The 72,089-nt window shown below is 37.8% G+C and overlaps 3 protein-coding genes and 1 long non-coding RNA gene across 7 annotated transcripts; 1 reads left to right on the top strand and 3 right to left on the bottom strand.

Moving 5' to 3' along the window:
• Positions 1-4,691: 4,691 nt before the first annotated feature.
• Positions 4,692-6,768, bottom strand: arl4ca (ADP-ribosylation factor-like 4Ca). Its single transcript, XM_056758865.1, has one exon. It carries the CDS (start codon positions 6,235-6,237, stop codon positions 5,659-5,661), a length of 579 nt encoding a protein of 192 aa, XP_056614843.1. The 5' UTR covers positions 6,238-6,768; the 3' UTR covers positions 4,692-5,658.
• Positions 6,769-16,948: 10,180 nt separating this feature from the next.
• Positions 16,949-42,884, bottom strand: sh3bp4a (SH3-domain binding protein 4a). Of its 3 annotated transcripts, XM_056759154.1 has the most exons (6): positions 42,768-42,827; positions 41,348-41,373; positions 28,937-29,139; positions 26,230-28,601; positions 18,432-18,620; positions 16,949-18,238 (listed from the first exon to the last, which is right to left on the bottom strand). In XM_056759154.1, exons 3-6 carry the CDS (start codon positions 29,055-29,057, stop codon positions 18,014-18,016), a joined length of 2,907 nt encoding a protein of 968 aa, XP_056615132.1. In that variant the 5' UTR covers positions 29,058-29,139; positions 41,348-41,373; positions 42,768-42,827; the 3' UTR covers positions 16,949-18,013. The 3 variants fall into 3 exon arrangements, with proteins under 3 accessions (XP_056615132.1, XP_056615134.1, XP_056615133.1); XM_056759156.1 differs by lacking the exon at positions 41,348-41,373 and having other exon boundaries at positions 42,768-42,884; XM_056759155.1 differs by lacking the exon at positions 41,348-41,373 and having other exon boundaries at positions 28,937-29,136; positions 42,768-42,875.
• Positions 42,885-49,308: 6,424 nt separating this feature from the next.
• LOC130430514 (uncharacterized) lies at positions 49,309-58,324 on the bottom strand. Its single transcript, XR_008907832.1, has 4 exons — positions 57,971-58,324; positions 57,100-57,195; positions 51,101-51,218; positions 49,309-49,395 (listed from the first exon to the last, which is right to left on the bottom strand). It is a non-coding gene; the product is annotated as an uncharacterized LOC130430514 (long non-coding RNA).
• A 2,823-nt stretch (positions 58,325-61,147) lies between these two features.
• Positions 61,148-62,797, top strand: s100b (S100 calcium binding protein, beta (neural)). 2 transcript variants are annotated; one of them, XM_056759132.1, is made up of 3 exons: positions 61,148-61,218; positions 61,476-61,664; positions 61,762-62,797. In XM_056759132.1, the coding sequence occupies exons 2-3, from the start codon at positions 61,527-61,529 to the stop codon at positions 61,909-61,911; spliced, it is 288 nt and encodes a 95-aa protein (XP_056615110.1). In that variant the 5' UTR covers positions 61,148-61,218; positions 61,476-61,526; the 3' UTR covers positions 61,912-62,797. The 2 variants fall into 2 exon arrangements, with proteins under 2 accessions (XP_056615110.1, XP_056615111.1); XM_056759133.1 differs by having other exon boundaries at positions 61,152-61,218; positions 61,504-61,664.
• The last annotated feature ends 9,292 nt before the right edge of the window (positions 62,798-72,089 follow it).

Here is a 72,089-nt window from a genome sequence, read left to right as displayed (position 1 = left end):
TATAAAAAAAATCTGTCTGTCTGTCTGTGCCCTTATAAAAACAAGTATACTTTATACTTTATTGAAGTGTAAGTATACTAATTTCAGTTTACTAGTTGTATACTTGTAAAGGTACTCTTCAAAAATACCTGCAACTAAACTGGCCAACTTTTTAATTTATAAAAGTTTTTAAGTGTAACACTAGTAGTATGCAACTATGTTTTATTATGTATATTCAAATCTATTAAAAATTTCTGTCCGTCTGTCTGTCTGTCTTTCTGTGCCCTTTCGAAAACAAGAATACTTTAAGTTTATTTTATTAAGTATACTTATTAAACTTTAGGTATATTTTAAGTATATTAAGTATTCTAATAATGTGTACTAGTATCCTTGTAAATGTACTATTTAAATAATACCTGCAACTAAACTGCACACTTTCGAGTATATTCTAATACATTAACAGTAGTAAACTGTGTGTACTAAGTTTATTACTTATTACTTATTAAAATCTATTTAAAATTTCTGTCCGACTGTTATTTGGTACACTTAAAAAAACACAAGAGTACTTGTAACTAGTGTGCAAGTTGAATACTTGTAATTGTACTATTTAAATAATACTTAATTCCGCCCCCCTTTTTTAAATTCATAAAAGTACACTGTAAGAATAGTGAACTAAACACACAACTAGTTTACAAAAACATTTTTTGTTTGTACTACAACTAAACTACAAATGAACTTAGACTGTATGTATCGTGGATACAATGTCAGCACAGTTTCTAGCTTATAAAAGTACACTTTGACGTATTCTATGTTAACTACAATTTTGGTGGTAAAAGCATTTACACCACTCAATCAAAACTACAAGCTTAGCATATAGAATACTACAATAGTTGAGTCTAACTATAGGTCAGCCAATACACTTATCTGTCCAGATAAATCAAGTATCCTTAAGGGTAATTTGAAGTATATTTGCAGGTTGTGCATTTAGCTTAAAATATAAGTATACTTTTAGCACACTACGATAAACACATTTGTAAGAGTCTGTCTATCCACGAGTCTATCTGTCTAAAGTACATGATTTTTTAAATGTTTTTTTTTTCTGACTGACTGACTGACTGTATGACTATCTGTCTACACTAAACAACTGAAACTTCTGACATTGGCGCATCAATAGCAACAGTCAGACAGCATCAAGTGTCACATGACCACCTTGCCAATCTAAGCTCTTTGATTTGACTTATTCAGCACAACAGCCCGAGGCGCAGCACAGCGCGCCATAAACAAAACACCCCGGATCAACACATCTCCAAGCAGCTCGACACATACAACAAAACATTAAAGCACCATTATACTTCCTCCAGGCTGCACCGATGTTAGCATATAACACACATTACCAAAGACTTAATCCAGACTGTGATTCAATGGCCTGAATGCAGAAACACCCACACAGATGATGATAAACAGAGGAGAGGGGTTTGATAACGTTAATCGCTTCTCAACAATACAGTAAACACGTCAGCAAAGTGGCGTCCTGCGTTTACAAGAGCGCAGAAAGAAAAGGATGCTTTGGATGAGCGTAGAGAAACAAGAGAAGATGGGAAGGTGAGAGGGGGTGGTGGAAGAAAAAGTAGGACACGGATACATTTCTGCTTAAGTGGAAGATGCCTGTTCGAGCACAACGTGAGGAGGAGGAAGAAAGACTTTACACGGTAAGGCGAGTAACAACAGGAACAGAGAATGGTCGAGGATAATGCAGCAGACAAACTTCCTGAATATTTTAATGACTTTAAAAACACGTCTCCAGGTGTGTTTTGAAAGCCTTGTGCATCCTTTTCCCGGAAGAGCAGAGTCGTACATGGAAAGAGGTTTGGAAGACAAAACCTTCGACGTGACCTACATACTCTAGATACTACTGTACTCCTTCATCAAAATATGTTTTATGTGTTACGTCTTCTCTTAGACACAACAGGGAATATTGGGAATTGAAAGCAGCACTGTCTACAAGTGTAAATTATGAGTATGATAACATACAATTTATATGTAGGGCCACAATTGCAGACACCAAACAAGTTATTATACAGGCACCAAAACAAAACATTGAATACACGGGGAGTAACCGAAGACAGTGCAATAACTTGTTTGCATTCTGAGAGTTGGAGTGGCTATACATCTTTTGTCTAAACAATGGCAGTGATTATACAACATGTTTATAATGTGCTTAGGCGTGTAAAAAAAGTGCTTTTCTCTTATGTCAAGCGGATCTGATCATATACTTGTTTTAGCAATAAATTAATTATAATTCCCATTTTAAAAAAATTAAATAGTAGCATAAAAATGGAATAAATTTGAACAAGATTTTACACAATTCAATTTTTATTTATTTATTTATTTATTGAATCTGTTTAAAATTGTGTTTTTTAATTATTGTTTATTTATTTAATAATGTTATTATTATTAGTTTTTCATAATTTCTTAGTAGTCTGGAAATATACTTAAATTTAACTAACTTAAATTTTTACTAAAACCATTCATTTTTCATAGGATACATAGGAAATTTTTGCCCCTGAAAATAAGAAACCTAATAAATAAAACAAACATGTAAAAACATGAATTTATACATTTACATGGCAAATATATTTTATTGATTTTTTTGTTTATTTAATCTGTTTACACTTTTTATTATTAATTATTTGTTCAATCTGTTTGTTATTATTCATTTTTGATGATTATTCATTTATTTATTTTGTATTATTTATTTATTGTAAGCCGTAAGTATGCTATTTTGGTGAGAGCTCTGGCAGCCAGTGTTTTGAATATGTAAACAAAACTATACAAATATTTCAAATGCCCATCATTATTTACTTAGTATTTCACTTGTAGTTCCTAGTAACAAGTCTCAAATCTTGAATTAATATTCGGTACTTTTAAATCAGATTGTTTTCCTGGGAACAGTGATGACACACCTTATTTATGCCTTTCCATAAATAACCATCTGTGCCTTAAAAACAAAATAAAATAAAAACCGGCCTGTGCTGTACATCTAAATAAAACACACAGTGAAACACATCTGATCTGATTCAGTCAATCTGATTACTTTCAGCTCAACCAGTCAGTTAACTGACCTGAGATCAGCACCACTGTGCCACATTCATACAGACATATAAACACGACGCATGAGCTTTTTGTAAGACAAGCTTTAACACGCACGAGCACCGACGGCCCATTTCTGACTACTTGTAGAATTTCCAATGGGCGGCACATTAATGATTAAAGTTTATTTATAGAACCCCATTACCTGCTGGTCCAAAAAAAGCTGTCGTATCCGCCCCCCAGGGTTTAAGAATAGAGGATGTTGAGATGAATTATACCTTTCATCTTTCTGCTGTGGGTTCCTGTATTGTTCAGAAGCCGTCTCTTGTCCCGAGGCCTGCTGAGAACAACAGCAGATTGTGAGATATTGATTTCATATAGAAGGGTTGAGCGGGATGATGGGTAATTCAATTACGGCATATACTTAGTGTGCTATAAGAGGAATCAATACATAAATAGACAGAAAGAGAGTGATATTTACATTAATGTATTTGGCAGACGCTTTTATCCAAAGCGACTTACATTGTATTATTCTATACATTTCTTGTATGTACAATCCCCTGGGATCGAACCCATGACATTGGCGTTGTTAGCACCATGCTCTTACCACTGAGCTACAGGAAAGCAAAAATATTTTTTTTACATCAAACAAATAAAAGTATATTTTTAAATCTGGCAAATCCTTAGAAATGTATGTTTGTGCTCATTTATCCAACTTTAAAAAACACCTTAATTCAACTGTGCCATGTACAATTATATGATGTTATTAAAAAGTCATCATGATGGTCTGCAAGGGTCCTATATGCGTGATGTCATTTCCTGTTTTATGGTTTTCTTGACATATGATTACAAAATGCATAATACTGAGGCCTGGAAAAACAGACACATTGCCACGCTGACTTTGATCTGATGGACAATGGATTTGTTAAAAAATGCTAAAAAGCGCTTACTTTTTCATAAAAATATCAATGAAAGACTACAGCCATTCAATGACAGCGTTAAAAAATGCAAAACTGTACATATATTCTCTTTAAAAAGTATTTTCTAAAAATAAAAGCACACTTTTTCAAATCACAAACCAGTTGTTGTCATCCGAGCGTAATGACGGCATGTGTTACATATCGGGTCTCTAGGCTACAGTAACACCCATCAGAATCATTTCTCAGGCCCGGTGTGGCTTTTCTAATTACACAATGGGAGAGTTCTCCTATTAATATCTCTTTCCAATCTCTCGAGCGCTAAAAGATCATTATCCCGGGAGCGTGCCATGCCAAAAGCAGGCACGTGTGGAACCAGGCCAGCCTGGAGCTAAATCAAAGGGATTTATGTGGTTAGGCACCGAGTAGAATCATGTAGATCTGACAGCCTGGGGAATTATGGGTGATGACTGTCGTATCGCGACTTTAATTACAGCAAACAAGGTCATTGCATGTAACAAAAGTATCAAGGGAAAACGTCACATTGTGTGCAACTATTTAGAGCTTTTTTATGAACTAAACAAGTTTACAAGTTAAACTTAGTGTGCGAAAGATTAAGCTGGTCTTTTAAAGGTCTGCCGTTGGTTGGACAAACAGAAAAAAAGTTACTTATGATTCATAAAGTTGTATGCAAATATAATGGGATTATATTCCAGTATAATTTATTTTGAATATTTTTGGCATCATGTGCATAAACAGTCTTCATTTCACTACATGGTTTCATAATACACAACCTAGCATTTCAGCAAAACAAAACTCATCCGGTCACGTTCAAGGCCCGTGTCAGCCAATTCAACCGACTTTTTAAAAGAAAGACAGGAAGAAAAAGAAATGAACAGAAAAATAATGCAGACTCCGCCCTGGTGCGGCAGGAACCGCATGGTTCAATGCACTGTTATGTTTTCAGAAAGAATTAAACAAAAACAAGCCCAACCTAAACAAACATGAGTTAAAACCACATACAGGTGCATGAGTGCGTAATCATCACCATTTCTTAAAAAAAGTATTCTTCGTATAGGGTCTCTTCAAAAATCACAGGCTAGCAGTTAAATCCAAAGCAATATTAATGTTAATAATAATTTCAAGCAGCAATATGGGTCCGGCCCATTTGATCTTTTATTTCAATGCATTTAACATTTTTAACTAGCGCTATTTTAATTTCTCTATGCATTATGTTTTTCTTTTGGTTCATGACATAAGAATATTATTGAGCACTTCAATAACATTTTTTCGTATTGGGAAACACTTTATAATAACTTGCACTAATACGAAGTAAATGGATTAAAGTAAAGTGTGTCACTGCAGCGCCACTAGTGGCACCAAACGGAATTACAACGTAAAAAAAGTTTTTTAGCCAATCAAATGGCCTACTTAAAAAACTTCAACAGTAAATGATCATTGAAACGTAAATATTCACGAAAGCCTATTGATCCAATTTTATACAAACAAAAGCCAAAAACGTTTTGTTACGTAATACGTAACGTTTGTTAATAACGTAATCCACGTGACTATCAGAAGTTATCATAAAGTTTCCCCCAAATCTTGCACACCAAGGCAACACCCGCATATCTTTCCTGGCAACACTGAAATCGAGTTAACAGTCCAACGCTATCTATCGTTTCTTCTTCTGTTTCAGAGATTTCCGTCTTTTCACGATCATCTCGTACAGTTTGTCCATGCCCTCGTTCAGACCCTCTCCGATGATGGCACACGCCGGCTGGACGTGATACGTGGTGGACGGGCTCAGTTCATGAAGAGCCAGATGCTTCTCGATCTCATTGACCGTTAGGGATTTGGGAAGGTCCTGCTTGTTGGCGATAACCAGCAGAGGTGTTCCTTGGTTCTCTGCGAATTTCGTCACCTTATGAAGTTCAGTCTTGGCTTCCTCCAGCCTGTCCACATCCACAGAGTCCACCACGTAAATGATGCCATCCGTGCACCGGCTGTACGACTTCCACAAGGGTCTCAACTTCTCCTGACCTCCAACGTCCCAGAAATGACAGCTGATTCCTTTGGCCGTCCCGTTGCTGAGCTTGATCTTCTCGGTGTTGAAGCCGATGGTGGGAACGGTGTTGACGAATTCGTTGAACTTTAACCGGTACAGCACCGTGGTTTTGCCGGCTGAATCCAAACCGAGCATGACTATGTGCAAGGACTGGAATGCGGCAATGTTGGAGAAGCTGTTCCCCATCTTATGATAAATATTCAAGCGATCAATAAATCACACAGCAGTCTCGCCTACATGAAGAAGCATCTCAAAGCATTTGAGTGTTTTGAGATGTGAATTCAGTTTTCAGGCGTGAGATGACTTTGAGAAATAACACCAGGTTATGATTCCATAAAATGATCCATGAAACACGCAACACCTTAACGTGTCATTTGCATATCCTCAGTCAACACGCAAACGCGTAAAAGCATCCTCCATCGCGCGTTAAACGGGGACAGGTACGCATGGTCGGGTTGAGAAGGGCGTTGGGTTTTCCGCCTGTTCCCGGGATGAGACGTGCCGCAGACCTCCGTTTATAACATCTGTAGAATGCATCCACGAATCCGAAGATGAGATGCGCATAAATCCGAGTCGGAGGGTCTGAGGTGTCCTCGGTGATGCAAACAGGCGGACGCGGGTATCAGGTGGAGGTTTCCTCGCGCCGCGTCAGAACAGCAGCGCATTGAAGCTCTGCCGCTGGAGCTGGGGGAGCGTGCGTGTGCACGAGGAATACAAATCCGCGTGAACTCCACCCACACCAGAGACACCGGTTCAGAAAGTCACAACACGATTTGCAAGCACCGATCATGAGACGCAAACCCAAAAAGGGATTTATTTGCGCCATGACGGGGCTTGTGCTTAAGATTTTGAATAACCTCATTATAATAACAGCAGGCTATTCGTCAAGACGTTTATTATACTAATGCAATGTAATATAATCATTTAAATACATATTTAGGCTATATAAGCATTTGTCGGAGGATTTATGCAAATAGACTTTTAGGATGTGTTTCGAATTCTGGGCTGCCAAGTAAACTATACTTAAAAATACTATATATACACTATACTTTGTTGTCTTATTATATTATATAGGTAATGTTTAAGTGATATAAGTAACGTTTATAAGTCACGACATTTTGAACAGATCGTATTTGAACCGATAATCAATGAATCCGATTGACTGCATGTGGGGATGATTCAGTTTCGTGAGTCTGCTGACATCTAGTGTTCACTATATGAACAGCAGCGGAAACAATTGTAAAATCGCCATTGCAGTCGCTAACAAAAGTTTACGAAATTGTCATTTAATGAAACGTCAAATATGTTTTTAAACATAAATCTCCAAAAACGTCTGATAATCGTCCCACATTAATAAATAAAGACATTTAAAAAGTACACGTTTTTGACCCACCTGGATCAAGTCTCGTATGTGAGAAAACAAGCATCAATGTTTGATTTCATTCATTCATTTAGCTATGATTTCGACATTTGATATGGTTATATCTTCACAGAACGTTCCTTGCAATATGAAGGGCAATTTTAAGTAGAAAACACAAAAGTCTGGGTTTCACAAGCAGGGTAACATATTAATAATAAAGAAATTATAATACATATTCTTATAAAACAATTTTAATAGCACTATTTTTTAAAACTATCTTTAGTTGTGGATTAATAGTGAAGGAGTCTTACTCACTGCAACAGGTGTAATGTCAATATTCTGCCACCAGATGTCATGATTGGGAAAGGTAACACAGAAACTCTCCCTGTTGAGGGTTAACCCTGTTAGTAAAGGCAGGTGGTGTTTCAAATAAATAAAATGAATTGCTTTCTGCATCTAAAGAAATGACAACAGCTTATCACAGGTATGTTTTAAATGATGCATGAGACAACAATACAATATTAAGGTTACACCATCCCTAAAATATCATTTCGAATGTGTCTATTTCTAAACAAAGACTTGGTTTCCTCACTTCTGTCTAAAGAGAAGCTGTTTGTATGCGTTCAAGGATGTTGATACCAAAAGGAAGCATGGATTTGTGGTTCCTGCCATTCTGACAGAATTCCAACAGGAAGGAAAAGGTTTTGGAAAGAGCGTGCAAGTCGAAGGAGATGAAATGGTTTATTGTGGCCAAACAATTCGATCCAGATCAAAGACTCTATTGCATTCAAATAGACCGAACAAAAGATTGCATGACCACAACAGGAGCCGCAATAAAACCCTTTTTCCATAACAGCTCTCCTTCTTAACCTTAAATGACTACCGAGTCATTTCAAGGGAAGTACGAACCTTCCAAAGCACCTTCCGGTAGGCAAATTTCAATCCTTAACAGCAATCCCAGAATGCATTGCATTGCAATAAAAATACTTCACAACAGTTGATGAATCATATGCACTATTCAGAAGTATTATTATCTGTTTTGTACAGACGAGGTCAGACAGGAAGTGAGGTAATACAGAAAGTACAGAGGACATGGGGACCTTAAGTGCCTCATGTTACACCTTTTTATAAAGCAGCACAAACAGGGTTGACACTCTTTAGCCCTTCCTGTCCACTCAGACAGCTGCTCCGACAGCCAACCGCGGGGAGAGAGACCTGGAGGACAAACTTCACACACACACGCTTTGGCAACTCAAATCCATACATTCTTTCCTAATAATAAAGCTTTTATGCAGAATTGAGACAATTCTCAAACCAAAATCGCCTCAAGCTGTGAATATTCAAGAGGTTTAGAGACACCTAGGGGACATAATCCTCAGGGTTCAGCTAACTTCAGCTGCTCTTTAACTTCTATTCTCGCTATGGAGACCGAGATCTCTTCTGGGATTTTTGGAGGCCTTTAAAACATCAGACTTATCAATTCCAGACTTCTCTAAAATACATTTCTTGACAAGCTCTCTTAAACCCCCAAAAAGCCTCTTATGTCGTCTGACGTAAGAGTTCGCAGTTGCAATATCTCCCGTTTCATCCGTAAGGGCTCTTGCGTGAGGAACAGGTAGACGAGGGGTTCGCATTAAAATTCAGAGTGGATGCGTATCCCAGCAACAGGGTTGAATGGGACACGTCGCTAATTGGTTTCTGCTCCCGTGAGACTCGTTCGCCGTGTAAGTGATGGTGTTGTCAGGTCAACCGCGAGACAATCGGTGTTCAGACATCAGATCTGGGTGATCAATCTGAAAAAGTTTCATCTGAGTCTTAAACATGACGAGAATGTATTCGACTCCATTTGGTCTCCAGGGCTTTCCTCTCTCTCTCTTCTTCGTCCTTTCCATCACTCTTCAGGTCTCTTTCGGCACTCAGTCAGGTGCATCTCACTCCACCTGTTATTCAAAAAGCTCGACCAAGCAGTAAACTCATGTTTTTCACAACAGATCCAAGAGCACACCAGAGACGCCGGCTTCTCCTCACTGAACTGAATCCTAATATCCCACAGATGGAATCTCATTTGTTTTTGACACAAAGTAACTCAGAAAGGTGTTTGGTGTGACTGAAAACAGGAGTGTATTTAGCCAAAAATAACAACGGGCATTTTATTGTCAATGTGTTGTTATGAACCTACATCCTTTTTATAAGGGACTATATCTTAAGAAATGAACTCTTATTAATAATAAACTATTTAAAGCTGTAGTTCCAAACTATTGCATATTGTGATACACATTTAATAACTATAGCAAAAGCTTGATGCATTATGAGTCATCTTGGCTAATTTCCCCCTCTTCTTAATTAACTTGATCATTCATTTGCTGCGTGTCTCGGCACCCGTCTCTAATCTGAGAGCGAACAAGAGTTTGGTTTAACTAACATTGTAATTGCTGATGCCAAATTGTAATAGAACAACCAAAAAAACGTTGAAGCTGAAAGGAGATGACATGACACGTGAAAGTTAACAAATTTGACATTTTTTGAAGAGGAGGGAAACAGGAGGACCTGAATCAAAACACTGTCTGAAAGGATCAGAGCCGTTTAAAGAGAGAGAGTTGCGACAACGAAATTTTTCCGTGAATTTTTTGCGCGTCACGTGATTCATGGAGCCTTTACGAAGTTCCAGGAAGTTATGTTTTCCCTTTAAATGCTTTATTTTTTCACATTTGTAATCTTTAAATGACTTTATTGGGTTAAAAGTTCGTCACAATCGTTCGTCAACCGCCATTGCTGCGAAAAATTGTGACATTTCAGTCAACCGAGTTGATCCATTTGAGAATTTAGATGGATTTATTAATAGGTTACCAGTAATTCAAATTCTATATAAATGTTTATTCATTTTTAGATATGTATTTTTCTTTAATATATTAATGTATGTACAAAATGAATATACACGGCACATAGACACATGTTATGTAAAACAAACTTTTACTCTGGATGTGATTAATCGCGATTAATCTATTGACAGCCTGAAATTTTCCTTTGTTTAATGCTGGCTGGGACACCACCAGAAGATAATCGGGACGATTTCTCCCCTTCAGACAGTCCTAGGTAAAGAGTCCTGATGATCTTAAACGGCTCTAAAGAGTATCTTATCAGATTTCCCTGTGATGTGATATGATGTGTGTTAAGAGTGAACCTGATCGGAAGAATCGTAAATATTCAACATGTTGAATGTTGGGAAACCCCAAGGAAAAACGCACAAGAACTCTGTTGTCACAGTCAAAACAATTCCCTATTAGAAAGCCTATTAGAGGTATAACAAAAGTTATCACTTCAACAAACCCTTTTCTTTATTCTGACAAATTTCTGTCAAAAGTACAGAAAATTAATTAATTATGTAAGTTAAAAATATGCTACTGATAATCAATCAATAAAAACTGAAACCTGAAGGGCTTTTGAACCAGTGTTTACATCTTGCAGAGTGGTCTATAGATATAGGTATTTACACATGACCTCATTTTGAAGTGCATGTAAGAAAATGTCAATTTCTTATATAATTAAACAGTCTTTTCAACTGCTCACACAAGACAAGAGCCAAATGTAAAAAATGACAACTGCTGAAGGACAGACACTCCACATCATAGCACTGGTGACAAATCAGGTATGTCACATTAGCCCTCGTCCCCCACGTGAAATACATATTTAATCAACTCATCTGTAAGTGGGTTGTTCCCGTGATAAACTGCAGACACAAGAGAGCTCATTTATATCAGGCATAAATCCAGGGAATTGAAAGCAATGCTGGTTTTTTACAGCTCAGCAATACACAAATAGTTTGAAAGAGTCGAGAGAATAATTAGATTTTGTCTTTTGCAAAGCTTCCTGGTCGCTCTTTTAAGCTCAAAAGCATCTTTTACATACTATGGCTTGAGAAGAATCTCTCTTTCTGTTCACAGATGCCAAATGTTTTTCTCCCACGGTTGGAATGACGTTGTTTCCAGGTGCATTTCTTTTCATACCATTGTCTTGAAGCGTCCGCATGCGTTTTAATTATGGAAATGAGCTCCATCGGCCAGCGCGGCCGGCACGACCCGGTCACCTCGTGAAATTGGAAATGAGCCGCTGTTGTTTTTCTGCCGCAGATGAGGAGGACAGGCTTCTGATATGAAAGGAACGCAAAAGCGAGAAGGGATGTGTTGAGTTATATTCAAATAAAACGTGAATGTGAGTGAGAAGAAGGTCAAAACTTTTGTATGAATTGTAGAGGCCTTCAAGGGATGGTTCAAATATGAAAAGTCTGTCATCATTTCTCACCCTCGGGTTGTTTCTAACCTGTATAGATTTATTTGTTCCAATGAACATAGAGAAAGTTATTTGGAGGACATCATCCACTACCATATTAGGAAAAATATATTTTATTTGTTCTGTTGAACACATAATGAGATATTTTGAAGAAGGAAAACAAAGAGTTCTCGGGCACCTTTGACTACGTTTAATTCTTCCTACTATGGTGGTCAATGATGTCCCGGAACTGAAAATTGTTAACATTCCTCCAAATATCTTTCTCTGTGTTTATCAGAACAGAGTCATTTATACAGGTATGAAATTACATAAGGGTGAACTGAGTAAAAGATGACAGAATTTTCATTTTTGGTTGATCCATCCCTTTAAGTTTAACGACAAGAACTAGAAAATGAAAACTTTCACCTTCATCATTTAAAATGGCGTTCTTAATGAATGTCCTTTATTGTGCATGATTCACTCATAGGACATTTTTCTAGGAAAAAAATATTTTAATCATATCTGGCCATCTCTGAAATGAAATCTATTTTTAGATATAACAAAGGCCATAGAGGTAGAAAATGAATACCAAGTTGAAGTAAAGAATCTTTAAACCACAGCTTTAATAATAAAATGGCAAAATGTTACCATTGGACATGTGAAAATACTATATCAATAACATGGTATTAACTTTTAACCATCCAATCATGTTTATTCTTTAAGACCCTTGCTGAAAAAAACCAATAGCAACCATTAAAGAAGTTGTACTTTTAATGGTTTTATAGAGATTCGTATTTGTTGAATCGTATTGGAAAAGTGCTCAAAACACACTACGAAAAGGAATTTTGTAATGGTTTTAATGGAAAAAGCAATTGTGTTGTAAGGCTATTCTAACGTTAAAATTTCTGCGATGGTTTCTGTTGGGTTTAGAAACATAGAAACCATTACAAATATTCTATCGGTTTCCATTAAATCACCATTATGAACTATTAGCTTTTTCCATTAAAACCATTACAAAACTCCTTTTCTGTAGTGTGTTTTGGGCATTATTCCAGTAGGATTTAACATCCCACCAATAAAATTCATCACACACCAGTAGAACCATTACAGTTTCCATTAAAACCAATATCAATCCCTTTAAAACCTTCTCTTCTGTAATGGTTTCTATTGTTTTTCCAGCAGGGATACCAGACACTATTATAGATTCCATTAAAACCAGTACCATTCCCATTATAGCCATTAAATCCATTTTGTGTTGGTCACAGTTCTATATTTTTTTCCGGAGGGCAAGCATGGAAGGTACCTTTCCAAAAAAGGATGGTGATAACATATTGTTTCATAAGTTTAAAGAAGAATCGTCTCGGATCCTGATGAACAAAATCAGGAGCCTCATCACAATTTTCCCCACAACATTTGTAAAAAACTATACTTGAAAATATACAAAATCACAGAATTTGAATTGCATATGCCATTTGATGCACCTTTATGTAGCATTAAACCTTCTGCTGAGTCTAGACTCAACCACACACACAGAGAGAGAGAGATATTGATTTATTCTCCCGACTCTTATCCATCCTCAGCACTCCACAGGATAGAATGATGTTAATTATTCGCTTTGTTTAAAGCGCGAGGGCAAGCCAAGCGACACTGTCTCATTGCTTCACACCTTATTCATCTTGCGTCCCCCCCTTCCTCAAGCCTCAAAACTCAGCAACAATAATGTGAATATAAAGCGTGAATAAAAAGAGACGCAGCTTGCATTAGAAGCTTCTCAGGGGGGGCGTTTCTGGCGCTTTAATGCAGGTTGGGATGCTAAGCGAGGATGTTTACTCGCGCTTTATAGTCGTCCTGAGACAGCCGGGTGATAATGACTCGTAGGATGTCGGGTATTCGATTCTGAGAATGGAAATTCAAATTCGGCCCTCTCTACCTCAGTGGTTGTGTGTGTCTTTGTCCTCTACTTGGCAAAAGGAAACCTTATTCCTCTCACACTGCTGACAAGTGGCAGGCGTGTGTATGTGTGGCAAGGTTGTCATGGCGACGACACATTACTGAAAGTGTTAAAGCTACACACACAGACACACACACTGAAGCTGAAACTTTGAAACTTCATGCTTTGGATGAATGAAAAAATGTAAATGTAGATAGTTTTTAGATTATAGATTCAGTTATAAATGTTCTGTGTTGTATTTTGTTGGAACATTTGTGCCGTGTTAAAAACAGAGAAAGTTCTTCTGTACCATCACTGGATCAGCGCTGTTATGTTTTCTAAAGCGGTCTATAGTTCAAAAGGAGAATATCAAGATCATACAACAATAAATATATCATTTAAACTAATGCACGAGGTATTTTGACAGACGTTATGGACTTTATTTACTTTATCGTAGTCTTGAATATGTTGTACAGTAAATGCATATAATGCTGTGTTCACGCCAAACAAGAAGCATCGCCTTCTGCGCTATTTATTACTCAAGAGTGACACAAAAAACATCACTGGATGGGCAGTGTCTTCACGCGTCCAGACAAATCATACTGTAAATGTCCGTGAGCTCTTCGTACAAATTTCTTGCTCGAGTTAAACATTTTTGCAAATCGCTTAATTCGCGCTTGATGTGAACGCAGCATAAAATATGCCGATATTAAATGCATAAAATGAATAATAATAAAGGAAAAACTGAATAGGACTATGTGTAATTCTATTATAAATGTTTTAAAGAAAAATATAAAAAGGCCAGGGAGAACTACTACGGTTAGGCAGCATTTTGAAAATAAACTTATTTTTCAACCTTTAAATGACAAGATATATAAATAAAACACATTCAGATTCATAGAAATTCGAAAATGAATCAGGTACCATGTAAAACAAGGCACAAACTCATATAATGTGCGTGACCCCAGTGTGATGCCTTAAACATAACATCTACGAAATAACACCTGACATCAATTCACAAGTTTTCCCTTCCCTTATAGCCAATCAGGTTCAAGTGTTTACCCGTAACTTGGCAACCACTTGGAATGAGTTCCTGCATCATCCCCTGCTGTGTGGTCTTGTCTCATCACCGTGGATACAGGCAACCTCAGTGTCAGCTGCCCTTTGTGATGCTTAATGCATTGCCAGGGCGTTTAATTATCCTAATTTTGAAATGGATGCAACTGACAGATGATTATGTCATTGGTGTGATTTATTCAATTGATAGCGAGCTGGAAGCGAGCTTATTATAGAGGGAGGAAGAGAAGGGCGTTGCATGACAGGAATTTCCTAGACAGGGGGCCCTGTGTGTGTGAATGGTAACGATGGGGCTTTCTGTTCAAAGAAAAGAAAAAGAAACAAAAATGTTGTCTGTTTGTTACAGTTAGCTAACATACTTAAAAATATCTAAGGGATTTTAAGGGATATCTAATTTAAATCTACTTGAATGTAAGCTGGAATTTAAATTGAAAACCTGTAACATTTTGTCACGTGTTGGATTCATGCCGGGTGTTCAGTCACGGATGCGGGGGTCTATTATAGATGAAGGGGTTTTACGTTAACATACTGTAGTGTGGAAGTGTCGAAGTGCTTTAGAAGTTAATCCAAAAGATTTTTCATCACAGATTCCACATGCTGTCTGGCTGTTTGAAGCTGTCAACATGAAAAGACCTCAGCCTGATGATGAAAGTAGATCAAGCAAAACCTAAAAACTTTAGGCCCAGCTATAAACTTCCAACGAAAACACATTTAATTCACTCTTCAGTTCATTAATTCATTAAAGCGCACTTTCTCAAGAAAACATTCAAAAGTCACATCAAAAGCCCAAAGAAAGAGTAAGAAAATGTATATACATTAAGAAATTAAGCCTATTTAGGAAGCATTAATACGTCATCAAGATTTATGCTTATGCCCAGTTCACACCAAACGCGAACATTCACATTCAACGCTCCATATAACTCGCGGAAATAGTTTGTTATTTTCGGGTGAGTGACGCGATCTGACAAATATTTTCAACCTTTGTGGAAGACGAGATTGACCCGAGTTCAAGTCTATACGCGTCTTTGCATTGACCTTGTATGTAGTTTACTAGCCTTCGCTAAATTCGCGTTTGGTGTGAAACCAGTGTTACGATGCAAATTACAAACGCGTCACTTAATTGCGTCCGTTTGTATTTTTGACACACGCCCCAAGTCTTCTTAAAGAAAAAAATATAAGCTGATACTACATACACATTTGAATTGTTGCATATGGCTACTCTTCAAAAAGAATGCAAGATTAATATAAAATGTAAATTCTGTCAACATGAACTTTACCTCAAATCACTCCAAACCACCATTGTTTCATCCGTGAAAAAACAATAATCGAAGAAAAGTGACTGCCAAACATTATAAATGCTTTAAACTCTGATTCTGGTGGTGCTGTATTTGAGGTATTTTTAAGTTTCGCGTAACACATTTCTGTGTGGTCCTTCCATCACTCGTATCTGACAACGCAAGGTTGTGGGTTCGATCCCAAGGGATTGCATATGCCTTAGTATAAATGTATAGGATAATGCAATGTAAGTCGCTTTGGATAAAAGCGTCTGCTTAATGCATAAATGTGAATGTTTACGCATGCGCGCAGCGTTATTGTGCTCACCTGCCAAATGAGAAGGTGGAAGAGAGGAAATTACGCAAACATACACAATCCTCATCGCTTTTCGTCGATACGTCTTTAGTTTAGTAGTTAGTGATCAGTTTGTGAAATAATAAATTCTTGTCACAATGTAAAAAAAAACATATTATTGATATCCAGGGGCTTATTTTCTTTTCAGCTAAATGATTAATGAAACTTTTCTTGTTTCTAGAAACCTGAAAAGCAACAAGACATTAAAGAAATGCAGGATGAAAATGAGTTGATAAAGAAACTAATAGTAAGTCGGTGAATGTCTGCAATTTGCTCTGCTTTCTTGTCTTAACTGATTTAAGTTATAGTCGTATTTAATTATGACCGTAATAAAATTGATTAACTTTATAGCGCACATTTCACAAGCTTATAATTACTTTCGCATTTAAATATAGAGTAAATTGATTTTTCACAGTCAGCTTAACTGAAACACTTAGGGGTGCAGAAAGCTGTTTGCAAGCTAGACAGAGGTGACACTGAAGTTAAAACACTGCGACACATTTTGAAGGATCTTTTTTGGCAGTCATAGTGTAGTTTCGCAGGATAATATCCCATTACATCGATAATTTTCCGGATCAATTTATCTATCAATTTAGACAAACTCCATAAACACAAAAAAATTAAGAAATTATTCCAAATATACAGCTGCTTTATTGAATCCATGGGAACAACACGGGACAGCATGACTTCATTTTCTTTCTAAACAAGACGATGCGCAAGTTATATCTAACTTTTCAAACAGCCACCGTCAAACATTTTGAAGATCTAACACAAAAACATGTCATCCATCTCGAAGAACTTTAATCACAGAATATATAGATATATAAATACACACATTCACTTTTTTCCCTACATGTTGATGCTGTTCGAAACCAGCACAGAAATGACATACAGGACAATGGTTGACGACGTACAGGACTCAATCCGTAAAATAACTGATTATTATTCAAAACATACAAACCAACAAACATAAAAACGTCCAAGGTACAAAAAACTGAAAAGCAGGACTTTAAAATCATAAATACAATCACAACAGTCTATTCATTTTTTAATGACCGCGTTCTTTTACAATAAAAAACACCGACACGCAATTGAAATGGATCATAAACCAAATGAAAACTTTCTACACTCTATAAGCTCCCTTTAAACACATGAAAGTTTCAAATTTGCGTAAGACCAATGCATCTTTTAACAATGAGAAACAATAAATCTTTTCACAAAAGGCAACATATAAATTGAATAATATGTAATCTAATCCATATACGTGGAAGGATGGTGTTGGATGTCAATGAAATGCAGGACAGGACATCAAACATGGATCCATGTGACATAATCTTTAAGTGATGAACAGAGAAGCAATCTGTTCTTTTCCGTGAGAAAAATCATACTTGAAAAGCGATTGTAAAAATTTCCTTTGTGCCATCCGGTATAAAAAATATAGATATTGTGAAGAAAAACACCTTTAGGAATCTCCAAAAATAGCTACACTTCAAACACTATGTGTTTTGGCTTGATTGGCTTACCACAAATGGACGTGGGCGGGCACAGGAAGTCCCCGTGGGCATCACAGCTGACGGTAACTTTAATAAAAGAGTGAATTCTTTGAAATCAAGCTCCTCTGAGGTGACATCATCTACAGAAACCTGTAATTCTATCATATGGATTGCGGAACTAGAGCGTAGCCGTGAAGAGAGGTGTGGCTAAATGGCAAAATCGTCCTGAGGGGCGGGGCTAAAGGCGGAGCTTCGGAGCATGTCCAGGCAATTGACGAGTATAAGAGTGCCAGTAAGGTGTTTCCATCGCTTGGTGATTGGGTTCTTCATACGATCCAAACCCATGTGCAGCTCGTGGATGACGTCTCGATAGCTGTCGCCAATCTGTGCGGCCCACGTTAACAGGAAGTCGTAGGCTGGTTTCCACATGGCCTGTGGTCAAAAAAATATTATTGTTATCCTAAGTCCTACAAGTGCTTAACTTTAAGGTCATCACTATTCTTGAATCTAATTGTATCCTACATACTACATAAATGCTTTTTTTACAGTATTGTCTTAAAATACAAAAGGGCTTTCATATCATTTAATGTCCAGGAGGGGATGTCATGAACATGTTTTGTCTCACCTCGCTGTCCACCACGCCGGTTTTATCTCTATGTGGTGCTTCATAAGCCTCCATTTGTTGCCTGGATACATGGGCGAGTTTTTCGGCGAGCTCTCTCCAGCGAGGGGCTACCTCCACTGCAGTGGTCAGCAATACAAAGTCCATAATGAGACGGGCAACCAAACCCTGACAGTCCATTTTCAACAGGGCCTGGAAGAGAAAAACATCCGTTTAATATCTGTGAAAACCACAAAACAACGCTGACATGTGACAAGCCACCTTGAGAATTGAATGCAGATTTCTTGAGAATTAAATGCATGCGTTTTTAAATTCGCTTCTGTAGTGTTGACTTATGATACGTGTTGTGCGGCGAGCGACGTTTGCTGCGATTCTGCCCTCTGGCCCGGCTTAAAATGTTCATAATTTCTCATAATGACATTCTAATGACCTAGTAAAGATCTTTATTTGCTTAATAAGACTTTGGATATTTATAAAGGGGTCTTTAAAACACACAAATAACCAGATTATGTTTTAAAGCAATTGTACTATGCACATAGTGCCTAGCGGAGTGAATTTAAGCGGGTTACAAACATGCACACAAATACAAAACATGCTAAGCTGATTCAAAACAGAGAGGCTTTTAGACATCCAATAAAACGACCACACTGCAGGGAGAGCGGACGATACACTATCTACTGTATAAATGGACTTTTTTGGTGTTTTTAAAGTCACCGGCATATGACGGAAACCTTCAAAGAGCCCGACCGGCTTTCTTTCCTGCCCACACACACAGACATGTTTGGAATGAGAAGGCACCCCATGGGACCTGACGGAATGGAGTGGTAATCCCCTTTCTCCTTCATGCTTGTTGTTGCAAAAAGGAAGGAATGAAAGGGAAGAAAATAAAAACCAGAAGCCGATAAGATATATACAATTACGAGAGAGGCCGCACACCTGACATCTCCCAGTTGGTTAAATAAAGCCAAGGGCTTCCTTTTTGTGCTTTATGGAGGCATGCGTGCATGTTGGATTCAAGATGGAAACTTTCAGAAAGAGTGTGTGACTTCAGAGACGAGGGACTTCGGAAACTACAGAGAGCAGACTCAAGTTTTATTATTCTGGAGCATTAAGAATGCTTTTGGGGACACATAAATATTGTTTACTGACTGGCGGTGGAATGACTTTAGAAGCTACTGTAAATCTAAATCTAACAAACTTGCGTTTTATTAACTGCGGCTTAGGAAAAGGAATGCCAATGAAGCTCTTAAAGGGACCAAAACAAAAAACACGAGCTCCATCAGAAACCTTTATTGAAACCTTTAAAGCATTTTAAGGCACAGTAGCACAAAATAACACAAGGTCCTAATAGGGTGCCATGCGGTATAACGGCAAAAGACAAAACACATTACAATGTATTACATTCAATCTGGACAAAGATCCAAAAACAAATGGAAATAAAACTTTTATAGTCATGTTAATGGGATTCACACATTTGTTATTATGATATCTTAAAACTACAGGGTACAAATGAGCTTCAAAATGAGTTTCCATCTATTTTGTTTCCCCAAGCGTCTCACATTTGTTCTGGATGTTTTAATTTGATTTCTGCTTGATTTACGCATTTTACGAAGGCAAATGCCTTCACTGCAATCAGGGCCAAGGAGAGAATCTCATCTGGGTTGTGGACGGAGCCGAAAGGGTCTGCCGATTCTTGACATTTGGGATGAGATGGCAAAATGTCACCATCATTAGGAGATGAAATGAGTACAGCCAGACCAGGCCAAACTTTTTCCCTGCCAAATGGCCTTTTTATTTATTATTCTTGAAAGACTCATCACACTAGTACATTCATAGGAAAAGACCAGACTCAAACAACGCCTCCAATCTTTAAAACGCGGCTGATGAGCCAAGGCATGTTCTGCTTTTTGTCTAATGGCGAGGATTCCACGAAGAACCAATTTACGTAAGCGTTCAGATACAATTGGACTATAAAGATGTAAAGCCAACATTCAAAGACTGGGAAACACCACAAACTTATTTTGATGGATTTTAAAGGGATGTTAATAACCGCACAACGTTAACCCATTGACCTCTATTGTACGGACAAAAAAACAATGCAAGTCAATTGGTGCTGGTACTGTTTGGTCACCAACATTCTTAAAAAAATGTCTTTTGTGTTCTGCAGAATTAAGAAATTCCTACAGGTTTGCAATGACAAGAAGGTGAGTAAATGACAGAACTTTCATTTTTGGTGAACTATCCTTTAAATATACCAGTAATCCCATTGAGCTTCGAAACCCAAGGTTTGCTTTCTCGACACGCCACTGTATTGAATTGTCCCTGACGAGAATTGAGAGTCAAACCAGGCAGGAACTTTTAGAATCTGAACAAAATAACAAAGGACTGTAGACACTATTAATTTAGAAAAGGGAAGACAGCCCAAAATTCATTCCCTTCATAAATCACATTCAAACGGCTCTTGCCTTAAAGTCCACAATGGCCTTTAAAACCAATGGGTTATTTATTGTGTGTATGTGTCTAGTCAGTCCAGGGTCAGTGTCTATTTCCAGAGATCTGGTCAGGTCTGAACTGACTCTTATTTATGTACGTACTTCCTGAGATTCTGTGTCTGTGTCTTTGCGGGTCGAGACCTGACAGAAGGACAATGAACTCCATACACAGTAGAGATTTAGAGATTTTACAGTTTTATTGGCGAGATGTTCCAAAACATCATATAAAATAATATTTTAACTTAAAAAATGTTTGGGTATGAAAACCTTGGAACAAATGCACATGCAATTCAATTCAGTTAAAATAAAATCATTTCATTTGTCTTTCTGACAAAAATCTGGTTTGAAAAAACGCTATGCTGAGGTGAATAACAACATCTCTCTAGTTGACGGTCAAAATATTTACCCAGATTCCAAAGTCATTGAAACGTAAAATCGCCTGCCTGGAATAATGATCTGAATGTCAGAATGACTTCTAAAACATCTGTTTAATGAGGATAGAGGATTCTTGCGTTTTTAAAAGAACAGGACCTCAGGCATGATCAGAATTCCTGCGCTTATCAATCAGGAAAGTCCCTCACTGAAGGAATGTTCCGGAATTAGACCGCCGAACATTCCAGAGGCCGGTGGGGGTCACCTGTTCGGAATGTGACTGTATTAATGAGGCTACACTGCTGAATCAGGTCTCATGAAAAGGACGGTGCAGAGCAAAGCAAAGAAATTCAACTCTTAACGCTATAATGTACAGTACAAACACAAAGAACATCTTGTAATCCAAGGCAGTTGGTGCCAGGAGTCACAATCACAGACTTCTCATAGGTTACATGATAACAATTCCAGTATATAAAAACATTAACAGTTTCTACCAAAATGTAAGTAACGGGACACACAGAAGTACCCTTCTGAACAAAATTCTTCATTATTCTGTTCCCCGGACCTGGAAGTAGGATGGAAACCGATTTTAACAAGAACCCATCCAATCACCAACAAAAAGAACAATAAAGGTGTCGAAATAGTGTCTGAATGTGTGTCTAATACGTTCTTTAAAATAGGACTGCTATTCGCTCTCCCCACGATATCGCTCTCTTTCTCTGGAGACGAGCTGACAGGAATGATGGACAGGTGGAATGCTTCAGAACTGTGGCAGCACTTATCTCAATTTCAACAGTTTAGCCATGTGTCGTCCTTTCTAGTCTGCATTCGTTAAAGTTTGTAAAGAAAGAAAGAAAGAAAGAAAAAAAGAAGTAGAGCTGGATGAAAACGAAAGATTTGCTTTGTTGTAAAACTGAATAAAAAGAACCCGTCAAGGATTTTCTATTTCTCCTGAGACAAGCATAATAAGCTGAATTTTATTCTTTAGATAACAGACGTTTTCTGCTTTTGGCCGGGCATATTAAAGTAACAGTGCACTCAAGTATGAAAATCCTGTTATCACTTATTGTCCTCAACCTGTGTGATTTAAACCCCATGTGACTTTCTTTATTCTGCCCAACACAAAAGGGTATTTATAGTAGAATGTCCAAGCTTCTCTATTCTTTACAAGTGCAGTTACCACGAATGTCAAGCACGATTTTTATTAAATAAAACTTTGCTTTGTACTTTGACGGCCCTTGGTCACCATCCCCTATCATTGTTGGATTGACAGCAGCTGACACATTCTTCTTAATAGCTAAAAAGCGAAATAGCCTTTTCTGTAGCTAAGTGGTAAGAGCATTGCGTTAACAACGCAAGGTTGTGGGTTCGATTCCAGGGGATTGCAATTACCTTTGTAAAATGTATAGGATAAAGCAATGTAAGTCGCTTTGGATAAAACCGTCTGCCAAATGGATAATTGTAAATGTAAATATTGAAAATATTTGAAGGTGAATAATGGCAAAAACATTATTTACGGGTAAACTATTACTTTAAATATACCATTTCAGTGATTTCTGACAATGATTTCTTATCTCTAACCTGAAGTTCCTTTCAATCTGACTCGCTCGATATTTTCACAAATTTGAATGTCATTTTTAATAATATTAGCCATACTGTACAGCCTCAACACTCCCTTTCTGCAGTTGGCGCTAAACGTACCAGACTCTGGTATGCCATCCGCCACCAAATACTACAAGAAGAAGATTGCGATTGTGTGCAGAGGCTGCACATTATGGCTAATATTATTAAAAATGACGTTGAGTTTATAAAAATATCAAACAATTCGCTTCACGAAACGTCAAGATGTCGCCAGGAGCCGCTTTTTGGAATTATGTGCTTTAGGAACGGTGAACCCCATAGACTATTAGATGAAGCAGAAAATGTCACCTACATCTCGGATGGCCTCAGGGTGAGTAAATAAACAGCAAATTTGAGTTTTTGGCTGAACTATCCCTCTAACGTCCAGGTCCACATGACCCTGTCCCAAAATCGTTTAAGGACTGTTGGGATAATATCTCACACATTAATTTACCGAACAGTCCATCATGACAGAAGCGGGTCATCACTTCAAAATGTATCCAGCCATACCTTGGGATCCTTCCATTAACTGGTTTACGCCATTATCAGATAGATTACACCTGTCAGGATTGACTGTTTGTATCACAAGACATCCGAATCATCATCCATGATCGAGAACCTTAAAATAAAGGTGATAAAGTTGCTGGAGATTTCATTTTTTTTAAATAATGGAAAACATCTATTGTCATAACTCACGGAGTTGTAGGCAATAAAATAACCCCAGGAAACCTCTTTCTCCTGTGTCGACAAGATATTAGTAGTGAGATCAAGCTGAGAAAAGAACTTCTCTGTGAAATCTAAATGATACTGACAGTAGCATCCAGACGGAGCATTTATACACTACTTCCACTCAATATAAAGGTTGTAAATACTGCAGAAAACAGTCACAGAAAAAGCGTCTTGTTTTACAAATGCCACCGGAGGGCAAGGAGAGGCGGAGGTCGGATTTCATATTGATTTCTAAAGAATGTAAAATGCTTCACGCCGCGTCTACAAACTGTTGGAATTATTTTACGGATCTATTAACCCCCACCTTTGGAGTTATAAATGATGCATTTTATACTCATCAATACAGTATATAGTTTTTGTCTACTGGTTGCCAAGTTGAATACACCAATAAACTGTAAGTGAGCGCCTTAAAAACCTTAAACGGACAGTTCACCCAAAAATTTTGTCACCATTAACCCACCCTTGATATTTTCAAACCTGCATGACTTTCTTTATTCTGCAGAGCACAAAAGAAGATATTTTGAAGAACGTTTGTGACCAAACAACATTGCCCCCTATTAACTTTAATTGTATGTCCACAAAACCACTGAGATATTTCTCAAAATATCTTTGTTTGTGTTACACAGAACAAGAATCATACACATGTATTAAATAACATGCGGCTAAATAAATGATGACAGAATGTTTATTTTTGGGTGAGCTGTCTCTTTAAACACTAAAGACTGGACCTGTTTAAAGGACAGGCACAGATGCAATAACCTGAAATTATGTCACTAACAAGTCCAAGTTAGACATCAAAAGAAGAAGAGTCTAAAGTTAGCACACGACGAACGCAAACACCGTACGAGTCTCTGACTTCAGTGACTTTGACATTTACATGCTCCCAAGCGCAAAGCAGGTGGCTCACTGTTAGCTGGAGATAACCGCTGTTCTGCCCACTTCAAATATTTAACCCAAGCTCAAATAAATCGGAATGGCTCAGTTTAGCCTGTTTGCTTTCCTAGCCCGGTCGCCCTGCTCGTGAGGCTTTATTTTAGGAGTGTTTAGATATGGCCGAGGCAGCTGCCAAGCTTTAAAGGCCTTTGGAAAGTTCTAGCAAACCATTTAGCATGCAAGCTTTTAAAACGTACAGATTGCTGACTAATGGCGGTGGGCTGCCACTTGTGTCTTAATAAAACTCCTTTTAATACGATAAGTCATACATTTATGGATTTAGGCTAAGCGGATTTGTATGCGTGCAGAACGGCAATAGTATGTACGGCTACTGAGAAAATTGTTAAGTCAAAATACAAAGGCGCACTCGGTTGAAGACCTAGAATTTGCCACTCTTAGCTCTACGGCTGGCCGTGTAAAAATATAAACCTCATTGTCTGAACAGCTTGAAATGTCACCAGCATTGAGCGTAATTACAGAACGCACGGAGACAAATAGCTAAATAATGGCGTGCGCGAGTCTCGAAAACGGCGGTTGTCCGTCAGGGACCACAGACTATAATTTCAAAATCGATTAACTCCCACGGAGACGAGGAGCTCTCTTCTGACGTCACGGATTGGGAATAATAGCCTCATCTTTGCCTGATAAATATGTTCGCTTTAAAAGCGTGACAGAGAAACAATGATGAAGCTAGCTTTTAGCCAACAGGAATGTACAGATACGCTCGCAAACAGATGCGAATTATTGCTGAGGTGCTGTGTCTTGTAAAAAACGCTTACCACCCACTTGAGTCCTGAATAATTTAACTTTTAACAAAAGCTCTGCTTGTTGTGGAGGTTAAGATAAAACCAAGATTCCCTGATATATTCCTTTAACTCTCAGGGACATGAAATATCTGAATCACAAAGTCAATATGGAAGAACCCAAATGCACTCGGATGTGTAGACAATTTCTCATCTTTATTGTTGATGCATGATAAGAAGCTAATGCTTAGTACCAGTATCTCTCCCTTCTCAGTCTCACAGAGTGATAACATATCTTTCTCTGTGCACTGTCTCCTCAAATAAGCAAACCTTCAGCATATCTGGTGCACAAACCTGTTTACTTATGAATGGGATATCGGTCAATGCTAGCGGAAAGAGAATTTGTAAGAAATTTTCTGGCTATGCCTGTCCAAGCAATCGTTTATTGTGCTGTGATGTTCTTACATCACAGGTTATTTTTCTCAGTGCTGTTTGCTGTGGTTGATTATTTTCCACTTCAGAGTTTATTTTGCTAGACAGTGGACACTGTGTAGATAAACCAGAGATGGAAGGTACGCTTGCAACTTTGGACATCCTGTCTTATGATAAAAAAATGATATCAAGCACAAATTTCCTTTCATTCAGAATGTGAGAGAGCCAGCCAGGGTTTCAGCAGCACTTGCAGGTTTCTACAGCTGTAGAAAAGACAGCTGAGAGCAGCTTACTGCAATCTCAACAGAATAAACTATAAGCATTGATAAGAGAAAAAGCCGAAAGGCCAGTCTGCATAAAAAGGTTTAAACAAGTGCTACACTGCCACACTTTCAACAGTTATGCATTTATGCCCACACCAGCAAATACATTTGGTCTGCAAACTAAGCAAATCCACACACAAAAATGCAAAGAACTTACCATCATTAGTTCCTTCTGAAATGACTTTTTCTCCTTAGTCTCAATGTTGAGGCAATCTTCCTTCAGTTTCTCCAAAACAGATGCCACCTTCTCCGGTTCGCTATCCAGTTCGGCTCTGCAGAAGTACGTGAGGGGAAGATTCACATAACCCAAAGCATCAGCAAACGCCCGCCAGTTCCCTAAATTTTCCATAAGTATCGTCCTCACAGAGGCGTAAATGTAAGTGAGGAACTTGCAGGGTTTTAGGATTTGTTCTATCAGCATTGTAGTCGTAAGGTCCGGCCCACAGAAGTATATGGGCTTGACCTTTCCCAGGACCAGCAAGTTTTTCACGTGCACAAGCCCGATCTTTCCTTGATAGTATCCAATGTACCACTCTTTGGTCCATAGATGTCCTTTGAGTTTGATTTTCTCCTCGCTTAACAGAGCGATGATATCCCCTTTCTTATATTCCAGCAAATACTGATTCTTGGTTTGCCTGATAACAGTTTTGATCAATTTGCCAAATTTCAAGTTAGTGATGCAGCGCTCTTGAAACTGTGGGTATTTGTTGGTGATGGCCAGAGGGGACAAAATTATTTTATCTACTTCCTTTTTCTTCAGGAAGCGCCTCTGGCCGCTGTTCCGCGTCCCGGTTTTAGGTGGTGGCTGTGGCGTCTGAACGCAAAACTGAGCGAGGATGCAATCCTGATCATCTTTTACCTGGACGCGTAACGTAAAGTCTGTGATCTCATCTGCCTTCCGAGACGTTATCATGTAGATGAGCCGACTCACCTTGCCTAGTTTTATTTGAAACCCACGGACGATCCGGGCCTGATCGTTTGCTTTGACCTCATAGTTTGACATGTTGGAGTACATGCCTATCTGCAAGTCCTGAGGTCTTCCAAGGGCAAACTGGTGCTTCCCCCACAGCTGTAGAGCAACAGGTGGGGCGGACTTTGCTTGTTTGCCAACCTCGCTGACCAGTAGGGTTTTGGGGGCACAGTCATGTCCAAAAATGGCCACCACGGTCTTAAAAGATGGATGAATGTGTTTGGGCCCATAGAGGCCTAATGTAACTTTCTTTACCATATGATCCCAAACAGTAGAATTGAAGGACGAACGCTGATTTTGGACTACGACTGCAACATACATGCATGGCTCCAGGTTGTCCAGCTGAACTTGAATTGTGTCACCGTAAATATACGCTTGAGGAACAGGAGAATACGGACCCTCCTTACAATCACTTCTGACACACATTATCTCCGCTGTTTGACTTTCTGTCCGAACTGCCACTGACACCTTCATCTCCAAGGTTATGAATGATTTTATTTCCATGTTGCTTAGTTTGATTTCAACCACTGGACTCACAGTGGAACATCTGTCATTATTAAGCTCTAAAGGAGGATCCAGCAGAGCCTTCATGGAGATTTGCTGCGTGTCGCCAGCTGCAACGTGACCTTCAGGAACATGAATACTGATATTTGTATCTGGAAGTTGGACTGCTCCACCACAGCTGTCTAGCTTGCAGACAATGTTAGTCTCTACTGGTTGCGTCTGACCCCAGCCTGGGTTCTGGCCCAAGGTGTCAAGGTCATGGCAAGACCGTGCCAGTTTTCGGTGGTTTAGCCATGCAGTCCTAAAGTCCTCCCTGTTCTGAAACTGCTCCGGCGAAGGAGCCTTGAGCCCTGTGAAAAACCCTGATGAAGGCAATGGAGGATTCGACTGAGCTTGTAAAATTGATAACTCTGATAAACTGTAAGACCTCTTGCTCCGGAAAAAGGGGTTGTCTTTGTATCTTTGCATTTGCAAAGCTTCAAAATCAGGGCTGGTTGACGTTCCGTCAAAGACACCATTGCTGTACCCTTTCGTGGTGCCATAGCTGCTGGTATTGAAGATGGGGGCCGAAGGTGCAAACGTGTCAAAGAAAAGCAAATCCACGCTGTTGCATTGGCTTGCCCTCTCGTTGCTGTTCTGATCGAGGACGTCATCCATGGATCCGTTGAGGAATGGGTTCGTTGAAGAGAGCATGGAGAATGGGTTGTTGTTGTCATAAGGCAGCAGGGGCTTGCTAGTCCATTCCCCCAGCAGATCCAACTCTTTTGCCCCCTCCTCGGAACAGTCCCCAAGATTGTCAATCATACCGCTGTCGCTGAGCGAAGAGTTCCTGTAGCCGACTGCCTGAACATATGTTGAAGGAATGTACCCCATTTCTCTGTTGTTGTGGGCGTACCACCAGTCCCCTCCAGATGTGTCCAGCACATAGAGATGATCTCCTTTGGAGAACTTTAGAGTGGTGAAACTGGATGGACAGTAATCCTTTATGGCGACTACTTCCCGTGCGGTGCCAAAAGAAGTCGAGGGGGCCAGACGCAAGGCACTGGGTGAAGGCACTGTAAGGAAGAAACGTAACGATATTTAAGATGTACTGATTTAAAATGTACTGAATCTTTGAAACTCATTTCACTCAAAAATGACATTTCTGTCATTTATTCATTCTCAAGTAACTTGAAGCTCGAAAAGACTTTCTGGCGAAGAGTTATTTATTTTTAATAATGCTATTAATCTGTTTTTCATACTTTAGCTTGCCAGCCCTCAGTTCCTATCGACTTAAGTTCTTGTTGTTTTTAAAACTTCTGCTACTCCTTTCAGAATAAAGAAGAATTGAGGTTCTGAACAACATGACAATAAATAAATTCAACAAATTGAAATAATCTCCCAAACCTACCTTTGACATCTATGAGACTCGCGTCTGTCACTCCCTCGTCGAGTTCGATTAGTGTCCCCTCCGATTTACATCGAGGAAGCCCATTGTTGTTATTAGTTACTCTGATCCTGTGGGCGGCCATCTTGTCGCTTACATCGGCAATGCTATTTCACATTCGCTCCAAACCTGACAATCAGACATTGGCAGTTTTCCATTTTGTCCTGCTGAGGAAACAAATAGAAGAGGCACAATCTTGATTAGCATTGTGTGGGGAGACAAAAGCTTGAGTATAAAGGATGAACGGCAATCAGATTGGGAACATTGAGACAAACTTCGTCAGAGAGATCACAGCTGGAGATTAGTGGGGTATAACTGAAGGGACAAACTGGGACAAGATGTGATTTGAAATGTATCGCATGAGATTAAAATTGAGACTTAATCTTGGCAGTGGCTCATGCACTGTTAGCCGTTTCATTTTGGGGACAAGCGTACAAGTGTTTAAAGAAGTTTACGTGTTTGGTGTTTAGAAGTTTCGAAGGCTGTTTGAAATTGAAATCTTTCGTAGCCTGGAGCTCATCAAGGCGTGTCATCAAGGACCGACAAGGTTTCAATAAGTATACCCCAACATCCAAGCAGTGACAATGGAGATGCTTATTGACCATATGCAATCTATTGACTTAACCTGAATCAGTACAGCTGAACTCAAAAAGCAGTGAAAGCAACATCAAGGTTGTGGGTTCGATTCCCAGGACATGCATATACGGATAAAACATCGGTAAAATGTTAATAAAGTCACTTCACATAAAAGTGCCAAATGCCTCAATAAACTGAATAACACAAAGAAACTTTGACTTTCCCATCACTTACTTGATAAAAACAGACGCTTGCCTTCAAAACTTATTAAAAATTTTATGGAATAATAGTGCCTAACATGCACATTTACTTTAAACCACATTACTTCAAACAAGGCAATAAAGATCCTTATGAAAAAGTAATTCACAGCATGAATAATATACCGTAAAAAAGCACTCCTACAGTGAATGCATGAAGCTAATATACAGGTAAAAAGTCATTATCACTGGCAGTGTGTTTGATCTTTCAGCTTCTAAAGAAAGACAAGGTTATCAAAGGACACCCTCAAACTAAAAGGCATATGGTACAGCAGGGGTCCCATCAATTAGAACTAAACTACATCACCTGCTGAGTGAAAATGAATAAATATCATTCCAAAACAGATTTTTTCCAGCGAGCGAGAAACTTTTAGCTCCTGGGAATTCATGCGGTGCTGTGTATAAAACAATCAATTTCTGCACTTTGTTGTGGATTAAACGCGCTTCATTTTTCCTGTTATGATATACGGTGAAGAGAGCTACAGTAGTGGCTTTGGGGAAAGAAGGAACAGACACAATTTCCATGCATGATTGACTCAACTTCTCTCGGAGACGATGAGCTCTATTAATCTGCTCTTGACGTGATAGGCATGCAAACAACACTGAGATGTCAAACAATCTATAATTAGTCTGACTTAATAATCAAGAGCACGCAATGAATATCAAGCAAGGCCAAAAGGTTTACATTAAATGGATCGGCTGGTAACAATGTATCATTGAAATCTTGCTGTTATAATCTCAATAGTACACATTTCACTTCGGTAGTTAAAATAATAAGTAGGTTTTTGTCCCTACGGTGGTTGAAAAAGAGTCTGAGGATGAAGGTTATGGAGCGACGAGCTTTCATCTCTGTCATCTGAAGGTTTAAAGGTGAACTGTGTAAGTAACAGAGACCACTATTGGCGTAGTTGGAAATTGCAACCTAAAGCTCCGCCACCATCCTCTCCCTTCTATTAGAGTAGCTACGGTTGCCGTCACAGGACAAAAGGGTTCAATAAATGATAGCGGCCACTATCGGTGGTGTTGATAATTGCAATCTACATCTCACAGGCGAACAACACACTGAAGTTACGGACACAGGACAGAGATGTCGTCGTCTGAGACAGCAGAGAGTAACCTTTGCAAATCAAGTGACGAGGTTTATTTACAAAGAAAAACAAATTAATTAAATTGACTTAATTCATTATTTACTCTAATCGTTATAGTGAAAATTATTGTTACTTGTATAACATTGTGTCAGTGATGTATTCGCTTATTTTGCATAGCATTTTTTGGCACGGTAACTTGGTTCGTAACATACAGCCTATTTAAACCGCTTGCTAATGCTAAAGTAAGGCATCACCCCAATTGATCAATTGTATCTTCTCAAATCTTCGTTGACACTGTATTACTGATAAACTATGCAACGTGGAAGTTTGGATTTTATCCTATCAATTATTAAATTACACATTTGTATGCACAGAAGCTAAGCAGTATTATAATATAATTTACACCCGATGTATGCAAATTATGATTGTAAAAATGATTTCTAACTTGATTTGCACACGGCCATGCAAAAAGGAATTATAGTACAATAACAAAGTGCTAAAAACAAGAAAAACTCACTTGATGCTCATGCTCATCTATTAGCTAAAGCTATCAAACAAACACTTCACTTATATAGCGGAAATTAGACAAACTTACCGGTCCAGCAGAAAGCTTGCAACTTCGTTGTCGCTTAGCAAACCCTTTTCCTGCTTCAGTGCCCTTCAATTGGGAAAAGCCATGCCGATGTTTATTCGGGTTTTCTGACGTTTTTTGTCTCGACTTCGCCTTGCTGCGTCGTATTTTCTCTTTTTTGAACGAACAGATTGACGCTCTAACGGCTCTTGTGCGGAGTATGTGTGGTCCGCCATTAGCGCAAATTTTGCTTCTTACTGCAACAAAGAACCGTTTATATTTCTACTAAAAAACACGACAAGTAAATGCTGTTATTGTTCTTCCTCTTCTTCTGCTAATCCTTCTATGTAGTCGCTTTGAAGCTGCCCCAAAAAACAGCCGAAGAAGAAGAACATATTCTCGCGCATCCTTCGTTTTACGAAACGCGCTCAGTTTGTCCGTGTAGTGCTACTATAGAAACATGGCTGTGCACATTAATAAATTACATGTAAGGGTGTGCCCGCGGTGTATATACATAAAATGGCTCATTGTAAGGTAATATAAACATTTCGTTTCATTTTGTAAGGTATTTCTTCACCACTCACAACATAGTTTTGTATTATATATTACATTTAGGTGAATAAATCCTTCAAAATTCTACACATTGTACCTTTAATGAACCCTTCAAAGGAGGTAAGCATCTTTAACATGTATTTTTTAAAATCCTTTCACTCAAAAGACTCAGAAGCATACGTGCCCATCTGAACCCCTTTCAACATCCATTTCTTTATATCTGCCTTTAATAAATGGCATGAAGTAGGTCAGCCATACCATTTGGCTTTTTATACGTTACCTTCAGTCCATCTGAAAGAAAATCCTCATGCTTTTATGTTATTCATAATTCAAGCTGTCGAAAACTGACGGTTAATGGCGAAAGCACATTCTCGGCCTAAAACTATGAAATCGTAAATATTATGGCCCTGGTTTCTCTCCGCTATATTCGATCAAGTAAAAACAAATTCTTCGACATCCAGGGCACCAAAAATAAGATCTCATTTTATGCTCCACGAGTCCGTGGCTTCCCAGCTTGATGTGTGACTCCAAAGTGGTGTCAATGGAGGTATTAGGAGACACAGGAGAAGAGATTGATGGATTAGAAACCTAGAGGACTGACAAGAGTGCAATCATCCTTTTGGATAACGGCACCTGGGGCTCTACTAACTGGAAAAGAGAGATCTGCTAACAGTTTTTTTCTCTCTACTCCCATCCGTCTCTGTGCTGAGAATCCTTCTATATCGCTTTCCAGCTTCTCTCTTTATAACCGGATAGCACAGAAGCGAGTGATACAGCAATTTAGAGATTAATGTGGCAACTGCAGGGACACGCGTGTGGGCGTCGCTATTTTTAAAGACGCGATAGGCAAAGTCACGCCGTTGGGAGAGGGTTGTGACATCACATACATAAAACACAATGGAGAATGTAAATGTATGTTCTGAACTAAATTATTTTGTGGCATCTCAGAAGAAATGAGTTTCAAAGTTGCTTCGGAGAAATAAAAAAACAGAAACAAATGAGACAACTGATAAAATGCATGAAGAATATAGAGGTGCTAAATAAATAGACAGCAGAGGTAAAATAATCTGGATTTAATGTTAGAGTTCATATTGAGGGCTTTAATAATATTGACTTTTGCAGACTATGCATATCTGAGCTCAGTTTGTCACGTTGTGCAAAAATACATATGCCAGACATCTATTTTATATGTGCATTTACATCTGCAAGACATATTTTTGTGATAGTTTGCTGACTTTGCTGTCAGATGTAATATAGACATCTAGAAGATGTCTGTAAGATGTTTATGATATGAAATGTATGTAAACCTGCACTTTCTAAGACGTTTATCTGATGTCTTTCTTTACACAGCAGATGTTTCCCAGGGCCCGTATTCTTAAAGTTTCTAGGAATCCACTTAGAAAGCTCTTAATTTAGCTTAAAAATTTCTACGTAGGAGTCTTAGCTTAAAACGATTCAGGACCAATCTGAGAGCAACTCTGAGAAAGGAAAAGACGAAAACGTTTATCTTAGTGAGGAGGTGGGGCTAACCCGTTGCTATGTATGACACAGTCTTTAAAAGACTGTGATTGGTTGTTTTGCCAAGAAGGAAAAGCGCTTTTAAGTATAGGGTCATTAGTTCGAAATTGCACATGTCTTTTTTCCTGTTTTTCACGCACACACAATATATGTATATATATATATTTATTATAATCTTAATTAATATTTTTGATTTACCATTTACGTATTTTAAAGAAAATGAACAGTGCCACAATAAGTTTCTGTAAATGCTATAATTGTTTGTGTGATCACTATAGATAGGAGGTTTGAGCTTTCCTGTAGCACAGTGGTTAGATTATGGGTTCAATCCATCATATCAGGGAATTGCACATGTGTAATGTATAATGTATAATACAATGCAATGTAAGTCGCTTTGGATAAAAGCGTCTGCCAAATGCATAAATGTCAATGTAAGGTTGTGACAGAAACATTTCATCTCTGCTGCATATCTGCATTTCTCCAGTTGCCAAATATGTTAATATGGTGATTTCTTCTATTTCTGGCGCTATGGCATTTCTGCGCTGTCTTGGAGATGTTAGCGTGTCTTTAATAGGATCGGTCACAAACGTGAACCCTGCACAATCTAACTTGTTGTATCTTATTAACTCACTGTCATTCAATTCATTGTAATTCTATTTTATAGCGCTTTTACAATTTGCATTGCATCAAAGCAACTATGCAAGAAAATCAAAACCAAAATAAACCCAAGTTGACCACAAACTAAAAAAAATCTGATAAACCTGAAAAGTAATATGGAAATTGTCATGTATGCATTTCTTCCCACGTTTCGTGTTTCGTCCATTTTCTCTGCTGGTTTTTTAAAAGTCCTCCTCGCTGCTCCTAAAATGTAGGACCTTAAGATCTCTATTATTTCTGTAATTTTAAGGGGAAACGAACACATTTCTTATAATTTTCTTATAATTTTGTAACTAGGAGCAACTTTTCAAGATTTCTCATGAATACGGGCCTTGATCTTCAGCGGACATCTCTTCCGAAACTCTAACAGACATTTGTGATTACTCAAATTTTTGAAAGAAATAATGGAGATGTTAACTAGATCTCGCATGTGAATTTTCTTTCTCATGGGAGCATCAATCCTCATTTTCATTCATAATAGTGATAAAGAACGGTCCGGATAATCTGACATTTGTGTTCCACTGCAGAAACAAAGTCATAGGAGTTTTCAATTTTTGCTTGAACTACCGCTCCCCACAATTCCTCTGTATTAGAATCATGCCGCAAGCTATTTTTCCCCTTTCTACTGAACAAAGACCTTCATACGGTGATGGGAACGGAATCAGCACTTATGGGCACACATGACAAATGATCTGTCACCGCAAAAAAGCACTGAATCAGAATTTAAAGGTAGCCTCTCGAACCTTAGAACCTTCCACTGAGACATTCGAAACCATCTACAATGTGAAACGCTTGTAATATATGACTTTCAGTTGTCCCACAAGACAAAAGAAGTCCCTTCTTGGATGCGGCGTGGAAGATGAGTGGAACTACTTTATGCTGCAGGCCTGGGAATTAAGATTCTCTAAAATACAATCTTAGAAATCTCAAGACTCGGTTCCAGTGCGAGCGCTTTTCCTAATTATCTTCTCTCAGACGACTTCAAACAGATAAAAATGCTGTTTGACACAATTAATTCGCAAGAGTCGCTATACGTTCAAAGCCTGTGATAAAATACCTGTCGTTTGACCATTTCTATTATAATTACACTTCCAAAATGTTAATGCGGTATTTAAATCATGGCCTAAGTTTCATCTATAATATGGAGGACCTTTATATGCTATCACAGGCTAATTGTGCGAACAAGCCGAGCGGGATTTGCGAAGGTTTCCCATTGCTCAGTAAATACGAACCCCTTCGTGTATCCCCCTCCGGCAAAGGCCAAAGTAATTTCTTCCTTCACTGCCCTCGCCGGTTCCTGCAACAGTATGGGATCTAAAACAAAGGTTTACTGAGGTGCCCGTGCCCGGATGAAGGTAAAATTACAAAGTGGCCATATGGGCCTTATTTCAGAGGAGTCTGTTAAATTAAAGGTTTCATTTATAGATAGTCTCTTATCTAGTAGAAATTGGTCATTCAACTTGATAAGGTTCAGCTGAGTCTCACACATCTACATTATTCTCATCAATGAGATTAACTGGGGGAATAGAGACTTTAGTTTAAAGGTATACAGAGTTGCAATAAAGTATACAAAACTATGTGTTCAGAAGTATATAAAGACCTTACATAATGAAGCGTTATGTTTTAATTATCCTAGAATGAGCTATTTCTATCTAAATACACCCCGGGTATCCTTACATAGAATTCACCATGTTGTTTCTGTTCTACAGGGTGCGTTTCGTAAATACGTTGTCTCATTTGACAAACATGCAAAAACTTGACAACATCTTAGTTCTGTGTCAGCCACGGCAGTGCTTCGAAAGGTAGGGTTGGAGTAAGCCATTGGTTGCAATTTGCAGCCTCACCGCTAGATGTCGCTAAATACACTGGACCTTTAAGTCTCGTGTGTCTCAGATATTTCTCCAGAGAAAAAGATACAAAAATCTCACAAATGTCTTCCGAGTTTTCAAAGAGATCTTAAAAATGTAACAAACTGAGCTCATTCTGCAAAAGTGTATCGAAAATCTCAATATGAGCTCAAATGTATCTACTGAAATGTACCCAAATCCAGATATTTTACCAACCTACATTCATTTTACACCTCCGTACATCTCATGTATTTCAACTAGTGTCTCATTTGATTCTATTTTAATTTCAGGAACTGAGGACTCCATCATATCTCCTGAGCTACTTAAGGGCAACCTATGAGAAATAAAAAGTTCCTTTAGCAAAAGAAACACTGGATTCAAATGATATCTTTTTTTCCCAGCAAGCAAACCGACAACCTTGTTTATGCCCAGATTTAGTAGTTTATCCAAGATTTATGATTTCCCTTCATTCCGACTTAATAACTAACAACTATATCATCTGAGGTTTCGCATTGTATCGTTTAACATCCAAAAGCATTTGAATACCACAAGGCCGCTGCTAGTTCAAACACTGATTGTTCCATAAAGTTTACTTTAAAGAAAAACAAGTGGTAAACAAACACATCGTATTGTTATTTAAATTACACACAGAAAGCAGTTTACATAAATGAATGCACAATGACAAGGAGCGCCGAGCCAGTGAATTGTTCTTAAAACCCTAATGTTCCTCTCCAAAGGCAAAAGAAAGTGATGCCAAATTACATTCCTTTCAGGAGCTCTGGATTAGCGAGGGTTTAAACTGAGCCCTCAATAAATGAACCGTGTCGTTTCGCGTCGGGTCGGGTCTACTCTCGAGAAACGCTCTACATAACAATAAGAACTGCTCACCCCTGTCCCACTACAGAAACACCACCCAACACTTTAAAAGACGTTTAAACCGAAGGTGTTCCAAAACCCTGCAAGATTTACTTCAGTATAGGCACGTCTACCAAACAACATGGGCTCCAGGGGAGTTTAAGGGGGATTACAAGCACTGGTTTTTGTGCTGAGTCCCCATTAATTATGAAATACAACTCTGTTGTGCTTTTGGAAACTGATGACGATTGTGGCTTTCTTCTCTTTTTTTTCTTGGGTGGCTCCGTTCCTCCGGGAGAAAAATGCATTAAAAGTCTGCTTCAACTCAAGCCGCAAGACCTACAAAGTGCAACGATGCTGAGTTCATACTTTAGTCCACACAGATTTGTGAGATTTTGCCAAGTGTTATAAATCTATGTTACAATCTACATTAAAACATCGGGGCGTGTATGGTTTTCGCAGGCTTACTTTGGAAGAGTGCTCATGTAGCTCGGTCAGCGTTAGCACTGAATGGTAATTGGCTTGATCTCAAGAGAACTAGCATAGTAATAAAAAGTAGAAGAAATAGACGTTTTATGTTAATGTCCTACTGACATTAGCGTATTGTCGGTCTCAGTGCTGCCACAGTTGGCGCTAAAGGCCTTTACCAAAAAAGCTCAACCCAAAATAAACATTTTGTCAGCTTATCTTCACACAACATGAATGTTTCTTCTGTGTGACACAAAAGAAGATATTTTGAGAAAGGTCTCTGTGGTTTTGTCTCTATGAATTGGAAATCAATGTTATCCAGTGTCTGTGTATGTTAGAATCATTGTTTAGTTACCAACTTTCTTCAAAGTGTCTTTTGTGTTCGCCAGAAGAAAGAAAGTCATAAAGATTTGGAATGACATGAGGGTTAGGAAATGATGAAAAGTGTCATTTTTGAGCGAACTATCCCTTAAAAGTTAGCATAATTTCTACACATAGAGAACAAACCCTTCAATTCCTCGTATGGGTGACCAGCTACAAGATAGAAGTTACAATGTATCTTTTCTAAGTTCTATCCAGTGTGTATAAGTGGGTGTGTGAGTTTTGTCTTGTTGGAAGGAGAAACCCTGCAGAGACTAAACAGCGCGAAACCATGAAGTCAAACCTCATTATTTCAGCGCACACACGTACACACATAGTTTCTCTGGAGAGTTGTATTGACAGGAAGCAGAAATCGCATCCCATTTATCATTTTACATGTGCATGCCGCAACTGAATCATACTTTACATTACACACTAAATGTGGCCTGAAATTGAATAAAAACCAGACGTGAGGGATGCTTGCGTGTTTGCTTGTGTGTGTTTGTTTGGCTACCGGGACGTTGTTGTGTCCAAGTCACGTGTCTACAATTACATATGCCTCCTGCCTCCCATCATGGCATAAAAGTATTTATTATATTAACACTTTTTTGAGTGCGAATCATCGTATATAATGAATAGTTTAAGATTAACGCGCCACTATAACCAAGGAAATACAAGAGCAAATAACTTCGAATTACAATTACATAACCGTGAAGATACGTTTCATTGCACTTAACTGTGCAACGAAAATTTGGTATTGAATGACATATCCTATAACTAAAATCTTTATCGATGATTGTTAAACTTGACTGGAAAAAGTTATCTAGAGAAATAAGTTCCATATTAATTTGATATCTAAACATTTTTAAATAAGGTGTTTGTGAGATGACACTAAGAATCTACGTAGAAAGGAATTCGATTTACTAAACAAACATTGTAACAAACACAAAATAATGCTAGTTTTAACACATTTTGGCTCGCAAACAAATATGACACAAGCTTCATCCTCTACACAAGTTTGCGTTCAACATTAAAGTTGGTTTGTGTACGACTATCTTTAGAAACACTTTACAGAATTAAATGACGCTTAAACACTCCTCCACTCTTGGTCTGACTAATACCTTCATTAAATGCAAGCTTCATTAACTAAATTAACTCGCTTGTGAGGATTTTCTCCAAAGAAAATGGAAAGCACCCTTCCTGCTTGAATCAAGCAGTTTCATAATGCCACGAAACCCTGACGCATCAAGAAAAAAGAAAGAAAGAAAAACCAGTAGGTATTCGGGAAGGGTTAGACATTCTCCTGGACGACCACTCACTGTTTACATAAACAGGAAACGGCCACACTATGACAGGAAGTGCTCTGGAGAGACTGCGAGAAAACACAAAACAAAAAGACAGAGTCTGGCAGAGAGCAAGAAAAAGGGGAACAGAGGAAACTAAATGCAAGAAAGGCAGGAAATGTTTGGCTGATGAGTAGCTACCATCCCTCCCCTCCCGCTGTAGTGTGTCTGAAGCTCCCTGCAGTCGAAAGTCGACTGCCACAGACTGGAATTTAATATCATTCCTCAGCTGATACTACATAAACAGCATAGGAATCGCGCTTATAACCCAGAGCTTCCTTTAGGGCAAATACAGGAAGCAGAAACAGCGAAGAATGCAAGCAAAGTACAAAAAGCTGAATCAAAAATAAAGGTGACATTTTGAGGAAGACGTTACTATTTTGTGTGATTGTTATGTACATGATTTTGTTTATTTAAATCAGCATAACAAAGACTACCAAACATTTTTTCATTTTAAATAATTTTATTTCCAATTAAGCAAGTACAATGAGATTTAATGACTATAAAAATGACAAAATAGTCTAATGGTTTGTGATGGTTTAAAGTTGCAATCTGTGTCTTTGCCTATCTATCGACATTAAGACTTAAAATTGCATGTTACTTCAAGAGATTTCCCACACAACCACACCTAAGAGCTAACATTGTAAATCATGAATATCTACAAATCCAGATAAAGTAAGGAGAAGGTTTTAAACGTGGAATATAGGGTTGTTCAACGATTATTCGCATCCAGAATAAAAGTTTGTGCTCAGATAATAACAGGCATTTCTTTTATATTTATAAACACATACATGTACACATACATGTATGTATTTAGAAAATATCTGCATGTATATATTAATATTTAATTTGAATTATATATAAACATATATTCACTTCTATGTTTTATATTTTTCTTAAATATTTGTGTGTGTTTGTATTATGTAAACAAACTTTTATTTTGGATGCGAATAATCACAATAAATTGTTGAACAGCCCCAGTTTGTACTTTTACGAAAAAAAGTACAGATTGTAGCTTAAATAGAGCTGCGCAATTAATCGTATTTGATCTAAATTTTGGTTTTAACAAATACGAAAACTAAATAATCAAGGAAAAACATTTAATTCTGTTTTGAAGCATGCTCATTCTTATAATATCAATATATTTAATATGGACGCGCAATTTAAATCAATTTTTACTTTTTATTTGATTTGTATTTAAAAAAAATGTAATGTTGTTTCCCAAGTCAAAGAGTCATCGTGTTGAATGATCGTGATCTCAATATTGTTCAAAATAATCCTGATTATTATTTGTCATAATCGAGCACGCCCTCTATTAAAATTATTTAACAACATTTATCCTCACATTATATTTTTGCATGAAATACGACCCTGACATGTTCTCAATAGACATTTAAACACACTCTCCTACTAAGCAAGTGAAGAAACACTGGTAGTTTATATATAAACACATCTGCGACTGATGACTCATGGACCAGAGGGTTTGAAAACCGCTTTAAATTTGAGCCCCAGACTGTTGATTATCTCATGTTTGCATCCCGAAAACAAACCTTCCAGGCCTGGTCACGATCCCGGCTAAAGACACCCACTGATACCATCAACAATACACTCCCTCCATCTCCACACAGGAAAAGCAATGAGGAATATATAATTCTAGGTTATTCCGAGTAATTCTTACCCTTAGCTACACTGAAACCATTGGCTTTATAAACATAGTATCACAACACTGACCGTTTATAATACTCGCATTATACTGCCTTCCAATCGCATGACCGCGTGTGTTTATTTTCTTCAGAACAGCGGCCAATGGAAACGCTGGAGGAATTTGGTGACGTTTGCAATGAACGGGAGTCAGAAAGTGCAAAGTGTTTCAGGCCGGCTTGCCTTAGGATCTACTCAGCAAAAAGCCTCAATTTACTCAGAGCGTAATCTGTCCTGATGGCCGGAGCTCTGAAACGTTAAATCCTCATAAAACGATCTGGCGTTTTATGCCCTGTCTTTTTTACGATCCTCTGCCATCTGACTCGAGGGGGATTTTAATGTGCTGTTCTAAGCTCAACTAGCATGACTTCATGTATAGGTAGCAAGACTATTAATTGAAAAATGAACTCTCCACGGATGAGTGATCTAATGGGTGTGCATTATGACAGAAAGTATTGTCAATTCATTCATGAGACAGAAATCACACATACGGTCAATCACTTACAATGGACGTCTATGGGGCAAGACACTTCAAAGGGTTTATAAGGAATTGAAATTAAAATTATTTCATCGTTTACTCACCCTCACGTCATTGCAAACCTGTATTCCTGTGCAGAACACAAAAAAGATATTTTGAAGAACGTTGATTAACAAATAACATCGGACCCCATTGACTTCCATTGTATGGACACAACACCACAGATACATTTCTCAAAATATCTTCTTTTGTGTTCCAAGAGTCACATGCAGGTCCTGAATGACATGTGAGTGAATAAATTATGACAGAATTTCTATTTTTGGTTGAACTATCCCTTTAAGCATTTAAATGGCCTGTTGGACATCTTTGTCCCATAGACCTTCAATGTGAGGGCACTACTGTCAAGAGCTTTATTCTTCTCTCATCGAAAAGTTCTGAAAGGCATAAAATTTAGCCTCGTCAGTGATTTTTGCTTTTAATTGACACTTTTATATTCAACAGTAACTTTTAATTAGGATCATATACAAAATACAAAAAACAAAGCACGCACACACAGACACACACTCAAGTAGCAGGAGCCATTTGTTCAGAGAGGCATGCATAATTAATATCCCACGTAAGTTGAAAATAAATTGTTAATATAAGCGGGGGAAGCTGAGGTCTTGTTGGATGAGATGTGCCACAGGTCAGTTCGGTTCCATTCAGACTCAGAAAGGAATGTGGGAAGGGGAGGGTGGAGGACGTGGGGAATAGCTGGAGGGGGGTATAGAATGTCCCCGCCAATGGGAATGATCACCAGGGTGGCCATGACTATCAAACATTGATAACCGTGGCAACAAATAACCACATGACAAGAGCTTTCCTTATGGACATTTACCACGGTAACCATAGTTCTCACCAATTTGTCTCAAACCAATTTTGCACGAATGAAGTCGGGTAACTTCATATAAGCCGATGTTATTCAATTATAATGACAGCAAGACTCTAACATCCTGTTTTCCTGAATTCATTTATAATGTAGTGACTATGTATACACTATGTTAACAGGTTAAAAGATGTCCATGTATACTTGCTTCAATTCGTCTTGTAGTTTATTGACCTTTTTTTGGCGAAAAGAAACATTAATAAGAAACAAACTGATGTGGTATGATATAGTAAGTGGCTTAAAGAAAGAACAGATTGATAAAAAGGCAAATGACAGAATGACTAAATGAGAGGGAACATGAGAAGATGGGAGAGAGACAAATACGCGCTTTAATAGCATTAAAGCTGTCATTGCTCATGACAAATACACTATAACCCTCAACAGTACGTTTATGCATATTATTTAAAAACACAATTGAAAAAGACGAATGTGTTTGAGCGCAACTTCACTTCAATCTTATGAAACGATATAACAAGCAGCACATGTAACGCACTAAACGCGTGTACACATTGATACAGTGACAAACATTTCGAAGTTATATAAAATAATCCTTATTTTAAACGCCATGAAGAGAATGAAAAGAAACTAAAGCATCTCACCCCTGTGTGTGTAAAAGCGATGCACGACCGTGAATGTTTATCCAGAGCAGCGAACGGTTACAGTGTGAGTTGGTGACTTCACTTTGTGCTCCTTTGTGGCTCTTTGGCAGACTCGTCTCGCATCGCATCGGGGCGGGGCTGGAGCACGCTCGATGTCACGGAAGGGGCGGGATTGGAAGTCTGGCGGGCGGCGACTGCGATCCGATGGCACTGGTTCGCCATCTGTCACCGCGGGAGCTCGAGGAAAGTCACTTAACTAATCTAGTTTGCAAAATATTCTTAATTCTTTTATTTGAAATGACATGTTAAGCAGTTTGTTTCAAAATATATTTTTTGCTATAAAATGACGTTTAAACAATTTAGTACACTGTAATTTAAGACACCTTGTGATATATAGTTTATGCAGTAATAGATAACTTAAAAAAAACAAAAATCATGTTTTTATTTAATTTTTGTGTCTGAATTTTCTTAAGTTATTATAACTTATTCTAAACTCGTGGTATGTAATGCAACAATAATATAAAAAATTGTCTGTCTGTATCAATTTTGTTTTTATTTGTATTTGCTTTGCATAATTTGTTTAGTAAAATTGCTTGCTTCTATTTTTGTTTTTATCTGATTGTTTTTGTCTTGTTGTTATTGATTTCTAGTAGGCCTATATGTTGAATTTTTGTCCCTCTATTTTCACTTATGTCTATCTATCTATCTATCTATCTATCTATCTATCTATCTATCTATCTATCTATCTATCTATCTATCTATCTATCTATCTATCTATCTATCTATCTATCAATCATCCATCCATCCATCCATCCATCCATCCACCCCTCCATCCATCCATCCATCCATCTGTCCATCCAACAACCCACCCACCCCTCCCTACCTCCCTCCCTACCTCCCTCCATTCATCCACCACTCCACCCCTCCATCCCTCCCTCCATCCATCCATCCATCCATCCATCCATCTATCTATCTATCTATCTATCTATCTATCTATCTATCTATCTATCATCCATCCATCCATCCATCCATCCATCCACCCCTCCATCCATCCATCCATCCATCCATCCATCCATCTGTCCATCCAACAACCCACCCACCCCTCCCTACCTCCCTCCCTACCTCCCTCCATTCATCCACCCCTCCACCCCTCCATCCCTCCCTCCATCCATCCATCCATCCATCCATCCATCTATCTATCTATCTATCTATCTATCTATCTATCTATCTATCTATCTATCTATCTATCTATCTATCTATCTATCTATCTATCTATCTATTTATTCAATAAAAAATCTGTCTTTCTATGTACAACTCGAAATATACTGTATTTAGTATGTTTTTACATGCCTGAATAAAAATCAAAGCAAAGAAAAAGCCCACAGGCCCGAGTCTGAAAAATCTACAAAACCTATATTTGCACAAATATTTGGGAGTTTGTAGGGAGCGTCTCAAGGGGCCAGTGGAAGAATTTGATAGCAGTCTTAGGGAGTAAAAACGAGAACCGCTGATATCTTTGAGACTGCAACAAAAAGACCGCTCTTTGCCAGTAGAACCATGCCCTCGCTTCTCCGGGGGTGGTGAGGTTTGCCTTTTTTGGTACAACTGAGGGAGAAAATTTATAGAAAAGAAAACAGAGAAACAGAGAGAGAAGGATGAGAAGCCTACGCAATGCCTCATGATATGTGTCTTTGGAACAGAGAACAGACCACAAACCCATCAACTTTATCTCACACAGAAGCATCAAGCCAAACAAACACTATAAAATCATTAGGCGACATGCTGTGACAGCATCCGGCAGGGCATGACGGCATCTCTGCAGTGATTTACTTTGTTCACGGGAGTAAAAAAGGTGGATCACACGATTTTGTCGCACGTCGACTTGAAAGACAGCCATCGTTCTGCATCAGCAGTGACACTTCATTAAAGTTATTTGCGAGAAACTGTGAAAGCTCGGAGGTGATATAAAACCAAAGGCACATAGAAATATACAAACTAGAAAGGCTCATAATTCAGGTCTAAAGGCTACGAGGAATTAGCATAAAGCCATACCAGCAAACAGCTCATTACTGGAGAAGTTCTCTATGTGTGTGTGTGCATACTTTTGTTGACATTTGTACGGTCTCTGCAGATGCCTTGTTTACACGTACTGAATTTTAGCCGGTGGAGTATACGGATGAATTGAAAAAATTGGTCATCTGTTTGTATAATGACTTGAATTCAGCGTCGGGCTTGTGTTGTTTTTATAATACTGCCACTGAATAAATTGTGACATTTTCTGAAGCCTTATTCAAAGAATGCAAGCTGTTTCCCCTTACCACCATATAATACTTTGATATACACAATGGTATTTATGAGACCCATCAAAGCGATTAATCACGATTATTTGATTCCCAAATAAACGTTTGTGTTTATGTGTGTGTGCGTATATATACATCTAAAGATACATTATGTTATATAAACACACACAGGTGTTATATAACCACAAAAATTTCTTTTGGAATCGATTAATCACGATTATTCGGTTTCAAACTAAATGTTTTTGTTTATGAAACACACATTTATGTGTGTGCATTTATATATAAATATACACAGCTTACACACACGTTACAGAGACATTTAAATTGGAATCGATTAAGCGATTTGACATTTGAAGTATTTATATACTAGAGATATATCATTGTGTATCATAGTGTTGCAATAAAAATATCGCCATCTCTGTTTGAAACATAAAATTGCAGGTTACCATACTTACATTTAAGAATCTTTAAGAATCTGCTGAAAACACATCTCTTCCTTCAGCACCTGCCCGATCAGTTGCGACTTTTATATCTTTTCTACTCTTTCTATATAAAATAAAACAAACTAAATTAGCTCTGTGTACTATGGTAGGCTTTGTGAAACCAGCTTTATTGCACTTATGCTTTTTGTTGTCCGTTATTCCAATTGCTTCCATTGTTTTCCTCATTTGTAAGTCGCTTTGGATAAAAGCATCTGCTAAATGACTAAATGTAAATGTAGATTGAAGTCAAATGTCAAACTGACATTTCCCATAAAATCATAATTATAAAACATTCCTTCAAGCTAACATTGCAAAACGGTAGAGTGACAATCTTGAACAAAGATTTTCATAAACTTGAGCAAAAATATTTAACAATACAATTATATTATAATATACAATTATTTTTCATGACACTAGTGTGGCAAAACATTTTCTTCTTTTACATTTGCTTACTTCGGAACACGCTTTGTACAGCTATAAAAAGCACATCACAACTTGTATCTAACACTAAAAATTACTTTTTCAGTATGTACAATATCAGTGAGAACAGTTCGGACTGTTTCTGTTGTTTTTATCTGTACGTATCTTCACACTGAGGGTGATATTGTGAAGTCTGCAGTACTTTTGAATAGCCGGGCTGCATTCTCAGGCCAGTGGTTTCGCTGTCTGGGAACTGAACTATGGAAAACACACAGGGGCATTCAAGCGGCCTTATCTGGAGTTGTGTTTGAGCTCCGAGGTCATGCGGCGACGGGCACGTTCTTGCACCTGGCTGCAAAACAAACACAACAATAGTATGAACAGGGCCTTTTTGTTTATAGGAATTTAATTAGATAAAAATATGACTCCCGAGGGATCCTTGTGATAATATTTGGTCTACGCGTGGGTGTTGGTTGCTAAAGAAAAATGAGTGAACAATGATTTCCGCATATGTATCTTTCTTCAACCAGCGTAATCTGTAAAGTATGTCGCCGTGGGGAATTCGTCGGGTTGGGGTTTGGGATGTTTCCAAAGTTCTGTTAACATTAAAACCAGAGAGTGATGGAAAATCAACTCACGCTGATGCAAGACTTTGCAATTAAGATTGAAACAAAACCAGCGTTGCTTATGAGTTCATGCTTAGCCATGTGTGGAACAACACACGCTCTTTAAAAGGGTTTTGTCTGGTTTGTATAAATGAGAAGAAATTTTGTTGCAAGGGAGGGAGGGACGTGCAAAAAAAACCTTACAAACATGGCAAATATAACAATCTCATGAAAAATCGTAACAAAATTAGTTGGATGGATGGGGCTATATTATTGTTTTTTTGCCTTTTGGCTAGCCATATGACGTGCAATTTTTATGGCTGTAGGTTTTGGAACCGATTTTCGGAAGTGTTTTAAAGCAAAAGTGCCCTTTAGTAAGGAAAGGGCTACGGGGTTGAAATGCATTTTGGGAGCTGGGGAACGGATGTGATGATTTATTTGATTGCCCTCGCTGTCATTTCATTTTCCTTTGTACAAGAGGCACATACTTCTGATAGATATGAGGGCCGTTCCAGCGACCGTGACTATGGGAAATGACATATGGAAATGGCCCAATCCCGTCACGGCCTTAAGTCTTAAAGGGATATTTCACCTAAAAATGAAAATAATATCGTCATTTACTCACCCTCGGGTTGTTTCAAACCTTTATACAATTCTTTGTAAGAATGGTAGCAATTTTCAGTTTTGGGAGATCATCCACTACCATAGTAGGAAAAAAAGTGTATCTTTTTTTGTTCTTAGTTTTTGTTCTTCTTTGTTTAGTTAGGAAAGCAAACGGTTCTGGCGTACCTTGGGCAACCATATTAATTTTTCCTATTATGGTGGCCAATTATCTCTCTCTGTGTCCATCTGAACAAAGTAAAGAATTTTCATTTTTGGTTAACTATCACTTTAAGATCACATTGGTTAAAGCTGTCCTATATCACTAAAGAAATGATTGACAGTTTAAACCCACCTTTTGAAACATATCTTGTGTTGATGTAATTTCCAAATTTGCATGTGAATGTAAAATAAATATATTCAAATGAGATGCATTTGAACCAGTCCTGTTAAACTTTGCGTTGCTCCAGAATGCATTTGATTTCTTTAAGATGCAACGCTAGGCTTGATAGTTCTGCAGAATCAATCTCACCTTATCACATTTTATATCTTAGATTCATGGGTCCCAAGCTGTGAAATCATGCGAAAATATTGATGGCTCGCCGTCAGCTTTTTGTGATGTGCTGACATTTCGAAAGCTTCCAGAGGGGACCGTGAACCCTGGGCGGAAGCAAGGTTATAGTGAAGCGAAATGAATTGGTTTTCTGTAATGCTCATTTTCTGCCAGCACTTACTCAAACACAAAAATCAGTCAATCGTGTTTTGTGAATTTTTCACTCTATTATCTCTTTAGAGAAGATGCTTCAAATAAAAATTTAGAGATACAGTATTAGGGAGAGGACTTTATCCTGCTGACAAATATACTGGATGTATTAACTTTACATGTGGTTCCATAAACTTTAAAACACAACGCAATGCAAAATAAGGTTGGATAATTAAAGTCTACATAAATTTCGTCATATTAATAGATTAAATTGTGCTCTATTTTTCCAGATTTTTTAACATTGCAAACTAATTTAACTCAAAGAACCAGTGTATGAAATTTAGTGGCATCAAGTGGTGAGGTTGCGAATTACAACCAATGGCTCACTCCACCCAACCCTCCTCCCATTCGAAGCACCACGGTGGCTGACACAAGACTAAGATGTCGTCACGTTTTCGCTTCTTTGCTGACGGAGACAACATATTTACGAAACACGCTCTGTAAAGCAGTTCGTCCGTTTAGGGCTACTGTAGAAACAACATGTTAGGGGACCCGCAGTGCATGTAGATAGAAAAGCTCATTCTATTATAATTATAACATAACGCTTCAATTTATAAGGTCTTTAAACACTTCCGAAAACACAGTTATGTATATTATATTGCATTTCTGCCAATAAATCCTCCAAAAAATAATACAACTCCAAAATAGCAAATGTATGTAAACATTTAATTTTGCATGTAAATAAGTACATGGCGTGACAAGATTGATCAAATTTGCTCAATGTTTAAGAGAAACATAGACTTATTCATGTCAAAGGTGAACTATTTTTAACTTGACCGGCTGATTTGCGGGTCTCCTGGTCCGGGACAACAGGCACAACGGTAAAATTCCAGTTGCCGCAAAGTTAGATACAGTAAAATGTTGCAACGTTTGCAGTGTAGATACAATGAAAGAAAGTTAAATCTTAATCCATCCTCTCTAAAACACCAGCATAGCCATCAAAGTGCCACTTTTCTAGCAAATTGCCAAGCCGCCTACAATAAATTTCAAGACAATTATGCTGTCACACTTTAAAACCCATGCCGTGAGAAATGATGTCACTATACATAATCCGTGGGTCACCACTTTGCAAAGACTATAATAGTTTGGTGTTATAAAATGTTATTTGCTCTATCTATTTTCACAATACCTTTCAGTTGCAGATGAGCTCTCTTAAATATTACCACTTTCACCTAGACAGCAAAGAGATTAAATAGAGCAAATGATCCCTTTTGCTTATCTTTCACTTTTCTTCACAAAAATCCAATCATGTGTCTACTCCCGTGCTAGGATTTGCTTAGACACAAAAACATGCACACCTCAATGATTTTAATATAAACATTTCTTATTACTTTTATTGGAACACTAAAGAAGATATTGAGAGAAACGTCCCAGTGGATTTGTGTCCATAGAGTGGAAGTCAATGGGGGCCAATGATGTTTGGCTACCAACGTTCTTGAAAATATCTTCTATTGTTTCCTGCAGAAGAAAGAAAGTCTTAATGGTTTAAGATAACACGAGGACGAGCAAATAATTAAAGAAAGTTCACTTAGGGTGAGTAATGAAATTCGCAGGTGGGCATCACCTTAAATCACTTTCTTTATCATCAACAAGTTGACTAATCTTTCACATCAGTTGTTGTACACAACCACCCCAGGAATGACTAGATTTGTTAGAATTCATCCAGAAAACAACTAAAACCCTGCAGAACCACCTGCAGTTCTTTGGTATGTAAAACACTGAGCAAAAAGCTGTTGTGAACGTACAGCCTGGGCTTCTTGTTCAATCTTTTGCTTAATTAGCGCTTAAGTCTCTTATTCAAAAGACCATTGACTGTCATGGCAACGGGAGTATGTCATGATCCGGCCTCTTTGTCTCATTTGCTAAGCTTCGATGGGACCGTCTTGATCTTAATTGGACGCAGGGAAGACTGTAGATGAAGCTTTAGATTTAGGGTTGACAGAGAGTTCTGGAAGTCATTCGGATGTAGCGCTAAAAATAGCCAAATAAGCTCTCACAACATATGCTGTAAGCTCATTTTTATTTTCCCCAACACTCGAAATGTCAAATTCTTTTACATGTTAAAAGAGAGCAGCTCAGCATATTCTTAAAAAAGCAGATCAACAAAAAATGAAATAGTTTGTGATTATTCACCTCAGGTTTCCATAGCTCATACAAAAATTAGCTTTGAAAACGCTTTATTTTTACACAAAAAAAACATGTATAAAGTAAAATAACAGTATCTTGCAAATTAAAAAAGAATACAAATTTTAACAATGTATTAAACGTAATTTGACTTGAATTTTTTTGATTGCGCTATTTTTCTGGCACACAAGCTGCCAGAAATTATCCGGTTTACCATATTTTTTACAGTAGGGATTTTTAGTAATATCTTGATCAATCTTTTTCATATTAAAGTATAATAAAGTTAATTGGGACCGAAGCTATCAGTAGAGATGGAACAGTTTCATTATGGGACAAAACAAACATTTTTACTTAATTATTGTAGCTTTTTTAGTTTTATGAATTGGACCAAAGTTTTTTTTGCCAAAGGAATCCAAAGGCTTTTGAGCAAGGCTTGTTCGCTACTTTTTGTCTTAATGAGCATGAGCAAAAAGGTACTGTCTGCAGTCCACATAATGACCACCGGTGTCGCTAATACCAACAGTTTAGGAATTCTGTAGGAATCTTTAAGCTTTTCAGTTCTAGCGTAGTACCCCCAATAATGTTTATAGCATGAACTGATAACTGAAGAGCAAAATATTAAAGTTTTGCTTACAATTCGTATCCATTCATGCTTTAAACGTAATTCTTGTACAATACACAAGTGGTAAGTCCTTGCTATTAGTATGCAAACATTTCGTAAGCTGACAAATTTTGTTTACCGCATGCTTTGCTCGATTCACAAAGAAAACAAAATATATCCGCTTGCGAATCCACACACTGTAATTTAAAAGTAATTCAGGCATTGCTTAGTCTTACACTATCACAGCTAAGATGTATTCACATAAAGATAAACCCACACTTATTGAGTGTAACTGATCTATTTAACAAGCCCTGCTACATAAATGAGAAATGGGTTCTTTCATTCTACCAGGACCATATTAACAGCTGTTTGATGGAGTGAAAGGACCCCGGAGCACGGCTCAGTGCTTAGAAGCACCCTTCAGAAATCACTGCTCACCTTCTTTAGATGCAGGAAGAGAGAGACATACAGTGTCCTGCTCTTTCCGGTTGCCACAGTAACATCCATAATCCACGGCAATGTGACCGGATAAAACCGACCATTCTGACAGTTCAATCTGACAGAGAAAAAGGCACAGGTGTCTCAGTCTATAGCAGTGGTTGTCAAGTTGTTTGCCATATTCCGAAAATAGAAAAACATAATTGTTGAAAATGTTTATATAAAATGTTTACAATTATTAATATAGATGCTTTTATCCAAAGTGACTTAAATGCTCACTCAAAAACTAAAATTTTGTCATAATTTAATCATACTCTGGTTGTTTCCAAACCTGTACATTTCTTTGTTCTGTCAAACACAAAAAAGATGATATTTTGAAGAATGTGGGAAACCAAACAGGTCTGGGGCACCATTGTACTGTTTCCGGAATATGGTAGTCAGTAGTGACCCAGAACTGTTTGGTTAGAAACATTCTTCCAAATTTTTTGGATGTGTGCCACTTTGTCCACTGTATACTGAAAACAACTTTTTTAACACTTTCATAGTTATCCAAAAAGCCATTTCAAAGATCAACACTCATGCACCAAAAAAGTTCAAATCTTGTTTTTTCTTAAGAGAAATAATACATCAAAAAATGAAACAAAAATGCAAAAATGTTTAATTGTTGCATTCAAGCCTCATTGTTTATTATCAGTGACCGAATTTATAATTTTGGATTATAAAACAAATCATACAAAAAACAAATCAAAAGATAAACAACTGACACAGGAGAATGATTAAAGCCATTTTTTATCACCGGTGTAGTATTATTAATATTTCCATCTGTGAAAATAGTTGGAGGCGAGATTAAGGCATAATAAAAATATTTCGCTTTAATTATGATCAAAAATAACACATATACTCACATACATATACATGCATCTTTAACATGGGACGTTCAGCCGTAAAAGTAAATGATATGAAAGCAGGAATATAGACAGAATTGGATGAGGTTGATTATTCCAGCCTCTGTCTGCATCTGGAAGTGGGCAGTTTCTTTCCATACAAAGAGAACACACAGCCATCTGCTAGTATTACATCACACTCATTCTGAGCTATTGAGGTGTGTGTGTAGCTCTGAATCAAAGATTAAAGGCTAATCGTTTGATGCCCTGGTGCAATTATTTTCACACACAGGCAGGAAGTGACACGCTGAAATGAATACAGAAGTATATCTTCCTCTAAGACATAAGAGTTATAACAGAGGTTGTGTTTGTTTCAGCACCCCTTATCAATTATTTTATTAATGATATCTGTTGTGTTTGTTTTGTGCAAAATGCTGTGAAATGAACACAGACAGGTTTCCAAACAGATACAATCTCATGTTTATTAAAAAGAAAACATCCCAAAAAACAAACATTCACAGATTTACTTTGTTTTGAAGGATTGGATACGGAGCATTTGAAACCATGGAGAGATTTCTGACAATCTTTCCATACATGATTTCTGTATTTCCTCAATTTTACTGACCACTAAACTGTGTGAAACACAAAACAAAGTGACCCTTGAGTATGTTAACCCAGAATTAAAATTGACCCTGGGTCAAAAATTCAGGCTGGGTGTCAAATTAGACGTCTACTTTTTTATTTGTCTGCTGGTTTATCTTTGTTCATGTGTGTGTGACACACTTGGTCATATATGATGTACAAGTTTTTTCATGGAAACTGTGTGACTCTTATTTTGCCTTGTAAGGAAATTTCACCCCCATTTTGGCTCAGAAAACCCATTTAGCATTTGGATATAATCCATGAAGAACCAGCGAAGGAAAAGTGCATTCCCGGCACTTTACCCTTAACCAACGGCCATTAAATAAACATAAAGGCCGAATTAAAAACCTGTTGCACTTATGGAGTTAAGAGAAGTGAAGCAGCAAGTTACATTTTTGGCAACACACTACATTTCAGTCTATTATTATAGCTTGACAACAGGTCTATTTGCCCTCTGACGGACGACTGTGATTGGTTGAGAAAACACAGAAAGCTAGTGAAGTTTGCCCCTCAAAACATGACAAATACTTACAGGTCATTTTATTTAATGTTCATTTTTATTCAATAGATAGAATCATGGAGTCTTTCAAAAGAGAGACACTTTAAATGAAACTAATATTTTCTCATAGCTTACCTGCCAGCTATACACGATATGTTATCATTTTGTAAAATGGCTAACTATAATTTCAGTCTCTGATGGAAGATATAACTTAAACAAGCAGCCAAAGTAAATTGCATTTACAGACGAATAAAGACGTACAGAGATAAAAACACACACTTCATCTGCACACTTTCATTATTTACCCTTTGAAGATTTATAGTCAATAGAGGAGGAATATTAACATTGTTGAAGAATAAGAGACAAAATAAAGAGCACATACAGTAAAGACCAAAACAAAAGCTAAAAAATACGTCTTATTTTCCTTTTTAGGAAGTCTAATATCCTTCAGTTTTTATGAGCCGTGAAAATTGTATTTGTTTTCAGCCAACTGTGCTATGGGGAGTCAAAAGAAAATCAGGCAAAAGAGCCGAGTACGTTCCAACAACATACCTACAAAAATCTCATTCAAAACATTCAGCCTACGGGAAGTCACTATATAATTTGCACATAGACAAGGATGTGATAAATTGTTTTGAGATTTGGTTTTGGATTGAAATCCATAAAAAATGTAAACCACTGCATTGTGGAAAACAGAAGTGTTTTCATGTAACGGTAGGATAATAATCAACAAGTAAAACTTTCTTCCTTTTTTATTTCAATTTATCTTGAGAATGATTTAATTATTACAACGTTATTGTACAAAATGAATTAAGTAATGAAGTAAACAACCCCTCTTGCGCTTTATACATTCCTCCACCAAAACTCTTTCCCTTGAAACCACACAGATTATTGCTTTCCCACAATTCCCAACCAACTTTGTGAGAAAAAATAATCCCCTTTTCCTTTTTAATAAGTATTTAATAAGGGTAATAAATAAGTACCCAGCACATTTGTGCTCCTTCAATACAAAAAGTGCATGCATCTGGCGAAGTTGGTTAATAGCATCCCCACCGTGTGAAGAGCTTTAATTGCTTGGATTTGTTGTGACTTAAACATTTTTAAACCGTTTCCACATTTGCAATTAGAGTAAGAATGTGAATGACTCATGTATTGTACACAAGGAGTAATATTACACAAGACTTATCCACACTACCGTATAAGCCCGTGGTCATTAACAGTTGCTCTCAAGATCTTTCTATCAGATCAAATCTTACACTATAATGGTGTATACTGTACATTTGTCAAAGAGATGCCACGTTTTCTCCAACTCATAATCGTGATGTTGCAACCAGTCGAGCTCCAGGACCCGAGCTGCAGTAAGGTGACTCCGGCTAAACAGCTTATCTCAGTCCAGAATTCTGACCCCCGGCGACAAGCAGTCTGCTGACCTGGATTTACTTTGTCTTATCCCTACCAATTACAAAACGAAATAGCTGACACCTGCCCTAGCCTTGTGACCCTGACACTGGGTTGAGCACACACGTTTTTGTTTGTGTTTGTGTGTGTATGCATTTCTGTGTGTCATATTTAGTGAGTGTCAAGGTCTTTGCACATACAGTCCGAAATGTTCTTATGCGTTTTTTTCCTATTGACGCTCGTGTGTAATGTGTAAGCTTGCTATGTATACAAAAAAAGGCAGAATATCGAACTCAGCCCGAATATATTTTTTAATGTGCAAAACTTTCGGACGCAAATTGTAGATTGTGTTACCACGTGTTTGCTTTTGTTTCAAATTTAGAAATGCTTGAGTATGTGCGCAAGAGATGTTCAGAAATACATAAATAAGTATTTAGTTACAAATAAGAAATACTTCTTTAAATAAAATACAAAAGACTGCTGTGAATTTTTTTAATAATTAAAATACAAGTCACTTTTCATTTGAAAATACAAAATACAATCATTTTGACAAGCAATCATTTAAAGTGTGAGAGTAACAGTGGAGATACACAGAAGAATGAGAGAAAAGTTTTCCTATCAGCCGTTAACTCATCAAATCAAAACTTTTAATTCAACACAAAATGTGTTGTTTTTAACACAACTGTTTTTATAGTGTATAGCGTTTAAAGCAAACTGCATGGCATGTTTAACAGATGTATATCTACATCTTCTATCAGACAAAAAGATGATTAAACTGATTTCCCCTGGAAACAGTAAGGTATGCATGTAGAGTCACTTTAAATCTAACAATGAATCTTCATCTCAATATGCCTTATAAGATTATCTTCTTAAATATTTTCAGCATTTCAAACCTGTATACATTTCTTTGTTCTGCTGAACACACATAAAGATATTGGGAAGAATGTCAAATCTCATTTCCCTTTACTGCCGTGGTAGGGGAGTCAATGGGGAAATTAGATCTGACATTATTCCAAATATCTTACTGTGTGTTCATCAGAACAAAGAAAGTTTCCCTTTAATGGAATAAAATATCACCATAGTCTAGAACAGCGTTCCCAATCCAAAATCCTGAGGGTTCTTTACAGTAACTAACCCTAACCCTAACCCTGCTTGCATTTGCTGTGCCACATGCTGTTTAGTTCAAATTATTAGTGATAGCTCAAATTTGATTATATATTTAAGTATCAAATTTGCCCCAGCACTTCTGGAACAGTGGTGCCACCCCTGACATGATTTGAAGTATTTTAAAATACAGTCTCTCAAAGTATTTAATTACAAATTATGTTTGACTTTTTTTGTTAAGGAAATTTCAAACGATAAAATATTCAAATGTAAATTTCAAATACATTTAATGAAAACTGCCCATCGCTGACTTTAAGTACTTTTATGTGTGTTGACATTGAAAGGTGAGAGCAGGCTAAACCGTTTTCGTGTGCCAGAATGCAACAGGCAGCCAATTCATCACAAGGGCCTCATAATCCGCCTAATCCGACCTAATTATAGCGCCTGTGTTGTTCCATAGCTTGTTTACTATGGGACGATAATGAGACAATGTCTAGGAGAGTAAATGGCCAAATATTTCACAGCTTGATTTACATTTTCACCTGTGTCAGCAAAAACGTGATTTATACAGCGGTGGGTGCTTTTTAAGGATACCCCTTGATATCAAATTTGGAGGTTTGTGGCTATTTTTAAGATTATGCTCTGTGAAGAACTTTGATCAAAAATACTGATGACTCATGTTGCACTCACTCATTCTGACCAATAAAATGCTTCCTAGAATGAGAATGCCCCTCCCCTTAAATGATACTACATACTAGTTATTTTCTATATATTTATGATCTGAAAATAGTATGTTTGCAATTACAATTTGTGATGCACTCCACCTTTAAATATACTGTAGGTCAGTGTGTGTGTGCACGTGTACGTTTGTGCTGTGGGATGTTGAACCTAATCAGTTAATCTTTGAGAGGTATAAGGTTAAGTCTTGCTTCCGGTAATGACGGCTATGACGGGTGGGCACTAGACCGACCCGACTAACATCTGTTAACAATACATGACCCTTGATTTACAGCCAAACCCATTCTATGCTCCAGATCAAACCTCTTTTCTCTAGGTGGCTCCAGAGTGCCAGATATTGATCAGGCTTTTGTGCTGCCAATCGACCCTGCAACCCTGTGCGCAGTATTAAGGGCTTTAGTACAGGAGTATGAAGTGAGAATGTGGTTTTCTAATTTCATAGTTTATTGCAGCAGGCCACAACACTTTTAGGATATTATTATCAATGAATCAATGTCAAATGTGGCCTTCATGTGCAATTGGAAATTTCTGTGCTCAAAAGTGACCAAATAGCAGATTTACAAGGACGGCACTGGGATGTAATTTAATAATACATATAATATTATTATTATTAAGAATATGATGTAGCTTTTTTACTTTATTTGTAAGTTATGTCAATAAACAAACTTTGAGTCTCGAATAAAGTAAACATTTTATGTGAGCAACTGAAAGCAGCTCAAAATGAAACAACTCACCAATTTTCCACGTTGTAGAAGATATGCCGGATATATGTCGGATGGCTTCGGTCACGTTGGTTTAAGTAGCTTATAGCTGCATTTCCGGTGGTTTATCTGTGGAGGCAGATCAGACAAAACAGATGACATACAGGTAAGAAACGTATATTTTAAGACAGGAACCCAGCGTCAACCTCTTATAACCCTTCAATACAAGTGTCAACAGGTCTAAGTCTGTACTGAAGTGGTCCTCCAATTGTTTTATATACAAATTGTTTGAAAAAAAAATCAAACAAAAATGCATTAAGTTAATAATAATTTAAAATAAACTGCATAAAGTTCCTACATTTGAGTCTACTGAACAAAATTCAAATGTTCTGTAGAAAAATTATTTTAATGTATTTCCAATGTAAACAAAACAACGTAAACACATTCGTATGGCAAGTAAATGACCTAGTGATCCAAATTGTGTTCAATCCAAGTCTGCCATCTAGTGGTCACACATTGCAGAAGAGGTAGACGAGAGGTCAAGAGTATTATCACAAAACAAGGCATATTTACATACTTGTTGACTAATAAGTGAACTGTACGGACGTCAATGAGCAACTATAGATGCATAGCCTGATTATAGTAATCATAATGTTAAATCCAGTTTGGTTATATAAATGGATCCACACAGGCCACAAATCACTTAATCCGATACCTTTGAATTACAATACTTTTGAGATGTTTGTAAATATATTGTTATAAAAAAATCGTATTCACAAAATAGGTTTTCATGGGATCATAAGCAGCGCCCATATGTGATCATGCATAAGAGGCAAATTAGCATCAAGAGCTCGACTCAAGCAAATGTCAAGTGTTGATATTTGGGCTTCTTCTTAAGTCCTACCAAGAGTTTTATCACCATCGGGGTGCCGGAGATCTGCCCTCATCCGTTGCCATGGCCGGTTGCCAGGCGATGACTCAGCGTTTTGGCGACCATTTCCTGCGCCGCCAGAGGTGGGAACGAAGCGCTGCAGCAGCGCGACATCGGGTCATCACCATGGCAACGGCCGAAACGACAGGAAGGGGCTCTGAATCTCGCTGACCGATTTGTATGCGAAGAAAAGTTCACCTGAAGAACACGCCAAAAAACTAATGTGCTCCTTTTCTTTAAGCGGAGGACACGCATGCGCACAACAAAAAACAGGAGTGAAGTTGGCCAAAACGCACTAAATCTTATGATCAAGCACACACAAAAACGTTCAAAAGATCAGCCAGTGAAATGCTGTACTGTATTTCTTATTAGCCACTGTAAGAAATGTTTCAATATGACAAGGAAACAATATTTAAAGGTCAAGAAATTTTTCTAATAGCAGGTAAACAATGTGTCCGTCTATAACTTTAAGTTATCATATTTTACTCTCTTAACAGGGGTATTTGACACATAAACCGTGCCATTTGTCCTATGGTGTGACAGCAAAAATGTAGAAAACAAACTGTTAATAATGTATTGTTTAATATCATTCATTTCTATAATACCAAACAGCTTGAGAGATTTATCTTCATATCCAGAAATGAAGTAAGCCATTCACATTTTTATCTAAACACATTCAGTGGTTATACACTAAATAACAATGAGAAAACGGGTTGGGTTTTCATATTTTCATTTCAATCAACTTCACCAAAACCTTACTGTTTCAACGTATTCTTCCCAAACAACCAATTAGGCCTGAAGTGACCATTTGATTGACATGTGCGACAACCAACCAGCAGTTTGCCTCTTGCATGTGTGTTTACATTGGCAACAATTTATGCCGCTGTGTTATGAAAGTAACAATGTTATAAAATAAAAGTAAAAATATCACATAAACAAAAACTACTCTGTATTGGAAAAGGTAGAAATATGGTGCGGCATGCAGTAGTAAGTAAACAGCAGTCAATGAGGACATGTGATATTCAGCGTGGCTGGTCCTCAGAATGGGTTCTCTGTTCGGACACCAGGAGCATCCCCGAGTGCACTGGGCAGCCATCGTATGTCTGACACAATGGAATGGTGAAAACTGGTTCCTCAAGCCAGCGGTCAACAAAGGCTCATTTATTCTTCTGTTATACATGATTATTTGTAGTTGTAGTTAAGCAATCACAAACATTATCAAACTAACAATAATAAATATGCTTAGGTTTCACAAAGTCACAAAATAAACCCAAAAGGGTTTGTCAAAAAACCCTCTTCCATATTATTTAGACCTGCAGCTTTAAACTTTTGGCCCCTTTAAAAAAAGACACAAGTCCCAGCAGAAACCACATTGTGTTTTTATTCAAGTGTTACTATCCTACAGGCACATTTGACCCCCCAATACAGACAAAACCTGACCCCCACACACCATCACAGACTGAATCAAGATCATCGATTTGTCAAGGCAAAAAACAACGCTCATGATTGAGCGGTCATGAGTCAGTCCGTCGCAAATGCCGCTCGGATGGCAACGTGATGAACAGATCAACGCATGAGGATGGAGAGATGGGTTATTGATTTGTGCGCCGGGTGTTATAACCATCTGACCCTGCAGAGGGGCCGTCAGGACACCGAGCCTCACACAAGATGCAGTGTTTGGTGTCAACAACGGTTTGCTTGTGCTGCGTACACAAGGCCACAAAGACGCATTTATCACGGCAGGGAAAAAAGGCTGTCTGACAATCGCCAGCCGTCCGGCCCGCTGGGCAGTCGCCAGGAGCGCAGTGTTTTTATTTTGTATGTCTCTGTTTGCCTGTTTTCTTTCAATGTATAGATATTGTCAATTGTGTGGTCTTGACAAAAAAGGTGTGAATGCAAGGCAATATATGTGAATGATAAACTAAACATACATTTAATCATGTAACTGTACACTGTAAAATAATTTTACATAATTTTACAGTTATTTTTTTAAAGATTTTTCACTTCATTTTTTAAAAAGTAATTTTACAGGAAAAAAACTGTAACAGGACGTTTTTACAGTGTATTTTTTAAATACTGTCAAAAACCATCAAATTGCAAAAACAGGCAGGAAACGTGTAATTTTACAGGAATAAATGATTTTTTTAAAGGACTTTTTTTGCAGTGTAGGATAGTACAAACAAGAGTTGAATAAAATGTTAAATAAAAAACAAAAAATGCTAAGCAGTGAATTTTTTTGTTTCTTTGTTTACTTTTATAATATAAACAATTCAATACAACATGTTAGCTATACCCGACGTCCAACTCCAACTCTATTTCCATAATATTATGTTATTTCTGTGATTACAGTTATTTAATATAATGCGCTACAATTCAAACAATATTTTTCTATGAAACAAGTTAATTTACATTCAGACAGTCCCTAAACATCTCGCCAAGGGTAACGAAAACAAACAACCGCTTTGTAAAAATGATTTGTTTTTTATCGTACCAGGTCACGAACCCTGATAATATAAACATACAGACTTGTTCTTAATCCAAAAAAGTGACCGTCAGTGCTGTTTAACAGTCCAATGGTGTTTAGAACACACGTCTGGACCAATTCTATGACTGAAAAGCAGCGGCTAATTAACATGCCACACCACTCACTTCCTCAAACACACCACAGAGATGCCCGACAACAAAATACTTGTGGGTGCTTATGGGGATACAGAACTTCCAGATCAAAAGGAAAACAGGAAAACAAATGGAGAGAAAACATATCCTCATGGCCCGGAGCTTGAGGACAGACAAACAGAAGACGTAAATGAACAAACGAATCTGCGATGTTCGTTTTGTTTGGGCAAAGATGAACATGACATTTGTCAGTTCTACAAAACATCAAATCGTACAGTATTAATACATATAAGCAAAAAACAACCAAATAAAGAAAAATAAAAGCAAGCAGTGTTAATGACATTTCACAAACTTCAAATTTCACATTCAACATTTTGAATATTAATATTTATTTCATTAGTTGTATAGCTATGTGCAATGTGTGTGTGCATGTGTGTTGATATTTCCTCATGTGTGTGTGGTGGAGTGAGAACGGGGTCAGAAGCTCATTGGTCACTTCTGGTGATTGACAGTTCAGAACCTCAAAGCAACGGCCCCCTCCATTACAGACCTATAAATGTGTCTTCTCACACCGCTCTAAAACGCCCCATTCTGACACGCTGCTGGTAAGTTTTTATCAACATTTTTCCTCATTTCAACATAAAAACAGTAGTTGTGACTTTTTTACTTCAGGCTTCCTGAGCTAAAACGAATATTGCAAACTTAAAGTTACGACTTGAGAAAGTGAGAAACTTAATTAATGCTCCAAAAAAGCTTTAAAACTTTTGCCAGAGATGTACAGAAAGAAAAGAATGTAGGAAAAAGTTCAACAGCTTAAAAACGTTTCAAACATCTTAATCTGTTTTTACTGCGTCACCCCTAGGTCTACTGTAATACTGTGATTATTCCAGAAATCGCTAAACTACACGTGAAGATGTCAGACCTGGAGAACTGCCTGGGAACCATCATTGAGATCTTCCATAAATATTCATCAAAAGAAGGCGACATATACAAACTAAAGAAAAGTGAACTCAAGGAACTGCTCACCAACGAATTTCCGTCCCTCATTGAGGTAAGACTTCACTTTTCAAAGCTTGTCGAAATAAACTAGCTTTTTGACAATAAATTGCTTGTTTAAGCTCTTTTCATATCTCTTTTCTCTCGCTCAGCAAGTGAAAGATCAAGCTACAATGGACAGTTTGATGGAAAGCTTGGACACCGACGCCGACTCGGAATGCGACTTTCAGGAGTTCATGACCTTCATCACCATGGTTACCATCTGTTGCCATGAGTTTTTCAAACACCATGAGGACGAATGAGTCGAATTCGGCGCTTACGTCACTATAGTCTGATTTCTGTAGCTTAATAAATAATGATATATTCCTTCTATGAAATTTTGCTCTTCATATCATAGAATAGTGGTTTGGTTCGGCCAGGATACATGTAACTTGTTTCGTGAAGGCTTGTCTTGTTTTTCGAATGCACCTTAAAAGCAATTGATATTTTATTTTGAATCATTGCTCTGTTATTTTGCCTTAAAGTTTTTTCAGAACAGGCCGATCTGGCGCACTTGTCACTTCAGTTCCAGGCAGATTGTGAAATGTATTTCTGATTAGCTTTAGGCTATTAGGCTGCTATCGATTTGTGTCTATTGTTTGAGGCCTTAGACAAATCACAAATTGCTTTAAAAAGACCCACCAAAGCCACGAATCGACTTTTTTTCAAAATATCTACTAAGCAACTTGTTTCACCATCCGTTAGAGACATTCTGCTGCCAATCAATCTCTTAAAATGGATTGTCTGTATTAAGAATGCCATTGCTTCTCCAACTTTACAAACAGAGCTGAATTTAATGTTTTTTTTCTTGAATGTGCAGTTGTAACCTAAACTAACAGTCGATGTCAAGCGTATGTTTTATGAGAAAACTATTGAGCCTCATTCATGAACCACAAGCCGAACGATTTCCTGCGTGAGCCGTTCATAAATCCATTCTTACTTTTATTATTGTATCGAATTCACCACCACCATTTTTGCGGGAATGGTTTCGAAAACTGCTCACAGAGAATTTTGTTTTGCTCATGAAAAAGGCCCACGGTTCCAGCAAAGTCTTACAAAAAGGTCAACAAATTTCAAGATTCATAAGTTTGCAGGCCTGAATGTTAGAATGGAAAACTAGCTGAATAAAATTGTGAAATTGAAACATAACGTGTAAAGCTGGTCGTTTCTATATAATGCATTCTATTCAAGTTGAATTAAAAATTGAAAATAAAGTCTGCGTAAATTCATCAACATAAGTTAATTGTGAATTTTAATAATGAATAACTAAATACATTTGTGATTAGGAGCTGTTGTTATACCTCCGTTCACTTTTATATTAACAGACTAAAGCATTATCTATCTTCACTTACTGAACTGAATAACAAGGACATACATTTTCTTGGCTATGTGACGTCTCTAAACAACCCCCATGGCGTTGTCATTGATTTCGACATCACTCAGGTATTCTCATTACTGCACACAAACCGTCAATATGAAGTCTTCACATTCATGTGCTTATTAACAGATCAATGGGGGCGTAGACATGACCAACAAGACCCTGAATTATGATAAATATTGTGTGCAAACGCACCTCAATTATGTGTACATAGACATAAAGCAGTCTGGAATATGAGCCACACATTAATATGCAGCACACAAATCTTGGGTCCTACAAGTTTGAGTGGAGGAATTTTTAAGTGTTGATTCATATACTTATAGAATTTGTCCTGTAAGAGGCAGTGTTGTAACATCACAAAGTTCTAGCAGAATTCCCTCAAGATGGGGAGAAAGAAATGGGTTTAGGCGGAGGGCGGACGCAATACGATCAAGACATTGTATTTATTTGACAATGCAATAAAGCATAAATAAATAAATAAAACTTAATAAGAAATAAGTGTCCATAGTATTTTTGGAGTGAAGGATAAACGCTGCCGGCTGATTGCGTTGGCTGGTTCGAGAAAGAAATGCGGCGTGTGTGTGTGTATTTATGTGTGTGTGAGTTTACCCAGCAGGCTGTGTGGTCTGACTCTGACCAGTCTTACTACATCCGAGGCAGAATAATGTCCCATGAGGTCATGAGATTGGACACCTGGGTAGAATGTGAGTTGAATTTAGGCCAGGATGGGCTGAGAATGAGAGAGAGAGAGAGAGAGAGAGAGCGAGAGAGAGAGAGGAGGTTATCTGTTTACCAAATTCACGATTGTGGCATCACTTCAATCAAGAAAAACCTCATCTGAAGATTGAAATTCAAAGACATTTCATTAGTGTAGCACAGCATGGACATTACCAAAGTGCCATCAGAAATAAACATTTCACATGTTAGCAATCATTAAAATCAGTTAAAGGGGTCACATGACACGGCTCAAACGAATATTATCGATTATTTAGATATGTATACACAATTTAAGGTTAAAAAACGCTGTATTTTCCACATACCGTGCATGTTTGTCTCTCCTCTTTGCCCCGCCTCTCTGAAACGCGCAGATTCCTAACAAAGCTCATCGCTCTGAAAAGCGAGGTGTGCTATGATTGGCCAGTTCACCAGTGCGTAGTGATTGGTCGAATACTGCAAGCGTGTGACGGAAATATAACGCCTCTTACCATATTTGGAACATTAGGTTGCAAAGCAATAGACCTATTTCACAGCGTGACGTGTACAAACCGGAAGTAGGGTAAACGCTTGTCTGGTCAATGCTCGATCCGTTCACTACACAGAACAGTTGCGGAGACCAGAAGAAGTCACGCATGTAGCGCTCCCTTTATGGTGATTTGTCTAACATATATCAGACCTTGATAATAAAAATGGTTCAAAAAACAACTTTTTCGTAATGTTTCTTTTCCCTATTTTAAATAGGGAAAAAAGTTAAAAGATAAAGTTTTCGCTTACTTCCGGTCTCTGTGGCCATTTTGTGAAATAGGCGTATCGTACTGACAGGTACGCCCATACATTTGGGCGGTCTTAGTCAAATCATACCCCGAACTGACGTAGATTTGTGTGGGTGTGGTTACACAAGGCGTTTCAGGCAGGTCTTGGTGAGCATTCGCTTTTAGATTCGCCATAGCCTACATTTATCCATGTCTCATCCTCATCGGAGCAACAGATTAACCATGGTACAACTATGGTAATAAAGCAACAATTAATTCTCAAAAAAAATTAGACCTTTACTATATTTCATAATTAATATGTATGTAATAGGTTAACGTAAAAGGTAACGTTAGGTGTGTAAAACATGCAAAAAGCGTTATTTATTTATCTCTTTATTTATTATCAAATATACGCATGCGTCTGTGACATTTACGTCGCATCACGTTGTTGTTGCCAGAGCTCGTGCACGTGCAGTGAGCATGAACAGAGTTTGGATTCATGTCCAGTTTGTTATAAGTTGTGAACGCAACCGTACTACACAACTAGCTGCATGATGCCGGTGAGTGTCTGTGTGTACAGTATTTCCACCGAAAACTAACCGACACGGAGAAATGAGCCGACGATCCAGTTAGCGACTTTAACGCACCTGCTTTGCGCCTTTTCGTAAGACTATGGATTCGACATTCAGTTATTTTCAATACATTTATAAATTAAACCGGTTATTTCGACCCTGCTGCATGTTACATGCTGGTTAGACATAATAAATTAGATTAATTTGTTCAATAACTGTATTGAGATTTCCATTGAGAAGGAATGTCTAAAAACCTGTCACTCGTGGGATCTGCGCAGACCGATCGGCGTATGACATCATAGTACCGCGAGTCGAGACTGCTCTGTACACTTTCGTGTCACTCTCGCGGCATTTGAATGACATACGCCGATTTATTGTAAGTTTATCCATTCACATACCATTTATGGATCATAAATGAAGAAGAAAACTTTTGATGAAGATAATTAGCAGCTTTACTTTCGTTTTTGTTAAAATTGTGATTACAATTAGTTTTTTAATGACTTAATATAAAATAAAATACTGTTTTTTGTTGCATTACAATGTTTGTTTTTGACAAAAAATAACGGCAGAATACTTAATAGAAAACACATCACAATGTCTATACAAAACCTTCCCATAACCTGATTTGCAGGTAACATGTGTTTTCCTCTCGTTTTCCTTTGATGCCAATTGGTTGTGTGAAGTCGTTGACATCTAATGACTCCTATCACGAGAATTAAAAAAGCTTGACTTCGAAAAAATCATTTTTCTTGTCCGGATGTTTGTCTGTCCGTCCATCCAGTTCTGTAATTGGTAGAGCATTGCCTTGTCAACATTATGGTACATAATAATAGATGGTTAACATAAACATCAACAAACCTCTAAGGAAATGATGTCATCAGGAGAGATAGCGTTTCTCATTTGGAATGTGCAATGATTAATATACAGTTATTTACCAGCTTTTTCTTTCCATCATTAGGGAATAGAGGAAGCTTTGAGAATGCTTGACAGAAAAAAATCGGAAACAGGAAGAGAGAGAGCGAGCGAGAGAGAACGAGAGACAGAGGTGAAGGTGAGTTACTGTATATATATGCAGACAGTCTGCATTTAATGACATCCGCCTTCATGGATAAACACTCCTTTGATTATATAGATGCTTGAAGATGTAGCGTAGCTCACTTTGAGTGCCACCCAATCACTGATTGATTGTTTATGTCTGTATGCATGTGCATACGTTAGACTCATCTAAGTGTTGTGCATCAGGGAGTGCAAAACCTCTGTGATTTGATACGCATTATGAATTCAACAGCATCCTTTTAAACTGACAGCATAGATATCTGTAGATTTATTAGTTTGTATTTTTAGAGGTAAAAAGGTAAGAAAGAAAGATTCTCTATATCTTTCTGTTATTCTGTCTGTTTTGCTTTCTGATTGGTTGACACGCATTCCAAAAGGGCTGATAATTTTTTTCATGATTCAGTCAATAATTAATGCTTAATAGATTAAGTTAAATCAAAGCTTTTGTAGTTATGAAGTGTGGTTGAATGTTTTATAAATCAGGGTCTACATATCTGTTTTAAATATATTATTGGACTGGTGAAAATGAGAAATATGCACATGTTTTTAATCCAACGAATTCACCTTCAGAAAGATGCTGCAGAAAGGGATCGTTCACCCCAAAATAAAATCATTTATTCACGTCATACAAAACCTTTATGTGACTCTTAATTCTGCGGAACACAAAAGAAGGTATTTTGAGAAATGTCTCTGGGGGGTCTTCGTATCCATATGATGGAAGGCGATGGGGGCCAATGTCGTCGGTTACCAACGTTCTTAAAAATATCTTTTTTTTTGTTCAGCAGAAGAAAGTTAAGTCAAACAGGTTTGAAATGACTTGACACATCTTGGACAATGTAGTCACTGTATATAAAGCATTGCATCGGAAGGTTTAAATGTTTTGCTCCTATGTGGACAGTATGTAATGTAGATGGAACTTTTATTTAATATATTCTCCAAACACTTTCCCCTAGTGGACTTTAAAGGAAATAAGAAAGTGAGAAAAATATTCAGACTCCACTGACTATTCCCGCTGACAAGTTTGACCGCGTTACGGTGACTGGATGTGTTTTATCAATATGCGCAAATGTTGTATATGACTCTAAAGGCTAATAGTTCCCATTTTACGAGTACGCGAGGGACACATACAATGAGTGTGACGCAAATTTCGTCGTCAGAATAGTACGCCCACCGCTGGTTTGTCACCTCGCGAATAAAGTACACGCAGGTCACGTATGCGCATTAAATTTCTTGTAGTAATTAGTTTAACCACTAATAGATTCTAGGAAGTCGAAGAATATCTGACCCTTGTAGGCCCCGAAGAGGTATTGCAGTATGTCACAATGCGTCAATGCCCGTGTGTACGCGTACGAGTCGAAAGCAGTATACTTTGCCAGGCTGTGCGTTCGGCTGTGAAAAAAAAAAGAAGTAGCCACAGGCATTACTCTAACTGTGATTCATAGTCTTTTACACGTTATTTACACTTTATTAAAAACAACTAGTCAAGTGAATCCACCCTGTAGTAGCAGATTAATGGACTCTGTCGTCTGTCGTCAGTGTGCACCAAGACGCACTTGGAAAAACCTTCAGATAATGTTTAATTGCTGAATTTCATCCAGCAATCCTTTGCTCCTGTGTTTCCTGTCTCTCTGGCCGATGCTCATTGTTTAAATGGAAAGAAAAATGGAAAGGGTCTCGGAAGCTTGGTGAGATGCTGCATGGATGCACATGATATGAGAAGCAAAATTAAATAAAGTCTGATTGTGTTGAGGGGATTATATCGGGGTTAGTCCTGCACGCTCGGTTGGAAACATGACAGCACAAGAATAATTAGCCCACCTGCAAATATTCCTAACTCACTTACACCGCCCGACTCCAGTGACCACCCTGACAGGGAAAGAAAGTGTGTGCGATTATACTATAATATGAACATGCATATATATATACACGTGTATGTGTGTGTAAGGATCCCCAGGAGCTCATAGACCCCAGCAGTGAGAACAGATGTCTAAGTGTAACGTATAGCAGCCTGTGAGTGACCTCCATGTGAGCGGGCCGTCTTGCATTAGCACCTGCCCTTGCTTAGGGGGAGGCTGAAAGCGAAGTCGTTTTAATTGGAGGCCAGTGTTTTGTTGGCCCTTTGACCCGATCATATATTAAGTACGTTCAAATGAATGTAAGCACGCTCTGGAAAAAGTTTTGAAGAGGTAAACTGGGACAAGGAAATGTGCTTGTTTAATAGTCAGAAGCTGATTGGCTTATGTTGTTTTTTTAGACGCAACCTAGCTCTCCACCAGGTCCCTTGGGGCCCACACTTAGGATTATTCCCAGCGCTACTGGCGTCCCTTAGGGAAATACATCAAGTATTAAAGGAATAGTTCACCCTAAAAAACAATTCTGTCAATGTAACCTTTTTATGACTTTTTATTATGTGGAACACAAAAGAAGATATTGTCTTTGTGGTTTCTGGTCGATAAAAATGAAAGTCAATGGGGTACAGTTTTGTCTGGTTACCAACGTTCTTCAAAATATCTTCTTTTTTGTTCTGCAGATGAAAGAAAGTCATACAGGTTTGGAAATATGTTACACAAGCAGTATACATTTCTGGGAAAAACTCTTTGGCGCTAATGCGTGGGCCCTAAGGGGCCTGCTGGAGAGCCAGGTCTGCTGTTAAAGTACATCCATATCCTAATTTATACCCCACCCCCAAATACAAGTTCGTAAGTAATCTATCTTTCTTCAATAAAGGAACTCGTTTTCAGGGACTTGGGGCTTATCACGCCTCGAGCAGGCAAATCCGTTTCGGTAGCTATCAGCACCCCACGCCGGAAAACAAACATTATCCATTTTATCCTATTTGTACTCTTCTCCTAAACATCGATACACCTCTTCCTACACTACATTGGGCCGTATCACTTTAAAAAGAATTGTAGCCGAAGGTTCGATATAATGATGGAAAATTATCTGTCTCGCCGAGCAGCAAAACACGGCCCAATACTCCAGGACGTCACAACAAATTTCACTTCATATCCAGCGCGTGCTCAAGGACACCCACAGGACTGGTGAAAATGGGACACTCTTGTGCTGAAATGATGTTTTTGCATTCCACGAGTGGCTCTTCTTCGAATTCATTATCCCTCTCTGTTTCTGATATAACTGTGCCGTCTCCGAGAAGAATATGTTTATAGCTTGCTCGACAAACAAGCGTGCTGTTATTTTGGACGTGACGTTCGGGGGGTAGTTAACCCCTGGTGTAGATGGGATTGTTTTTAAAGGAGATGAGACATGGTTTCAGTGCAAGATTGACCTCTAGATTAAAGGTCAGTCGTGCGATGCTGTGATTTTAAAATCGAACACTAGAGAGGTATAAACGAAATATTTTTCTTTCTGTGGTGCAAAAGTCATCACTATAATTTCAGGGTCCTGGGTGTGATTGCCACGGCATTATGCGGTTGCTAGGGTGTTGTGGGTGGTTGCTAGGTGACTTCTTACTCTCATTTGATTGTCGGCTTAGAGCTGCAATCCATAACATTTGCTTCTCTATCGCCATCTCTGTTTGAAACATAAGATTGCAGGTTATTTTACGTATTTTTCTTTACATGGGTTTAAGCCAAATGCCGTCAAAATGACATTGTTTATCGTAAACAATCGCTCAAATTGTAAATCTTTATTGTAAACTTGCCGTTGCGATTTTTATTCTTTTTGAACCAAAATAGTGTTTACAGATTATTTCTCTTCCTGTTTTTACTTGCTGAATTCTTGTGTTTTTCCTCCCATCTCTGAAATGTTTAGAAAACAATTGTACGATACAAGCATAGCAGGTTTTGTTTGTACATTCTAGGTGTGCGTTTTAAATTCACACTTCTACTTAATTTTAGATGTGTGAAAAATATTGAACAGTTTCACAGTGGCACATTGTTTGTTACGCCAACACAGTAAAGCATCTGTGCCCCCCTGTCCCAGTTTAGCCCTACATGTGCAGTATCAGAATAGTTTCCTTATCACAGGGTTCGAGGCGTGTTAGAAGGCGATCGCTGACAGCCATATAAATGGTTTCCTCAAAAGTTTTGACGGTTATTTATAACAGGACTTTTTCTGTTCTGCCGCTCGGCTTTATTGTTCTCGTGTAAGTCAGATTGGTCGGGGTCAGGAACGCCTGTAGCAATAACGCCGTCCCTGGAGTCAATCCGGTTTCTGACCTAATTTAAAAATGTTTTATCCGTGAGCTTTAGAGTAAAAAGTCATTATATATATTCAGACCATTACATTATTTCTGTAATCATCATTTCTAGATGTATTTTGGCCATTCCAGTCCAGTGTTTGTTGAATTTCACCAAAACCAAACCTCAGGAGTGTCGTAAAGTCATCCAACAGCAATGTGAGACAGGATGATAAGACAACTGTGATTCAAGGTGATCAAATAAACATACATTTTTTAACGTTTCCTAAATACATGTAGAGATATTCCTCTTAAATTGCTTAAGAGTACACATAAACGTTTTCTTTGCCGTATTTGAGGTTTGAAAAAATACAGAGCACTTTATCTGTTATTTGTTCATGTTTCGCCAGTTTTCATTTTCTGCAAATAGATGCAAATATTAACAATATTTTTATTTGTAATTTGGGAGAAATATTTTTAGTAGTTCACAGTATAAACTAAAGTAACCATTTTACCCATAAATATTAAATTCAGAAAAAACTGACAATAATTTTGAAATTGTCCCTTAATTTTTTTTGTATATAGACATACAGGTAACATATAATAACATTAAATTAAACAAATACATCTTAAAGGCTACAATGATTTAACATTCAATCATTCTCTCAATACATCTTTAAATAGAAAAACTGGCCAAAACAAACATTAAGCCCCAGATAATATCCCTTAAGTGTGAATGCTTTTACATGTTTAAATTGAATTTTAAAACTTGCGACTCAAACCTAACACGTAATCTAATGCATAATTACAATCTCATGACCAAGCTTCATTAATTAAGATGAATTTCTTCATGAATTGTTGTTATATTTTTTCCCCGCATTGCAGTGGGTTTAACCAGATGTTGTTCAACCTTTCAGCTTCTCTAGTTCGCAAAATAAACACCTCAATAACCCTTTGCCCAAGACTCTTAGGTGACTGTGAGATGCTACATGACAAAATACATGAACACACACAGAGAGAGAGAGACTAGGACAATCGAAAGTGTAGCAAGATGGAGCAGAGGTTGTGTTCTCCTCTGGGACCTTGTTTCTAAGGAAAGATGGTTTATTTTGTCATCTCTTCTCTCTCCATTTATTTTTTCTTCCCTGATTTGTTGCAGAGGGCCCTTAAATGTATTAAACCCATCAAAGCGCCTTTCAGACTATAAAAAGGGCACAGCCGTAAGAGAACAGACGCATATTCGGCTTTGATGAAGAGGAGAGGGACTCGCTCGATGGTGACCAAATTTGATCCCAGAATTTACCCACAATCCACAGTGTAAGAGGAGGGGGTTACAGGCTGGTAGATTTGTACGTTTGTGGCACCTGCCAGTTTAGATAGAGACCATTGTTGACAAGAGATGAGCGTTAGTATAAGAGAAATCTACTGTGTGTGTGCGCTCAAACATTTCGATATAGATTGCTTCCAGTTTCTTCTGACCCTGAGGAAAGAAGAATCACAAATGAGATCCCAATTTATCCGTTGTTTCTCCTACAGTAGATAACAATGAGAATGAGATTCAATAGAGACCAAATGGCCAGGTCCTTGCTTTTTTCACGTTTGTCTTTTGTAAACTTTTTGTTACTTTACTTGAACTGGTGTTGATTCTCTGAGATTAGATTGTATTAAAAAATATGATTTCATCATGAATATTTAAAATTTTATAGTAAAGAAACATTCAAGATATATTTGATGCCTGATGAGGAATAACATTTTCATCTGGAGCAAAACAAATCATGTTGATTTAATCACACTGGGTTTCATTCTGTGTCTCATTCCCCATGTTTCC

Source organism: Triplophysa dalaica, chromosome 10 (assembly GCF_015846415.1).
Source record: "Triplophysa dalaica isolate WHDGS20190420 chromosome 10, ASM1584641v1, whole genome shotgun sequence".
NCBI classification, from domain to species: Eukaryota; Metazoa; Chordata; class Actinopteri; order Cypriniformes; family Nemacheilidae; genus Triplophysa; species Triplophysa dalaica.
The sequence above is the reverse complement of the archived record's forward strand: the minus strand, read 5'-3'. Positions and strand labels throughout refer to the sequence as shown.

Coding starts and splice junctions, on each gene's coding strand:
- sh3bp4a (XM_056759156.1), bottom strand. CDS start 29,057: ATGGCCGCCCACAGGATCAGAGTAACTAATAACAACAATGGGCTTCCT. Junction 28,602..28,936: donor GAGTCTCATAGATGTCAAAG/GTAGGTTTGGGA, acceptor TCTTCCTTACAG/TGCCTTCACCCAGTGCCTTG. Junction 18,239..18,431: donor CCGGCGTGGTGGACAGCGAG/GTGAGACAAAAC, acceptor TTTTGACCACAG/GCCATGTGGAAACCAGCCTA.
- arl4ca (XM_056758865.1), bottom strand. CDS start 6,237: ATGGGGAACAGCTTCTCCAACATTGCCGCATTCCAGTCCTTGCACATA.
- s100b (XM_056759132.1), top strand. CDS start 61,527: ATGTCAGACCTGGAGAACTGCCTGGGAACCATCATTGAGATCTTCCAT. Junction 61,665..61,761: donor AATTTCCGTCCCTCATTGAG/GTAAGACTTCAC, acceptor TCTCTCGCTCAG/CAAGTGAAAGATCAAGCTAC.